General features: G+C 49.6%; 1 protein-coding gene and 1 non-coding gene across 2 annotated transcripts; both read right to left on the bottom strand.

Moving 5' to 3' along the window:
* Nucleotides 1-9,451: 9,451 nt before the first annotated feature.
* LOC138779383 (low-density lipoprotein receptor-related protein 8-like) lies at nt 9,452-48,250 on the bottom strand. The gene is made up of 7 exons (XM_069956593.1): nt 48,233-48,250; nt 46,711-46,839; nt 41,863-41,991; nt 16,898-17,266; nt 16,580-16,702; nt 10,794-10,922; nt 9,452-9,579 (listed from the first exon to the last, which is right to left on the bottom strand). Coding segments are annotated over exons 2-7 (879 nt in total). The 5' UTR covers nt 46,712-46,839; nt 48,233-48,250.
* On the bottom strand, nt 14,933-15,123 carry LOC138779384 (U2 spliceosomal RNA). The gene has a single exon (XR_011361102.1). It is a non-coding gene; the product is annotated as a U2 spliceosomal RNA (small nuclear RNA).
* Nucleotides 48,251-67,805: the final 19,555 nt, after the last annotated feature.

The following is a 67,805-nucleotide window of genomic DNA, read 5'->3' as shown; positions in this document are numbered from 1 at the left end:
GTAGTTTTCTTTTTTTGGAGGCTGAAAGATGAGTGTCCCTATACTGTGTGTGCACATGGTCTTATGGCAGATTCACTCACTGCAGAAATATTGCGGTAAATCCTGCACCTCTGAATTACACACAGTGGCGGTCAGTGCGCCCCGTCTCGTGGAATAGTAGTCCCGCTTTCCAGTTACTCAGATTTTTTTAGAAAGGTCTGGTGCGACTTTTCCAGGAAATCTGAGCACCTATAAAGCAGAGCTCGGTCTGACCTCATTTCTGATGACCTGAGTGGATGGGGGAAATCCACATGGGACGGATTTGTGCAGGTAATACCTACAGCAGATTGCGGTTGCAGGCAGGTAGAAGAGACTTCACAGGTCTGGACAATGTCCATAGAAATGTAGTGATGTAACTCGGCCCTTCTGGTGGTGACATCTTGTTTCTCACATTGGACGTGCATGAGGGTCACAAAAAAAGCAAGTAGAGTAGAGATCAGCAAATTTACAGTAATAACGAAGCAATGGTGGGCTGCAGTCATTAGCAGTGGGGCCACTCCATATGCAGCACACTCCTGCTGTATATGGAGGGGCTAAATGCCGCTGTCAGGTGTGACAGCGGCATGTACACTGTAAAATAGCCGGCACAAGCGGCCGCTAAGTGCCGGCTATTTGAATTTGGTGCCGCCAGGAGCTGACAGTGTGCGGGGTAAGAAGGTGACACCAGGGGGCGGCACAGAGAACATGGCTAGCCTCTGTGCTATACTTTGTTAAGCTGCACTATTATGCAGCTTAAAGGGAACCTGTCACCCGACATTGCGGTTCAGAGCCTGCCCGACCCCCTGGTGCAGCCCCGGATAATTACCCTTTCCTGCAAGTCCCCCTCCTGGAACCGGTCCCGGGACGGAAATATCGGCGCCCGAAGCTGAGCGCACGCTTTATTCTAATCAGCAGAGATGAGTCCGATGCCCATAGAAACTGAATGGAGCCGTCATTCTCTATGGGCATCAGACTCATCTCTGCAGCGCGCGCACCACTTCCGACAGGGATATCTTCGTCCTCTGACTGGTTCCAGGATTGGGACTTGGAGGAAAGGGTAAGTACCCGGGGCTGCATCGGGGGGTTGGGCGGGCTATGCGCCCACGTCCTGGGTGACAGGTTCCTTTTAACATAAAGTATCGAAAGCAAGGAAATCCCGGTACCGAACAGTTTTTTTTTTGCCCGAAATATCGATAGTAGCATTATTATTTCGGTGCATCACTAATGTTCACACATGCACATATTCTATAGACTGCTTTGTTGCAGATCTGTAGCTGAAAATCTGCATGTGTGAACATGCCGTGCATTCACACTGCCCGGATCTGCTGCAGATGTCGGTGTAGATGCCCTATTACCCAGAGATCATCTGCCATATGAGGCAGTTATCTCCCCGTGTAATAAAGGCAGCGATCAGCAGAAAAGCAAGCAAACGCACACTCATTAAAGGGAACCTGTCACCCCCCGTGCCGGGGTGAAGGCCGCCCGACCCCCAGCTAGAGACCCTTATACTTATCCCATCTCGCCAAATCCCACTCCTGGAGCCGGTCCATGGATTGAGATATCCTTGTCGGAAGCCTGGCACGCGCGCTGCAGAGATGAGTCCGATGCCCATAGAGAATGACGGCTCCATTCATTCTCTATGGGCGTCGGACTCATCTATGCAGCGTGCCGGGCTTCCGACAAGGATATCTCCATCCTGGGACCGGCTCCAGGAACGGGACTTGGCGAGAATGGGTAAGTATAAGGGTCTTTAACGGGGGGTCGGGCGGCCTTCACCCCAGGACGGGGGGGTGACACGTTCTCTTTAACTGATCATTTTCTTTCAGTAGGTTAAAAAATAACCTTCTGTCAGTCAAACATCTTTGAGTATTAGGAGACACGTGGCCGACGGCTTATTAAAGCAAAATTCTGTGCAGCCTTGGCTGTGCGCCTATCGAGCCAGCAGATCAGCGCAGATCAGTAGCAGATCAGCGCTGACTTACAGCCCAGGTGGGGCCGTGTAATGCGGCCGTTACCAATTAACTGAACACAGCATAAAATCTGCAGCTTCATATGCGACATCAAATCTGCTGCAGATCCTGTACATGTGAATGGACCCTAAAAGTATATACGTATATACAGGGCTCCAGACTAAAAAATTTACCTGGGAGCCATTGGCTCCTAACCTGAAAAATTTAGGCGCCAAATAGAATATTTGGTCGCCAACATTTTAAACCATGTAAAATTAATGTTATGTTAAATGGGACTTACTGTGTGCAGAGGCCACGGCAGCTTCCTCCTCCTCCTCCTTTAGATCCTTTCTTTTCTTAGTTTGAAAATGTTCAACATGGAAACTTGCAACTTGACAACCATATCCAGTCTGACTCAGTACTTCAGCTTCACTTGGCTAGCCTTTTAATGAGGCTTACTCTTCTGAACTTGAACTTAAAGGGAACCTGTCGACCCCGGTGACGGGGTGACAGGCTCCCAACCCCCCGTTAGAACCCCCTATACTCACCTCATCGCGCCGGGTCCCGCTTCTGGATCCGGTCGGGTCACGGAGATCTCAGCCGCTGCAGCCCGGCGTGCGCTGAGAGATGAGTCCAACGCTCATAGAGAATGACGGGAGAGTCTAGCGCTCCGTCATTCTCTATGAGCGTTGGACTCATCTCTCAGTGTGCGCGCCGGGCTGCAGCGGCTGAGATCTCCGTGACCCGACCGGATCCAGAAGCGGGACCCGGCGCGATGAGGTGAGTATAGGGGGTTCTAACGGGGGTTGGGAGCCTGTCACCCCGTCACCGGGGGTGACAGGTTCCCTTTAAAAGCTTGCAACAGTCTATACATACTGAGCTAGACTTATGACTGCAGCCATAGTGACCCCCCACAAGATGTGTATATAGATAGATATATCTCTCACCTAGTGACTAATGCAAGTGACCCCCTACAATACAGACACCTGATAATAATAATTGTGCATATATCTATCTCCCAGTGTCTGCAGCCAGTTTGCCCTACACTTATAGATGCCCCCCTCCCCTTATAGATGACCCCCTCTTATAGATGACCCCCTCTACCCCCATTATAGATGCCCCCTCCTCCCCCCCATTATAGATGCCCCCTCTCCCCCCCCCATTATAGATGCCCCCTCTCCCCCCCCATTATAGATGCCCCCTCTCCCCCCCATTATAGATGCCTCCTCCTCCCCCCCATTATAGACGCCCCCTCTCCCCCCCATTATAGATGCCCCCTCTTCTCCCCCCCTTATAGATACCCCCTCCCATTATAGATGCCCCCCTCCTCCCCCCCATTATAGATGCCCCCTCTCCCCCCCATTATAGATGCCCCCTCTTCTCCCCCCCTTATAGATACCCCCTCCCCTTATAGATGACCCCCTCTACCCCCATTATAGATGCCCCCTCCCTTCCCCCATTATAGATGCCCCCTCCTCCTCCCCATTATAGATGCCCCCTCCTCCTCCCCATTATAGATGCCCCCTCTTCTCCCCCCCTTATAGATACCCCCTCCCCTTATAGATGCCCCCCTCTCCCCCCCCTTGAAGATGGCCCCTCTTCTCCCCCCCTTATAGATGCCCCCCTCTCCCCCCATTATCGATGCCCCCTCTTCTCTTCCCCCCTTATAGATGCCCCCCTCTCCCCCCATTATAGATGCCCCCCTGTTCTCTTTCCCCCTTATAGATGCCCCCCTCTCCCCCCATTATAGATGCCCCCTGTTCTTTCCCCCCTTATAGATGCCCCCCCTTCTCTTTCCCCCCTTATAGATGCCCCCCTTTCCCCCCTTATAGATGCCCCCCTTTCCCCCCTTATAGATGCCCCCCTCTCCCCCCATTATAGATGCCCCCCTCTCCCCCCATTATAGATGCCCCCCTTCTCTTCCCCCATTATAGATGCCCCCCCCCCCCTTCCTCCTCTATGCTAAGCAGTATTTAAAAAAAACAACACACAAACTCACCTGACAACCCGCTCCCCCGGCGATCCTCTTCTTCTTCGGGCGCTGTCCCCGGCTGATGCGCGGCTGCCGGGGGTGTTCCCGTCCTATCCCCGGCAGCGAGGCGCATCAGTGAGCTCCCTGTACGCCGGGGCTGTGACTTCTGACACAGGAAGCGTCTCTGACGCGCGCTTCCTGTGCCGGAAGTCAGGGCCCCAGGCAGCTCACTGATGCGCCGCGCTGCCCGGGATAGGACGGGACACCCCCGGCAGCCGCGCATCAGCCGGGGACCCGGACTTAAAAGAGACAGCGCGCCGCCGCCTGGGCCAGTCGCAAATGGCGCCCAGATTAATAAATCTGGGCGCCATTTGCAAAATATCAGTCGCATTGGCGACCATTTTGGTCGCCATTTGGAACCCTGATATAGTTTTTATCATTTTTTTTTTTTATCATTATTTAAACCAGTGACTTAATTCAATTGACTTCCATTTAGCAAAAACGGATGATAAAAAAATAGCAAAAACTTCATGTGAACCCAACCTTTGAAGGAATGACCAGCAGTGTAAGCAAGCAGATCAATGCCCGCGTACAGGGACTATTAAAATGCCAGCAGAATTTAAGCCCCCATTGACTTCTATAGGATTCCTCTAGCAGAATCCGCCCAAAAGAATTGACATGTCAGTTCTTTGGCCCTGTTCACACTGAGCAAGAACGGCGGAATTCCGCGGCGGAGCTCTCCGACGCGGAATCCCACCATGCTCAGTGTCCTGCTTTGAGTGAATGAGAGGGCGCCTCCGCTGCTGCAGCTCTCTGTTCGAAGAAGTGACATGTTGTTTCTTTGAGCGGAGAGCGGAGGAAGCGGACGTGCCCTCTCATTCACTCAAAGCAGGACACTGAGCATGGCGGGATTCCGCGTCGGAGAGCTCTGCCCCGATCTGCAAATATTTGAACTTTGTTAGATGTCTTATGCACTTACTAAGCAACAATACAGACAACATTTGTGAATCCTGTATCTATCTATTTCGTTGAAAAATGGACTTTTATCTGGTGTTAGTCACAGGGGTGTGGCCTAGAGTCTGCAGCGCCTTAGACACATACCGGGTGGGGCCTGCTAAGAGCGTGTGCCCTAGTACTTTATGGCCATTACTGTCCGTGGTTATATACTGGGAAGCTTCTACCTGGCAGAGAGCGCATGGAGACAATCCAGATCAATCGCTAAATAAGATGACATTGTAGCGGACGGCCTCTCCACCATAATTCATGTTTCCTTGAAATTAGCTCATTGCCGGAAACTTCTGCTTGGAAGCGATGTGACGTCCTTACATAAGGAGATGTCTATATGATGTCTGATATCAAACCATAGTATCCCATATCCTCATCTCTTTACAGATCTCCAATAATACATCATGGTGTAAGTACCCAGCTCCGGAGCCCCCCCCCCCCCCCCCCGTGCCCCAGATTTCTCATTATCCGATAATTGGAGTCCCGGGCTCTCGGGGACCTCCCCGCTCAATCTTTGGCCTATATTCTCTGGCAGCGTCAAAACTAGAAAGACTGAAAATATTCCCAGCAGTTAGAACAGATGGCGCCTTCCAGGATGTTAAAGTGTAAATCTCATTTAAAATATTTTTGCAGAAATCAATAGTACAAGCGATTTTAAGAAACTATTAGGCAAAAAAAAGCCTCTTTCTGTGCTCAAAAAGTTGTTCCCCACACACACTATTTATCTGTTCATTATCAGGCAAAGCCGTCTACATTACAGAGGAGCAAAGTGAAGACGGGTTTGCTGAGTTCATTATAACCTATGGAGGTGGGAGGGGCCGAGGGGATGAGTGAGCAGGGAGAGCAGAGAAGCAGCTGTACAGTTGAGACTGTTTGGGCACATAAAACGCTGGATTCACAGGTCAGAATGGTCAGTGCTGGTCTGGGAACTTGGTGAGAGAAGATTGCAAGATGATGTGCTGTGCAGGGCTGCATTCTCTCCTCTCCGTGCTCACTCATCCCCCTCCCCTCTCCATAGACCATAATAGACACAGAAATCCTGCCTAACATGCTTAAACTTCTATGAAGGAGATGAAGAGGATGGTGATGGATATCGAGGTAAGTGCAGTGATCACCTCCATCACCCATGTGGTTCTTATACTATGGCAATGTCTGGAGATTTCAGTTCTGAAGTCAGGAAGAAGCCGTGATCGGGAGCCGGCCGGAGAGACCGCTGCAACCGTCTGTCAGCGTTTTTGCACGATATCGGTTCAATCTTCAAGTGACGTCACTTCCTTGTCTGTATGAGTGCTTGTGTGGAACACAATTCAATGCAATTCCTATCACCCTTGCCCACTTCCCTGATGAGGGTGATTGGAATTGGTGAAACGCACATTGAATTGGGTCCCGTACAGACAAGAAAGGGATGTTTGTTGAAGTTTGAACCGATATTGTGCAAGAACGCTGACAGCCGGTTGCAGTGTTGCCGCCGTCTGGGGACCGTCTTCCTGACTTCAGAACTAAAATCTTCAGACATTGCCACAGAATGGGAACTACATGGGAGGCGGAGGTGATCGCTGCATTTACCTCCGTATCAGTCACCATCCTCTTCATCTCCTTCATAGAAGTTTAAGCACGTTCGGCAGATTCCAGTTCCCGCCTCTCTGTAGCCGCCCACGATCACTAAGAGGATTTCTGCGCGATCTGCGGCCTTCTCCTTTCAGGAGAGTTTAACAATGCGCCAACAAACCACAATACTACCTTATTGAGTAACCACATAACGGCCGCACGATTTCTAACACTAGTTACGCAACGGCCACATTATTCTGTTCAGCAGCAACGTCCTCTAGTGACATTTACAGTGGCCGCATAGAGCTCAGTGTAACAGGAAGGGAGTCACCTAGTGGCCGCATGGAGCGCAGTGTGACAGGAAGGGAGACACCTAGTGGCCGCATGGAGCGCAGTGTGACAGGAAGGGAGACACCTAGTGGCCGGATGGAGCGCAGTGTGACAGGAAGGGAGACACCTAGTGGCCGCATGGAGCGCAGTGTGACAGGAAGGGCATCACCTAGTGGCCGCATGGAGCGCAGTGTGACAGGAAGGGAGACACCTAGTGGCCGCATGGAGCGCAGTGTGACAGGAAGGGAGACACCTAGTGGCCGCATGGAGCGCAGTGTGACAGAAAGGGAGACACCTAGTGGCCGCATGGAGCGCAGTGTGACAGGAAGGGAGACACCTAGTGGTCGCATGGAGCGCAGTGTGACAGAAAGGGAGACACCTAGTGGCCGCATGGAGCGCAGTGTGACAGGAAGGGAGACACCTAGTGGCCGCATGGAGCAGTGTGACAGGAAGGGAGACACCTAGTGGCCGCATGGAGCGCAGTGTGACAGAAAGGGAGACACCTAGTGGCCGCATGGAGCGCAGTGTGACAGGAAGGGAGACACCTAGTGGTCGCATGGAGCGCAGTGTGACAGAAAGGGAGACACCTAGTGGCCGCATGGAGCGCAGTGTGACAGGAAGGGAGACACCTAGTGGCCGCATGGAGCAGTGTGACAGGAAGGGAGACACCTAGTGGCCGCATGGAGCAGTGTGACAGGAAGGGAGACACCTAGTGGCCGCATGGAGCAGTGTGACAGGAAGGGAGACACCTAGTGGCCGCATGGAGCGCAGTGTGACAGGAAGGGAGACACCTAGTGGCCGCATGCAGCGCAGTGTGACAGGAAGGGAGACACCTAGTGGCCGCATGGAGCGCAGTGTGACATGAAGGGAGACACCTAGTGGCCGCATGGAGACCAGTGTAACAGGAAGGGAGACACCTAGTGGCCGCATGGAGCAGTGTGACAGGAAGGGAGACACCTAGTGGCCGCATGGAGCAGTGTGACAGGAAGGGAGACACCTAGTGGCCGCATGGAGCAGTGTGACAGGAAGGGAGACACCTAGTGGCCGCATGGAGCAGTGTGACAGGAAGGGAGACACCTAGTGGCCGCATGGAGCAGTGTGACGGGAAGGGAGACACCTAGTGGCTGCATGGAGCGAAGTGTGACAGGATGGGAGACACCTAATGGCCGCATGGAGCGCAGTGTGACAGGAAGGGAGACACCTAGTGGCTGCATGGAGCGAAGTGTGACAGGATGGGAGACACCTAATGGCCGCATGGAGCGCAGTGTGACAGGAAGGGAGACACCTAGTGGCCGCATGGAGCGCAGTGTGACAGGAAGGGAGACACCTAGTGGCCGCATGGAGCGCAGTGTGACAGGAAGGGAGACACCTAGTGGCCGCATGCAGCACAGTGTGACAGGAAGGGAGACACCTAGTGGCCGCATGGAGCAGTGTGACAGGAAGGGAGACACCTAGTGGCCGCATGGAGCAGTGTGACAGGAAGGGAGACACCTAGTGGCCGCATGGAGCGCAGTGTGACAGGAAGGGAGACACCTAGTGGCCGCATGGAGCGCAGTGTGACAGGAAGGGAGACACCTAGACTAGGTGTCTCCCTTCCTGTCACACTGCGCTCCATGCGGCCACTAGGTGACCTAGTGGCCGCATGGAGCGCAGTGTGACAGGAAGGGAGACACCTAGTGGCCGCATGGAGCGCAGTGTGACAGGAAGGGAGACACCTAGTGGCCGCATGGAGCGCAGTGTGACAGGAAGCGAGACACCTAGTGGCCGCATGGAGCAGTGTGACAGGAAGGGAGACACCTAGTGGCCGCATGGAGCAGTGTGACAGGAAGGAGACACCTAGTTGCCACATGGAGCGCAGTGTGACAGGAAGGGAGACACCTAGTGGCCGCATGGAGCGCAGTGTGACAGGAAGCGAGACACCTAGTGGCCGCATGGAGCAGTGTGACAGGAAGGGAGACACCTAGTGGCCGCATGGAGCAGTGTGACAGGAAGGGAGACACCTAGTGGCCGCATGGAGCAGTGTGACAGGAAGGGAGACACCTAGTGGCCGCATGGAGCAGTGTGACAGGAAGGGAGGACACCTAGTGCCGCATAGAGCAGTGTGACAGGAAGGGAGACACCTAGTGGCCGCTGGAGCGCAGTGTGACAGGAAGGGAGGACACCTAGTGGCCGCATGGAGCAGTGTGACAGGAAGGGAGACACCTAGTGGCCGCATGGAGCAGTGTGACAGGAAGGGAGACACCTAGTGGCCGCATGGAGCAGTGTGACAGGAAGGGAGACACCTAGTGGCCGCATGGAGCGCAGTGTGATGGGAAGGGAGACACCTAGTGGCCGCATGGAGCAGTGTGACAGGAAGGGAGACACCTAGTGGCCGCATGGAGCGCAGTATGACAGGAAGGGAGACACCTAGTGGCCGCATGGAGCCCAATGTGACAGGAAGGGAGACACCTAGTGGGGGACAGTGGAGCCAGCGGAGTAAGTGCATATTGTTATGTTTAGCCACCTCATTCCCAGCCACACCGGACTACCTCTTTTAATATTTTATCACTACAATTTTCCGCCATCCCTTACCAGGAGTGCTGACATAAGGAAAGAGAGAGAAAAACAACCTATGACACAATTTTGCCTCTTATTTACCTCCGCAGGTTTTTTTGTCTATTAACTTGTATCCTGTGGGGCAGTCACACTCATGTCCCACCTTCAGGTCCTTACAGATGTGGGAGCAGCCGCCATTGTTTATCAGACACTCGTTGACACCTAAGAAAAGAAATAAGAGACTGTGAAGAGCAGGACGGATGGCGCGCACAATGAGACTTTTTTTTCATTCTTAAAGCTGCCGTCCATGGTTATTATCATTGCACCAGGCGGATCTCCATGTGATGTAATAGTCCAGGTGATAAATCGCTACAATTGCTATGGTTTTTTTTTTAGCACAACCTATTTTTTCACAATTTAAATGTATGTTTTGAAGTGTGACGATCTCAGAGAAGCGAGGAGTCAGAACTAAGCACAACATAATTACACGACAGAACTTACGTTTATTTTTGGGGGGGGGATGCAACTCTGCCATTGTTCTGGTCAGTTCTCTGGTTACCATTAAAAGCTAGTTTCAAGCTCCTTAAATACCATCGATGTTATTGACTGTGGCATCTTAGGGGTTTAAATGGGAAAAATGTTTTTTTTTTATATGAACTGGTGTCAGAAAGTTATACAGATTTGTAAATTACCTGTATTTAAAAATCTCAAGTCTTCCAGTACTTATCAGGTGCTGTATGTCCTGCAGGAAGTGGTGTATTCTCTCCAGTGTGACACAGTGCTCTCTGCTGCCACCTCTGTCCATGTCAGGAACTGTCCAGAGCAGCAGCAAATTCCCATAGAAAACCTCTCCTGCTCTGGACAGTTCCTGACATGGACAGAGGTGGCAGCAGAGAGCACTGTGTCAGACTGGAGAGAATACAACACTTCCTACAGGATATACAGCAGCTGATAAGTACTGGAAGACTGGAGAATTTTTGAACAGAAGTAATTTACAAATCTATATAACTATATATCTATAAAAGAAAAATCACCGGAGTACCCCTTTAATAGTTTATTTGTAATAGAAGTAATTATTATAGCGGAGATGTCAGGGGAGGCGACTGATCCTCTTCAAACATAATTGTTAATGTATTCTCCTAGTTATTCCATGTAGGTCGCTGTTACACTTGGAGCTTAATGTAAGAGCGGAAATGGTGAAGTTTGTTTGTGTTATTAAAGCTTAATGAGAACGTGGATCCAAGTTTACAGAAAACCAACACATTACTATTACATGAGGTTTGCTCAGTCTGTAAGTGTTATCCGATGCCGCCTGTGGGCTCCCGAGTGCATAGAACGGCCGCAGGATCCAGCGTCTATTCTCTTCATCTGATCTACAATCCACACAGACAACTCTCGTCCTCACAAAATAATGGAACACGTGGGAGGACACTCACCGCACTCTTTCAGGGGCTCATCGGACCAGTCTCGGCAGTCCTGACGGGAGTCGCACACTTTCCGAACGTCAATACATTCTCCGCTTTTGCATTGAAAAGTTCCTTCTGCATCACACGGCGCTTCCACCGCTGCAAAGATAAAACCGGTGTTATACAGCAACACAGACACATCGACTGACTGACGGCCGTGGACGTTACAGAGGAAAAGTATACATGGAATATACATATGTCTTAAAGGGGTAGTTCATAATTTTTTTTTCGCAGGAAGTGCCAGAGATTTGTAACTTACTTCTATTTTCCAATTATCCATCGCGGGGAACATCATAAGGAACAACTACTTACCTCTCCCCTTGCCCGCGAATTGCCATGCCAGAAAGGCCAGGACCCCCACCGGAAGGCATTTTCCCCTGAGTTGTGGTGACGTCACAACTCTGGGGAAAATGTCCGACCCAACTGATGGACAGCCCGATCAGCCAATCTGTGACTGAGGTGGTGTCCTGCCGCAGTCACTGACTGGCTGAGCGGGAGAAGATGATGCCAAAGGATGGCAGGGGACCCGGAATGGCGATCCAGTTCTGGACATACTCAGTGACGGGCGAGTAGTGGTGGTTATTATGTTCGCCTCCTGCCTCTGCCTTTTCCAAAAATAATAGCAGCTCCGGACTTCTCCTTTAAAAAAAATCTCAAGTTTTTGAGTACTTATCAGCTGCTGTATGTCCTGCAGGGAGTGGTGTATTCTCTCCAGTCTGACACAGTGCTCTCTGCTGCCACCTCTGTCCATGTCAGGAACTGTCCAGAGCAGCAGAAAATCCCCATAGAAAACCTCTCCTGCTCTTCAGACTGGAAAGAATACACGACTTCCTGCAAGACACACAGCAGCTGATAAGTACTGGAAGACTGGAGATTTTATTATAGAAGTAATTTACAAATCTCTGACACTTTTTGGCAACAGTTGATTTAAAGATTTTTTTTTTTTTTTGGTTAACAATCCCTTTAATGGGAAGAACGTGGAATAGCACTCGGCTCTTTTCGGTAGCTCCATAGGAATGAATAGAGCCGCAGGTCACGTGCCGTGCTTGCGTCTCTATTCAAAACAAAGGAGCCACTGGCCAATAGAAAGGACCCCAGGGGGTACGGAGGTCGAACCCCCCAAGATCTCTTACTTTTATACGTTTATCCTGGGATACCCCTTTAAGGGGAGGTGGATGCAAGAGATAGATGTAGACAATGTGAACACTTATTATTCAGAGATATTTAAGTATGAACAGAATATGTCGGCAGTGACATCAAGAAAACAGGAATATCAATAAACGCTTCTACATAGTCCAATTCATCTTTCCCTCCCGACATCTGCTGTGTGTGTGTGTGTGTGTGTGTGTGTGTGTGTGTGTGTGTGTGTGTGTGTGTGTAGACCCCTAAAGTGCCGCTGACCCCAATCAGCATTTTTTTGGCAGACCTCTATCTTCGGTTACGTGTTATGTTGGAAAAACTTATTTAAAGGGGTAGTTCACCAAAACTTTTTTTTCTTTCAAATCAACTGGTGGCATAGATTTCTAATTTACTTCTATTAAAAAATCTCCAGTCTTGCAGTACTTATCAGCAACTGTATGTCCTGCAGGAAGTGGTGTATTCCCTCCAGTCTGACATAGTGCTCTCTGCTGCCACCTCTGTCCATGTCAGGAACTGTCCAGAGCAGCAGCAAATCCCCATAGAAAACCTCTCCTGCTCTGGACAGTTCCTGACATGGACAGAGGTGGCAGCAGAGAGCACTGTGTCAGACTGGAGAGAATACACCACTTCCTGCAGGACATACAGCAGCTGATAAGTACTGGAAGATTGGAGATTCACTTTCTAGTAGCAGTTGATTTGAAAGAAAAAATTGTATTAGTGAACTACCTCTTTAAAAAGGGAATACATAACACCAGACATGCCACCCCCCAAACCGCTGGTACTGTTCTGTTGTCTTGCTCAATCCATGTCTGTCTCCTGGAGCCAGTGTCAATGAGGCGGGGCGTGGAGCATCTGTGCCCTAGGCCTGCCGAAGATGAAGATCCAGCCCCTTGTTTGTCTATTGTATTTCTCTTACTAATATCAGCCCTAATAAGATTGTTGGCTAATGGTTTACCGCGTTTGTACACAAACCGCGGCACGAGTCAAAGATCCGTCTAATGTTTGCCAATCGTTCTCTGTATCAGCTGAGCATGGCTATCGTAAGTAGAGATGAACGTTGGACGCTCGTCTTTAGGTTTAGGTCTTGTCCCCATTACCTCCTATTTCTGCATGTTACCTACTTCTTCAGCTGTGTGTATATATATATATTTGGGGATACCGTTAAAGGTTTGGGGGGCATGACAATTACTATGTAATATGAAGCATAGTATTTTTGTCGCCCATCCATAGCATGCAGACGTCGTCGACGTAACGAAGCCAGATGATTTTAACAAACTGGCTCAAAGGATGTTTTTATGCAAACGTTTTCCCTCAAAATGAGACCTGAAGATCTTGGCTACACTTGGAGCCACAGGGGACCCCCTCAAAGTGACCGCAAGCAGCAGTCATCCCCAAAACGGAAATCATTTTCAGACAAAATCATGTCTAATAAAGACACGATAAAGCCGATCTTTTCACTGGTGGGACTTATGTCATGGACAGCAGCTCTCACAACCGCCATCACCTCGTTGCACTGCCCCCCCCCCACTGCCCCCCATCTTATTTGCAGTACTATTGAAGAATATAATAAAAAATAAAGACAAACTGATTTCATCATAGGGGATACAATAAAGAGGAATTAATACACACAGCGGAAGAAGTAGGTAACATGCAGAAAGAAGATGGGGACAAGAACGAAACTAAAGACGAGTGTCCAACGTTCATCTCTACTTACGATAGCCATGCTAAGCTGATACAGAGAACCATTAGCAAACAATGGCGGCAGCAGAGAGCAGAACCAAAGTTTGGCCGGTTTTTTGAAAGACCGCCGCTGTTTGTGTACAAACGTGGTAAAACATTAGCCAACCATCTTATTAGGGGTGATAACGGTAAGAAAAAAATCCAGTAGACAAACAAGGGGCATTTCCGTGCTATAAATGTCAACATTGCAATTCTATCATAAAAGGTAAAATTGTTCACCATCCAATGAAAGGCAATCCCATCGGCGTCAGAGGCGGGGTCACATGCAATGCCATCAGCATTAGAGGCGGGGTCACATGCAATGCCATCAGCATTAGAGGCGGGGTCACATGCAATCCAATCAGTGTTAGAGGCGGGGTCACACGCAATCCAATCAGCGTTAGAGGCGTGTTCACACGCAATCCCATCAGCGTTAGAGGCGGGGTCACACAGGTAATCCTAAACAAGTCATTTACTTGCTACAATGCCCTTGTGGTCTAGTATATGTGGGGCAGACACCTAGGCCAATTAAAGTCAGACTTGGTGAACATAAATCTTCTATCAGAAAAAGCCTCGTAAGCTGTGGTACACTAAAGGCCGTATTACACGGCCCGACTCTGAGGAGCAAACAAGCGTTGTCAGCGCTCATTGGCTCCTCTTTCCCTGCTCGCTGCCGCTGCTATTCCTCGCGGCTGTAGCAAGCGGGTGAGTCCGGGGAGGGCCGGGGGGAGCTGCCCGGGGGATCGCTGATCGTTCGGGCAGCCCATAGGATATAGTGGCGGTCTGCTGCCGCCGCTCGTATTCCACGGAGCAGCGGCAGCAGATCGCTGCTATATAAGTCGTTTGTCTTTCAACATGTTGAAAGACAAACGACTTTAACGATGTCGGCTGATCGTTGCCTCCTATTCCATGGGACGATTATTGGCAGAATACGGACGATAATCGTTCCATGGAATAAGGCCTTAACTTAATTTGATAAAATAGGCGTCACACGCCATTTGGCAGAATGTAGACCCAATGTCAGCGATCTTAACTGGATGATGATAGAAGAAATTAAAAGGAACGATGATGAGAAAATCCGGATCCGTCTATTGCAGAAGGAGGTCTTTTGGATCGAGTGGTTACGATCACTGAGCCCAAATGGCCTGAATGAGGCTTGTAATTTCAGAGTATTTTTATAGCTTCCTTATTGTAGTGTAAAACAGAGGTATTGGGAATATTTGGGTATACGATTTATATATATATTTTTTTTTTGGTGCACTGAACCTGGAGGCACTGCAATACCAGGTCAATGACTGGAGAGGACAGAGCAAGCTCTTTTTCCATCTCCCTGTTCTAAAAATCCATTTAATATATGGTCCCCAGATAGGGGACGTATCAGATATTAAACTGATAAGAACAGATACTACACTTGATCTTAGCCAAAAGGCCGAGAAGCGATACGATTTATATTTTATTACTAAGACTTTTTGTTAGTAACACAAATATACTGTCTATTGATATATCCCTGTATATCTTTTGGATTTTCTGCTTGTGAAGTCCTGCGATACTTGATAAGTTTTCTATACTGGCGGTGGGTCTGCACACGTGATGCTTCATCCTGTGGTGAGAATTTGGTCAGACAATATGCAGACGGCTCTAATCACTGATTCAATGTGGAAATTTGTTTATGTTTCATGCCGCTAAAAAACATGAAAAACGCGATTCAGACAATGTTTCTCCATGTAGAGAAATGCATGTGGCCGAAACCAGGCTCCCATCTCTTCCTAGTAGTCATGTGCGGTTACCGGGATTATCGGCCATACACCTTTTGGTTACCGCATGAGGGTCTGGCATCTGCTGCATGTGGTGACGTACAGTAAGTGTGGGAACGCGGCCTAAGACTGATCAGATATTAATACGACCGTCAGAAACTAGAAAATCATGATGCTAATTGGTGAGAGAAGATTAGTGTTAGGGTTAGTGCCGGGGCCACAGCAGCTGGAAATACGGCCCTGGGTACTGTATATGTGAGGGGTCTGCAGGTGTAGTGCTGGGGGCAGCAGCTGGTAATACGGCCCTGGGTACTGTATATATGTGAGGGGTCTGCAGGTGTAGTGTCGGGGCTGCAGCAGCTGGTAATACAGCCCTGGGTACTGTATATGTGAGGGGTCTGCAGGTGTAGTGTCGGGGCTGCAGCAGCTGGTAATACGGCCCTGGGTACTGTATATGTGAGGGGTCTGCAGGTGTAGTGCTGGGGGCAGCAGCTGGTAATACGGCCCTGGGTACTGTATATATGTGAGGGGTCTGCAGGTGTAGTGTCGGGGCTGCAGCAGCTGGTAATACAGCCCTGGGTACTGTATATGTGAGGGGTCTGCAGGTGTAGCGTTGGGGCCTCAGCAGCTGGTAATACGGCCCTGGGTACTGTATATGTGAGGGGTCTGCAGGTGTAGTGTCGGGGCCGCAGCAGCTGGTAATACGGCCCTGGGTACTGTATATATGGGGGGTCTGCAGTGTTCGTGCCGGTGGCAGCAGCAGCTGGTAATACGGCCCTGGGTACTGTATATGTGAGGGGTCTGCAGGTGTAGTGTCGGGGCCGCAGCAGCTGGTAATACGGCCCTGGGTACTGTATATGTGAGGGGTCTGCAGGTGTAGTGTTGGGGCCGCAGCAGCTGGTAATACGGCCCTGGGTACTGTATATATGAGGGGTCTGCAGGTGTAGTGTCGGGGCCGCTGCAGCTGGTAATACGGCCCTGGGTACTGTATATATGAGGGGTCTGCAGGGTTAGTGCCGGTGGCAGCAGCAGCTGGTAATACGGCCCTGGGTACTGTATATATGGGGGGTCTGCAGGGTTAGTGTCGGTGGCAGCAGCAGCTGGTAATACATCCCAGCATATACCTAAACAGACTGGACTCACCGGTGCGACATCCCGTCTCATCGCTGCCATCGAGGCAGTCTCTGACGCCATTACACTGATACATCCCATACACACAGGACCCATCTCCGCACTGAAACTCATCCGGGCGACAGGACACCATAGCTGTGAGAGAAAAAAAAGCTGCATTAGGCTGGGTTCGTTTTAAACCATTTTTGTGATTAAAGTTAATGGAAAAATGGATCAAAACGGATGCACTCAAAAACCTAAGTTTTTTCATTTGTTTTTTGCAAAAAATGCCTTAATCAGGTGATTCTCGCAGGTGGCTTACACACGTCACTATAAATCTAAAGTACTCACGGCAGTCCTTCTCATCGGAGTTGTCCTTACAGTCCTGGTCGCCGTCACACCTCCAGTTCAGGTGAATACATTTGCTGTTGCCGCATCTAAACTCTAGCGGCCCGCACTGCGTTACCGCCTGGGGCTGACTCTTCAGACCGCAGCGGTCCTCAGATTCGTCTGACTGGTCCGCACAATCAGCTTGTCCATCGCACAACCACTTCTCGGGGATACACACACCCTTTCCGCAGCGGAACTGGCCTGATTTACATGTGACCAACGTGCAGTCCTCCTCATCGCTCCCGTCCCCGCAGTTATCCGTGCCGTCACACACGAAGCTCGAAGAGACGCAGAACTTGTTTCGGCACTGGAACTCGCCTCGCGGGCAACCTGCACAGGAGACATGAAGGGAGATATCTCAATGTAAATCATATAACAGCAGAGCTACCCCATTCTTATGATCAGACCCCTAGGGATCAGATAGCTATCGCCTGCTTAGCAGATAGAATACTTTAAATCATTCTTTTAAAACAGGGAAGGGGAAACTTCTGCCCTCCGGCTGTTGGAAAACTACAATTCCCATCATGGCTGGACAGCTGAAGCTAAAGCTCTCCAGGCATGATCGGAGTTGTAGTTTTGCAAGAGCTGGAGGGCTGATGGTCACACATCCCTGTTTTAAAATGTATCTGTCATTTAGAAAAAACCTTTAACATGTCACAGGGATAAATTAAAAATCTTTGGTCGCGGGTCTCGCTGCTGGGGCCCCAATCGATTGGGAGCATGGGGACAAAATGGGCGATATTATGCTTCCCTTCCTTACTGTCAATCATCTCCATCCATGCACTCCTCCCGGCTCATTCTCCTAGGGGCGTTAGCAGTGAGACCCCAACAATTAAAGCCTTTGTCCCTGTGAGAGGCCACAGAGTCCATTTAAAGGGGTACTCCGGTGAATTGTGTTTTTTTTTTTTTCTTCAAATCAACTGGTGTCAGAAAGTTATATACAGTAGATTTGTAATTTACTTCTATGTAAAAATCTCCAGTCTTCTAGTACTTATCAGCTGCTGTTTGTCCTGCAGGAAGTGGGGTTTTCTTTCCAGTCTGACACAGTGCTCTCTGCTGCCACCTCTGTCCATGTCAGGAACTGTCCAGAGCAGCAGCAAATCCTCATAGAAAACCTCTCCTGCTCTGGACAGTTCCTGACATGGACAGAGATGGCAGCAGAAAGCACTGTGTCAGGCTGGAGTGAATACCCCACTTCCTGCAGGACATACAGCAGCTGATAAGTACTAGAATACTGGAGATTTTAAAATAGAAGTAAATTTGAAATCTACATAACTTTCTGACACCAGTGGATTTTAAGGGGGGGAAAAATAATCAGAGTATTGCTATAAGCTCTGCAGAGAATGTTCTGTAGCTACAACCACTATAAAGATGTTTTCGGATATGTATCAGCTGAGTATTATTCAGGGGAGGTTCACACAGGACACCCATTATTTCTCCTCCTCCTTAAATGTCTCTTTCTATAGGAGATAACACAGGACGGTCTGGGCCCGGGGAGAGGAACGTTCTCATTACACACAATGATTTATCAGCGTTCTGCGACCGTCAAGGTTACTGACCAGACCGGAGTAAATCACCCACAGAAAGACACAAGCTACAAGGAGACTTCAGAGACGATAAGAAAGTCTAAAGCCCTTTACTCCCAAAATCAGACTGGCAGGGAAGAAAGTGGGGACATCTTTGTACAGCACCGTGGAATATGGTGGTGTCATATAAATAATTAGTAATAGATAATAAATCTCATGATTTCTATTGGTGTGGCCGACCATGGTCTCCGCAGATGATGTCAGGGGAGAGAGGATCGCCATGATGAAGATGAGAATCCGGAGGACTCCAGCTCCTAACCCACCACTGGGCCAAAGGGGATCACTAGAGATAAACCTTAAAGGGGTATTCCGAGTCACACAGTATAGGGGATAAGTGTCGGATACAGCCCTCGGCTATCTTCGGCAGCTCCATGGACAGTGAGTAGAGGCAGCTAGCATACCCCTTTTAATGTTGGGCATACACATTACGCAGAAGCCAGGGTAATGGCTGAACAATAGTATGAGGGGTCCCCATGCATAAGATGGCCAAACCTGCCAAATTCAGTGGTACTGTCTGATTGTCTAATGCAGGGTCGGGAACCTACGGACCTCCAGCTGTTGCAAAACTACAATGCCCATCATGCTTGGTGAACCAAAGCTAAAGCCAAACCGCCGAAGGTTTCCGATCCCTGGTCTAATGTGTATGGGGGTCTCCCGACTCTTCCCTGATAATGTCGTGGAAGAGATGGATTGAGCATCTGGACTTTTCATCTTCAGACATGGCCTTACACATATTAAAGGGGTTCTCCAGAGTTAGAAAAACATGTCCGCTTTCTTCCAGAGACAGCAACGCTCTTGTCTCCAGTTTGGGTGCAGGTTTTGTAACTCAGTTCCATTTAAATAAATGGAGCTTAATTGCAAACCGCACCTGACCTGGAGACAAGAGGGGTGCTGTCTCTGGAAGAAAGAGGCCATGTTTTTCTAACTCTGGAGAACCCCTTTAATTCACGCTGACTGTACAGGGTCCATGGCAGCGATCTTTCTGAGGAAAATGCTTCCTGAAAAATCCTTCATTAAAGAGAATCCTTTTCTATATGAACGACTTTTCCTCCAACTATTGGTCAAAAATTTTACACACGGACGATTTCTTCTCAACACTGTTATCCAGGGATGGAGAACCTTCAACTACAACTCCCATCAGGCCTGGGCAGCCAAAGCTAAAGCTATCCAGGCATGATGGGAATTGTAGCTGGAGGGCCCCATCTCTGGCGTCATTGACTAAAACGATCAATACTCTTTCAGTTTCATTCAGCGATGGATGATTTTTGGTTGAAATCTTCTGTTTTGATTGTTTGTGTGTGTCTGTCTGTGTGTCTGTGTGTGTGTGTGTCTGTGTGTCTGTGTGTGTGTGTGTGTGTGTGTGTGTGTGTGTGTCTGTGGTGTGTGTGTGTGTCTGTGTCGTGTCTGTGGTGTGTATCTGTCTGTGTGTGTGTGTCTGTCTGTGTGTGTCTGTGTGTGTGTCTGTCTGTGTGTGTGTCTGTCTGTGTGTGTGTCTGTCTGTGTGTGTCTGTCTGTGTGTGTGTGTCTGTCTGTCTGTGTGTCTGTCTGTGTGTGTGTGTCTGTCTGTGTGTGTGTGTCTGTCTGTGTGTGTGTGTCTGTCTGTCTGTGTGTGTCTGTCTGTGTGTGTGTGTGTGTCTGTGTGTGAGTGACACTCCACCAGACCCCAGGAATTTATATGACCCCATAGGATTGTGCTGTGAAATAACACAGAGACCCTGACCGGCGTCCCACCTCAGACCACCTGCTGGACAAGGCGGAGAAAACAAACAAGAACCATGAAGACGGCTCAGCCTGTAATATCTCTGACCTGCTTTATTTAGGTCGTCGCTCAGGGTTTATATGTAGGTTTATCTTTGCTTAAAGGGATTGTGTTATTAGTAATACTAGGGAGTAGTGGCAGTCGGTCTCCACATGGCAGGAAACAGGATTCTTTCTTTAAAGGGAACCATTCCTTTTGATGTAACCCTTCCAGCCGATCACAGAGGTCCTGTCCACCTCACACCTCACACTTCCCCTCACGCTCCTGGACACTGAGATTTATCAAACATTGTACAAAAAAGACCGTGAAGATGTTGCCCATAGCAACCAATCACTTCTTTCTTTTTTAAAAAGGCCTCTGTAAAGTGAAAGCTGAAATCTGATTGGTTGCTATGGGCAACTGCTCCACTGTTCCGCTGCACAATGTTTGATCAATCTCCCCAGTGTGTCCATAGGGGCCTCTGTCCTATACAAGAACGTCCAATCTATTGTGCACCTCAGGATATATACGCTCTAGGCTATTCCGTACCTCGGGATGTATACACCTAGGCTATTCTGTACCTCGGGATGTATACCCCTAGGCTATTCCGTACCTCGGGATGTATACCCCTAGGCTATTCCGTACCTCGGGATGTATACCCCTAGGCTATTCCGTACCTCGGGATGTATACACCTAGGCTATTCCGGACCTCGGGATGTATACACCTAGGCTATTCCGTACCTCGGGATGTATACCCCTAGGCTATTCCGTACCTCGGGATGTATACACCTAGGCTATTCCGTACCTCGGGATGTATACACCTAGGCTATTCCGTACCTCGGGATGTATACACCTAGGCTATTCCGTACCTCGGGATGTATACCCCTAGGCTATTCCGTACCTCGGGATGTATACACCTAGGCTATTCCGTACCTCGGGATGTATACACCTAGGCTATTCTGTACCTCGGGATGTATGCGCCTAGCCTATTCCGTACTTCGGGATGTATACACCTAGGCTATTCTGTACCTTGGGATGTATGCGCCTAGCCTATTCCGTACTTCGGGATGTATACACCTAGGCTATTCTGTACCTCGGGATGCATACCCCTAGGGTATTCTGTACCTTGGGATGTATACCCCTAGGGTATTCTGTACCTCGGGATGTATACCCCTAGCCTATTCCGTACCTCGGGATGTATACACCTAGGCTATTCCGTACCTCGGGATGTATACCCCTAGGGTATTCTGTACCTCGGGATGTATACCCCTAGGGTATTTTGGTACCTCGGGATGTATACCCCTAGGGTATTCTGTACCTTGGGATGTATGCGCCTAGCCTATTCCGTACTTCGGGATGTATACACCTAGGCTATTCTGTACCTCGGGATGTATACACCTAGGGTATTCTGTACCTCGGGATGTATGCGCCTAGCCTATTCCGTACTTCGGGATGTATGCCCTCTAGGCTATTCCGTACCTTGAGATGTAAGCGCCTAAGCTAGGTCCTCCAGAGTAAAGCCCCCATTAAATTGCATCCAATAATAACCTCCAAAAAAACGGCAAACTCAGTGACTATACCCCCTTGTATTTGGGCACCAACACTACATCCTAAGCAAGTTATATCCCATGACCGTGACTTTGGCCACCACTCACAGTCCTCGCACACGGCCACAGATCATTATAAATTCGCTCTCTTGCTGCATCAGATTATTGATTCTCTGCAAACCTTATAACGGCCACAACAATAGAAACACATTAGTGGGAGATGGCGACACATTGTGACCCTTATTACCCAGATAACGCTGTGCGGTATTATTCTCTGCTCTCATATCCCTGCGTCTACTCCCAAACAATCTGCAGAGCACGACGCAGCCGAACCGGTTACCAACAGGTGCGGCAACACCGGAACGTTACCTGGATGCCTAGGACAACCACACACACCAACGTTGTATGCCCTGCAATCCTACACCTTCATACAACGGCCAGACAGAGGTCTGCTTGGCCCGCACTGGCCTCATGTAACCTTATGGACACATTTATGTTACCAGTTTTCCCGACATATAAAATAAATGTGCATCATGTGAACACGGCCTTACAACACTGTGCGCAAATACCCGTATATCCAATCCTTTGCTGCATATAGTGGTCTCCAGCTGGTAACTCTGAGGCTCCTTTCACACAAGCATATTATGGATTTGAATTTTTTTTTTAATTGAAGCAAATTACAAATCTATATAACTTTATAACATCTGTTGACTTGGTAGAACCCTGACACCCCAGTCCTATGTCAACAACATAAAATGGAGAAAATCTTGATCGGGACCTGTGACACTAGTATCAGAATTCCCTCATATTACAGTATCAGTGTATGTAGGATCCCCTGTGTATGACCCCACAGGCCCTGGTTATTAAGCTCCAGCCATGACCGTTCACTTTTTACTGTCCTCCTCTTATCTCTGCTGTATACACAGCCATCCCCGGAGTGGGTGGTAAGATATGGGGGTGTGGTGGGGGATTTCCTCTCCCTGTCTCATGAGCGGTCCTCCTCCTCTTCTCTGTCCTGTTCTCTTGTTTTTAGTAGAGAATACAGCCGTATGGGACACTATCTGCAGGAGGAACGCCGGACGTTGTAGAGCAATCTGCAGGAGGAGCGCCGGACGTTGTAGAGCAATATTCCTAGAAGTGAAAACGTAAAAAAGCAGTAAAGTAGTAAATGAGTCTGAACTGAGAGATACGGAACCAGAACATCAAAGTAAGTGGTGCTGCGGCTGATACGTAACGTACGATGGAGCTGCATTTGATGTGTAACGTACAGGGGAGCTGCCATTGATACGTAACGTATGGTGGTGCTGCGGCTGATACGTAACGTAGGGTGGAGCTGCCGGTGATATGTAACGTACGGTGGAGCTGCAGGCGATATGTAACGTACGGTGGAGCTGCCGGTGATACGTAACGTACGGTGGAGCTGCCGGTGATACGTAACGTACAGGGGAGCTGCCGGTGATACGTAACGTATGGTGGTGCTGCGGCTGATACGTAACATACAGGGGAGCTGCCGGTGATACGTAATGTACGGGGGAGCTGCCGGTGATATGTAACGTATGGTGGAGCTGCAGGCGATATGTAACGTACGGTGGAGCTGCCGGTGATACGTAACGTACGGTGGAGCTGCCGGTGATACGTAACGTACAGGGGAGCTGCCGGTGATACGTAACGTATGGTGGTGCTGCGGCTGATACGTAACATACAGGGGAGCTGCCGGTGATACGTAACGTACGGGGGAGCTGCCGGTGATATGTAACGTACGGTGGAGCTGCAGGCAATATGTAACGTACGGTGGAGCTGCCGGTGATACGTAACGTACGGTGGAGCTGCCGGTGATATGTAGCGTATGGTGGTGCTGCGGCTGATACGTAACATACAGGGGAGCTGCCGGTGATATGTAACGTATGGTGGAGCTGCCGGAGATATGTAACATATGGTGGAGCTGCCGGTGATATGTAACGTATGGTGGAGCTGCCGGAGATATGTAACGTACGGTGGAGCTGCCGGAGATATGTAACATATGGTGGAGCTGCCGGTGATATGTAACGTACGGTGGAGCTGCCGGTGATACGTAACGTACGGTGGAGCTGCAGGTGATATGTAGCGTACGGTGGAGCTGCCGGTGATATGTAACGTACGGTGGAGCTGCCGGTGATATGTAACGCACGGTGGAGCTGCCGGTGATATGTAACGTACGGTGGAGCTGCCGGAGATATGTAACATATGGTGGAGCTGCCGGTGAGATGTAACGTACGGTGGAGCTGCCGGTGATACGTAACGTACGGTGGAGCTGCCGGTGATATGTAACGTACGGTGGAGCTGCCGGTGATACGTAACGTACGGTGGAGCTGCAGGAGATATGTAATGTACGCGGGAGCTGCCGGTGATACGTAACGTACGGTGGAGCTGCCGGTGATACGTAACGTACGGTGGAGCTGCAGGCGATATGTAACGTACGCGGGAGCTGCCGGTGATACGTAATGTACGGTGGAGCTGCAGGCGATATGTAACGTACGGTGGAGCTGCAGGCGATATGTAACGTACGGTGGAGCTGCAGGCGATATGTAACGTACGGTGGAGCTGCCGGTGATATGTAACGTACGGTGGAGCTGCAGGCGATATGTAATGTACGGTGGAGCTGCAGGCGATATGTAACGTACGGTGGAGCTGCCGGTGATATGTAACGTACGGTGGAGCTGCAGGCGATATGTAACGTACGGTGGAGCTGCAGGCGATATGTAACGTACGGTGGAGCTGCAGGTGATATGTAACGTACGGTGGAGCTGCCGGTGATATGTAACGTACGGTGGAGCTGCAGGCGATATGTAACGTACAGTGGAGCTGCAGGCGATATGTAACGTACGGTGGAGCTGCAGGCGATATGTAACGTATGGTGGAGCTGCAGGCGATACGTAACGTACGGTGGAGCTGCAGCCGATATGTAACGTACGGTGGAGCTGCAGGCGATATGTAACGTACGGTCGTGTTTTGATGGCGCACTTTTCCAACCAAAAATACTGCGGTTAAATGTAACCTGAATGTCTATAGTACAAACTAGTTCTCTTCTGCCGTTTGCAGGTGGCATCTTTTGACTGTTGACTTATGTCTTTTTTTTTCTTTCTGAACTTTGTAATTTTTATACTTCAAATCGAAGCGAGAAATAAACTCGGGGGAATTAATGATACAAAATAAATAAGATGTAGATTTTAGATTTGCCAGCACTGATGGGCGGGGGGGTGGATCTTCTCAGACTGCGATCAGACACATTGCATACAGCCGGGGAGGGGAAACCGCGCAGATTGTTCCGCACCGCGGGTGTTGGCGGTTTATATTTCCATTGTACTGTATTATTATGCAGATTTTAGGTTTCGTTTATGTGAATTAATAAATTCATTATTATGGAGAAACTGATAATTTAGAGTGATTGGAAATGACGAATGTGAGAATACGGCACCAGATGGTTAATACTAAAGATGGGGGGGGGGGGGGTGAAGGGTCTCTGGCTGCTGCAAGACTACAACTCCCAGCATGTTCCTACAGAACCTCACTGTGTGCACTGGGTGTGGAGTGTAAGCCCTAGCATGCATATGCAATGATGATGTTGTGAGTGTTGGCTGTAATGTAAACTACCAGAAGGCCCCACAAATTCACTGGAGTGTGTTCTGTGCCTGGCCCTGCATGTGTAACAGTGCATGCACAGGAGCAGGGACAGTCAGTGGGGTTATACTGTCTCCCACACACTGTACTAAACTGTGAGGCAACAGTGACACCCGCAGGCTTCAGAGGGAACTGCTTTGGTTAGTGACAGAACTTTTCCAGCACTTTCTAGAACCTACCAGAAGGTGGGTGGAGTATGGCAATAGGCTCCACATACAAGTCCAGCTATTACAGGGCCTTGCTGAGAGAAGTTGTGTAGCTGCAGAGGAGAATACTACATGAGTGACTGCTGAAGAGGGGACAGCTGGAGGTAAGACTGAGAGACCCCCAGAGTGAGTACATCAGGTGCACTTCCCACACCTAGAAAAGGGTCAACATTTCTACTGTTGGTAGGAAACCTCCTGAGTTTGAGGGGTAGGTTGTACAAAGACCCCTGGACACTCTTAGGAACCCTGCGTAGTGGCTTTCGGCCTGGCCTAGATACCTTATGAGAAAGCCCCCTAGTTAAAAAGGAGAAAAGACTAGAGCTCCAAATAGGCAAAGAAATGGTATTACAGGATTGTAGCCCCCCAACACCCATCCCAAACACAGCCATCCCAAGCCATCAGCATTAAGAGCTGCACATAACAGGACTATACAAGTGCCTATAGGTGTCAGCAAGGCGTTATTATTGTACCACCTCCCCCCTCGTTGTACTCCGCAATCATCAAGGGCGTCTTACTAGACAGCTGTATCATTGGTTGTCATGTCAGTGAGTGAGACTGTGGCGCACCACAAGGCCCAGCCATCCCGCAGATAACAGCACCGCTCTTACTCTGCAGCTCATTACCATCCCAGAGCTTAGTGCTGTATATACAGGAGCAAGAGAGGCCTGGCCGCCTACAGCCTTCTCTGCTGCTGCTGCTACTACTACTAAAACAGCGCAGAGGATGAAGGTACGAAACTTGCAGTCATCCCATAGGCACATGTGAAGTAGACAGATGCTTCTAACATGCTGGTAGTTTCACTTCAATAGTCAGATGGCAGTGAACTTAAAGGGGAAGTCCCACGAAAAGGAAAAAAATACAGACATGCATGGGTGGGGGGAGTAATGAACAAACAATGTTAAAGGGGTAGTTCAGCAAAAAAAATTATTTCAAATAAACTAATGTCAGAAAGTGCCAGAGATTTGTAATTTATTTCTGTTTAAATATCCCCAGTCTTCCAGTACTTATCAGCTGCTGTATGGCCTGCAGGAAGTGGTGTATTCTCTCCAGTGTGACACAGTGCTCTCTGCTGCCACCTCTGTCCATGTCAGGAACTGTCCAGAGCAGGAGAGGTTTTCTATGGGGATTTGCTGCTGCTCTGGACAGTTCCTGACATGGACAGAGGTGGCAGCAGAAAGCACTGTGTCAGACTGGAGAGAATACACCACTTCCTGCAGGACATACAGCAGCTGATAAGTACTGGAAGACTGGGGATTTTAAAATATAAGTAACTTTCTGAAACCAGCTGATTTAATAGAAAAATAATCAGCGTGGAATTTCTAGGGGCGTTCCCTCGTTGATATTCCGTGCTGAATCTGTAGTGTGAACATACCCTTATAGTGCAGAATATCAGTGACTCTCCAGTAATGGGTGGGATTACACAATCATGAGGGTGTGAAGCTTTACTCTTGTTACATACAGAGACAAACGTGAGGGGAGGAAATCTCGTCAAAAAGAACGAGGAAGCGGAGGCGTCAATCAGTGTATAATCCTGGACATGACGGGTATCTAGGTGAGAGGTGGATTCCGTCCGTTACTACGGAAATAAGTTCGTCATTCACTACAATGCCGACAGATTTCCTTCTGATGCTCGAAATCCTGAGAACACAGATATAAGATGGTGGCGTCCTTGACGCTTCCGCATTCCTCATGGTGACTCCCACTATCCTGTCTGTGTCCAGGTCCGGTTGAGAACAGACAATAACTACAACCTTTTTTTCCCAGCAGCTAACTGGTGCCATAGATTTGTAATTTTTACATCTATTAAAAAATCTCCAGTCTTCCAGTACTTATCAAGTGCTGTATGTCCTGCAGGAAGTGGTGTATTCTCTCCAGTCTGACACAGCGCTCTCTGCTGCCACCTCTGTCCATGTCAGGAACTGTCCAGAGCAGCAGCAAATCCCCATAGAAAACCTCTCCTGCTCTGGACAGTTCCTGACATGGACAGAGGTGGCAGCAGAGAGCACAGTGTCAGACTGGAGAAAATACACCACTTCCTGCAGGACATACAGCAGCTGATAAGTACTGGAAGACTGGAGATTTTTTAATAGAAATAAATTACAAATCTAAATAGCATTGTCACCAGTTGATTTGAAAGAAATATTTTATTTTCTGCTGGAGTACCCCTTTAATGTCTAAAATGTTGGGTCTATACTGAATAACAATTACTATGAGCCTGAACCAGTCTTTCTATTTTTTTCCAGACCATGATTCGAACCATAAACCTGAATGGAGCTGAAATCTCAGCAATAACGGATCCCCATTCCTTCTACACCATCCTGACTAACCGTCCAGGAGAAGACGTCCTGGGAGAGGACATAGAAATCGCTTGGAAAGGTGGCAAGAAGAAGGCCGCAGGAAGAATCGTCAGAGGAACCATTAACATCAATGGCCAGGAAACCTCTGGGCAGATCGTGTATGTCGGCTCCTTCCAGAAAACCGTAATTGGGTGGAAGCAGCTCTGCGATCTGGGTTGGATGCAGGAATACGCACATAGAGGTTTCATGACTGACGTCCCCCCTGTGGTAATAAAGGGGGACACCGATCCTGCTTATTCTCCTCCACGTAAATTAAGGCCGTATCTCATAGACCATGCGGAAAGAATCATCGCTAGTTGGGTGCGAAAGGGTTTAGTCCAGCGCTGCAGTAGCGTCTGCAATGCCGAGATTTCACTCATCACCAACCTAACGGACGCGTCTGGATCAACTTTCATTTTGGCGAGCTAAATAAAGGTTCGGGGAAAGAGCAGCCGCACCCCAAGCTGCACAGGTCAAAGGCCATTGAAGCCATCACCCTGGGCAAGTATTATTCGGTTGTCAGACTTTACTATGCGGAATGGCAAATCCCTCTAGACACGTACACCAAGTACAAAACCGCCTTCACCCTCTTGGGCGAGCAATATGTCTGGAACCGGCTGCCCGCAGGGTATCCGTGTAGGTGGAATAAAGTAATTGACGCCCTGGAGAAAGTGTTTGATCAGCTGCCTCAGAACATGCGGAAACGCCTGACCTTCTTCACCGACACCATGTTAATATCCGCAGAAACCAAGGCGGAGTGCGACAACTTCACGGATACGCTGTGGCGCCATCTGGAGGACAACGGCTTTGAAAAACGCCAGATGCAAAAGTCCAGGCCCCAAGTGCACTTTTTAGGCAGAGAAATAAGTGAGAATGGAGTAAGACTGGGCAAGAATACTATACAGAAGGCGAAGAATATGAGGTCGCCTCCAGATGCCGAAGAGTTGACAAAATTCCTCAACCATTTAAAGGACGCGGCCCAATACGTTCCAGGGTTCGGCATATTCTGCAAAATATTAAGCAGCAAAATAGAGAACTGCCATTGGGATGAGGGAGCCGAAGCCGCCATGGATCTTCTGAAGGCTCAAGTCCTGCTCAACCGATGTGTGGTCCCCGGATTAGGGGAGGAAGAGCCGTGCACCGTCCAGGTATACGTCAAAGACGGAGCATGGATGGTACAGATACTCAACAGCGAGGAGAAGCCCTACCGCTACGGAAGCGGAGTACTCGAACCTCTTAAGAAGAAGGAAGACGTCGCCAGTCAAGAGCTCAAAGTCATGAAAGAGGTTTGGGATAGACACAAGCGCGTCCTGGAGAACAGAGAGGTGGAATGGCAGGTGGAGTCTCCAGAAATCGCACGCTACAAGGACAACCCCGACAGCGTCCCGAAAAGACAGGCGCGCAAGCTGGACGTCCTACAGTCACAGGGATGCAAGGTTAAAGTTGTCCATCCTAGCGATCGCCAACCACCGATTCCGTGGCCTCAGGATCTGTGAACGTTCTATCACAGGATAAATCCGCCAACCAGAGGAACCAAGTTCCAGATTCCTCGAAAAAATTCCTTTAAAGGGAAATGGATCAGCGGATGAGAAGACTAACCTGCTGTTAGGGCCGGGGGCACTAAGAAGGAGGGGTATTTCGTTACCTTTATCCTCAGCGCCCTTTTAGTAAACCGTCACTTTAATTAATATGCAAATTAGGCAGTTTGGTGCACTGGGGGCGGGACTACGGCACTGAGTGCACCAATCAACACCCGGCCGGCCCGACTCTAATAATGAGTATTTATCCAGTGCCCTCCAGTGATGAGTGACACTGCCTTAAAGGGGTTTTCCACCCTAAACTAACGTGTCCCCTACAAATATATTATAAATATTAAATATACATGAGGTGCGGACAGGTGAGGTGGTAGTCCCACCCCCAGGGCACCAAACCACCTAATTTACATATTGATTAAAGTGAAGATTCAGTGAAAATGAGGCTGTCTGTGATGGTAAAAAAATGATCTTCACATGCGAACATAAGCGCAGGGTACTGTCTCCTCCCCTGCAGATAGTTCCCCAATAAGATAGAGCCTTCCTGTGTAGCAATTCTGCTGCTAAATCCTTTTGGGATTACAAAAACAGCGCCACCATAGTCTATGGGCTGTTTACAGTACTGCAGCTCAGCCGCTTTCTATTTAAAGGGGAGGAGCTGCAATACTACCTGTGGCCATGGGGCAGTGGTGGTGCTGTTTCTGGACTGTAAACAGTCATTGTTATGCCCCTATGTGGGCATTGTTTAATAGAGAACACGAAAAACTTTCCACCACATTCTTTCACTTCCAAGTTGACATGGTCTCTGACATAAGCCGGTGTGTAGATCAGGGATGGGGAACCTGCCGCCCTCCAGCAACTCCCATCATGCCTGGGGAGCTTTAGCTTTGGCTGTCCATACATGATGGGAGTTGTAGTTTTGCGGCAGGTTCCCCATCCCTGGTGAAGACCCAGGCCTGTCGGCCTATTATTGTAACTTTCCTACTGCAGGGTTTTTGTCTTTTTTTTTTTGTCTACATTGTTTTTATGTTTATCGTTGAGGCTTTTGTCCCTTTACAGGGAACGTAAGACATTTTTTGTTCTAGGTCATTAAAGTTTTATAGTGAAACCTTCCCTATCTAACCATTTATTTTCTGGTTGTATATTTATTTTATCATGTGTTCTGTGCATATAGGGAGCATTCATCCTGCCCGTGCATATAGGGAGCATTCATCCTGCCCGTGCATATAGGGCGCCAATCATCCTGCCCGTGCATATAGGGAGCATTCATCCTGCCTGTGCATATAGGGGCGCAATCATCCTGCCCGTGCATATAGGGCGCCAGTCATCCTGCCCGTGCATATAGGGCGCCAGTCATCCTGCCCGTGCATATAGGGGAGCAGTCATCCTGCCCGTGCACATAGGGCGCAGTCATCCTGCCCGTGCATATAGGGGAGCAGTCATCCTGCCCGTGCACATAGGACGCAGTCATCCTGCCCGTGCATATAGGGGCGCAGTCATCCTGCCTGTGCATATAGGGGCGCAGTCATCCTGCCCGTGCATATAGGGGCGCAGTCATCCTGCCTGTGCATATAGGGGCGCAGTCATCCTGCCTGTGCATATAGGGGACCATCTATGGAACCATTCAACGGAAAACTCATTGATTTCTATAGAAGAATGTTGTGGGCGTGCTCAGTGACCTGTGCAGAGGTGATGCTGTAGGTAGGGGAGGCTATTATTATTGGGGTGATTCGGTGTACCCCCAGCTTTATATTACAGTTATTAGCTTTCATAGTCGGACGATCAGATGTCAGCAAGCTGTGAAGTGATTTCTGCTAAGCAGAATGGGTGAAGAGTAACGCTCCTTTCATAGCGACATGTTGGGAAGAAGGTCATGTGGACAGGTGTGAACAGGACAGGTGTGAACCAAGCCCTAACAGGGGTAGTTCACCAAAACATTTTTTTTTCTTTCAAATCAACTGCTGCTAGAAAGCGCCAGAGATTTTTTTCTGTTAAAACAATCTGCCGTCTTCAAATACTTATCAGCTGCTGTATGTCCTGCAGGAAGGGGTGTATTCTCTCCAGTCTGACACAGTGCTCTCTGCTGCCACCTCTGTCCATGTCAGGAACTGTCCAGAGCAGCAGCAAATCCCTATAGAAAACCTCTCTTGCCTCATACTTTTCTTTGCAAAAATTTATTGACAAAAAAAATATATTGAAACAGAAAACCTCTCCTGCTCTGGACAGTTCTATTGGTCCTATACACTGAGTTAGGAGCTCTGTTACAGATTGGGAGACGGGTGTGCGTTGCTGGGGGGGGTCATGATGAGCCCTGTATGATTTCCTTTATGTAACTGCAACAGATCATTTCCACTTTTTATAGACTTTCCCCTCCCATTTATTAAGCCTGCATGCAGTTCCATAAAATGACCACTGGGTGGAGCAGCAACACACAAGTCCCATCAGGCCGCAGTGACCACACTATGGAATGTATGATAAAACTGACTGTACTGCGCCAGGATGGAAGGTGCACAATCATACACGACCAGTGTGACTACCACAGTCTACTACCATACCATCCATTATAAGGCAGTGGGATCTAGCAGGAAAACGGATGTGTTATAGCTCAGTTTAGGCTAAAGCCACAATGGTCGTGTGAACAGGGTCTAAGATAAAACTACTTATGGGATAATAAAACACAGCATGACTCTGGGGTCATTTTAACCATTAACAATTCTGTCAGCACAAAGAACTGTAGCATGGATTTTTGTACTTCATGCACTAGATTGTGGAGCATGACCACTAAACTCTAAAATATGGCACACTTCCTGACAAATAGAAATTTTCACAACAAGACCTAAGGCTATGTTCACACTACGTAAGAGACCGGCCGGATGATCCTTTTGGCCACAGAGCTCTGATGCGGGCGCATCAGAGCTTCCCATAGCGCACAATGAAGCAAGTGTCGGAGCCGCTCGCTTCACTGTGTGAACTGACAGGTCTTTCTGCGCCTGGAAGTCACTGAATTTTGGCCGCAGAAAACTGACATGTCAGTTGTTTGCGGCGGTGTATGGGATCCCGGCCGAAGCGCACACGATGTGTGTACGCTCCGGCCGGGATCCCATAGAACAACAGGCATTGTTCCACCGCGGTAAAAGCACGGCCGTTGTTGCCATCGGCAACAAAGGCCGTACTTTTACGTAGTGTGAACATAGCCTAACAGATAATAAGGCCTCATGCAGGAAATACTGATCAGGAAGTCTTTAGGCTTCAGGAAACCATCAGTAAATAAGACCTTCTCACCTGCAGCGCTCGTCTCCAGCTTCTCTTCTCAGCTCGTGTGCCATAGCGCTGAGGAAAGAGCGGCCTCTTGTGGCAGGAGGTGTAATGCTGCCTCTGGCCAGAAGAGCGATTGACAGGGCCGGGAGCCAATGTCTTCTTGCCCTATCAAACACAGTGCGGGATTTAACTGTATGCGCTCCTGATTAGGAGTTAAACAGCCAGACGGAGCAGCCAGGGGTATATGCCTGGGCGCTGATGCCATCCTGGGCTGGCTGGCAGCACATCTGGAATTCCGGACAGCTACATACAGGGACGGACAGTCTCGCTGCTATGGAGCCATGTAAGATGTCTTTTCTTAAAGACAATGCATCACTTGTTATCTAATATACTTCTATTTTCTGATAGTAATGTCAATAAATAATACAATGACTGACAGGAAATGACTATGGACAGCGCAGGGGGCGGAGCTTCAGCACCTTCATATAAACCCTGAATTATAGAATAAATCATAGTAACCCTCCATTAATCTTGTCCGGTTACATTTGGCGCAATGTCCCTCAGCATGTTACATGCATCAGCGCCTGTACGCAATTTTGTTAAATTGTAAAAACTGCATAAAAATTCACTTTTGTGACTAAAAGTCGGATCCAAGCAGAAAATATCTAAAAATAAAACAATGTGCTGTGTCCATACTGGCCACTTGTGTCTACATTGCCACATCTTCATAAAATCCCTAGAGAGCAGCGTGTCAGACTGGAGAGAATACACTACTTCCTGCAGGACATACAGCAGCTGATAAGTACTGGAAAACTGGAAAGAATACACCACTTCCTGCAGGACATACAGCAGCTGATAAGTACTGGAAGATTGGGAATTTTTAAATAGAATTAATTAACAAATCTGTATAGTTTTCTGAAACTAGCTGACCTGAAAGAAAACCATTTTCGCAGGAGTACCCCTTTAAGGACTAGAGATTTTTTTTGTGGCACCAGCCGGACGCCATCAGCTTTGCCGACAGTCAGCGGGTGATAATGTCATTAGTGACAGAAATCTCTTCCACCTGACTGACCTCACTGTCTATACCGATTATCTTCACTGACTGCAGAGTGTGATGGGAATCGCTGGAGGGGCGGGTGTTACGCTATAAGTACTGTGTGACGTCTGTGTGTTAGTGGTCACACGTCTCTTGTAGGAGCCAACCCCCCCCCCCAGCTCCCAGGGAGGGGGGGGGGGGGAGGGTCATAGGGTAGTGATCTCATGTACAGTGTAGTGATCCCCTGGTGCAGTGTAGTGATCTTATGTACAGTGCAGTGATCCCGCGCACAGTGTAGTGATCTCATGTACAGTGTAGTAATCTCCTGGCGCAGTGTAGTGATCTCATGTACAGTGTAGTGATCCCGCGCACAGTGTAGTGATCTCATGTACAGTGTAGTGATCTCATGTACAGTGTAGTGATCCCGCGCACAGTGTAGTGATCTCATGTACAGTGTAGTGATCCCGCGCACAGTGTAGTGATCTCATGTACAGTGTAGTGATCTCATGTACAGTGTAGTGATCCCGCGCACAGTGTAGTGATCTCATGTACAGTGTAGTGATCCCGCGCACAGTGTAGTGATCCCGCGCACAGTGTAGTGATCCCGCGCACAGTGTAGTGATCCCGCGCACAGTGTAGTGATCCCGCGCACACTGTTGTGATCCCGCGCACAGTGTTGTGATCCCGCGCACAGTGTAGTGATCTCATGTAAAGTGTAGTGATCCCGCGCACAGTGTAGTGATCTCATGTACAGTGTAGTGATCTCATGTACAGTGTAGTGATCCCCTGGTGCAGTGTAGTGATCTTATGTACAGTGCAGTGATCCCGCGCACAGTGTAGTGATCTCATGCACAGTGTAGTGATCTCATGCACAGTGTAGTGATCTCATGCACAGTGTAGTGATCTCATGCACAGTGTAGTGATCTCATGTAAAGTGTAGTAATCTCCTGGCGCAGTGTAGTGATCTCATGTACAGTGTAGTGATCCCACGCACAGTGTAGTAATCTCCTGGCGCAGTGTAGTGATCTCATGCACAGTGTAGTGATCTCATGCACAGTGTCGTGATCTCATGTAAAGTGTAGTAATCTCCTGGCGCAGTGTAGTGATCTCATGTACAGTGTAGTGATCCCGCGCACAATGTAGTGATCTCATGTACAGTGTAGTGATCCCGCGCACAGTGTAGTGATCTCATGCACAGTGTAGTGACCTCATGTACAGTGTAGTGATCTCATGTACAGTGTAGTAATCTCCTGGCGCAGTGTAGTGATCTCATGTACAGTGTAGTGATCCCGCGCACAGTGTAGTGATCTCATGTACAGTGTAGTGATCTCATGTACAGTGTAGTGATCCCGCGCACAGTGTAGTGATCTCATGTACAGTGTAGTGATCCCGCGCACAGTGTAGTGATCCCGCGCACAGTGTAGTGATCTCATGTACAGTGTAGTGATCCCGCGCACACTGTTGTGATCCCGCGCACAGTGTTGTGATCCCGCGCACAGTGTAGTGATCTCATGTATAGTGTAGTGATCCCATGTACAGTGTAGTGATCCCGCGCACAGTGTAGTGATCTCATGCACAGTGTAGTGACCTCATGTACAGTGTAGTGATCTCATGTACAGTGTAGTAATCTCCTGGCGCAGTGTAGTGATCTCATGTACAGTGTAGTGATCCCGCGCACAGTGTAGTGATCTCATGTACAGTGTAGTGATCTCATGTACAGTGTAGTGATCCCGCGCACAGTGTAGTGATCTCATGTACAGTGTAGTGATCCCGCGCACAGTGTAGTGATCTCATGTACAGTGTAGTGATCCCATGTACAGTGTAGTGATCCCGCGCACAGTGTAGTGATCTCATGTACAGTGTAGTGATCCCGCGCACAGTGTAGTGATCCCATATACAACGGTGCAGATTTTAGCCCATAACCTGTGAGTTATCCCACAGACGCTGCAGATTTATCACTGTATTTCCGCATGGACATCGCAGGGAGGTCCCATCCACCATCATCTGCAGTTACTGGTAATATCAGATACATCGGGTGAAACATTCCCATAATCCGCACTGAAATCTACTCCATCTGCTGCACATTTGTCTCTGTACATCGTGTTACCGCTGCGGGCATCATGTCTGTCCGGTGGGAACACGTCCATTATATGTTATATTAGGGCAGAGATCTGACAATGGCTGCAGCGCCCCGACGCATGGGATGGTAAGAGTTAAAGATGGAGGGAGTATCTGCAGACCGGAGGACAAACCCCATGACCTCCCATCACGTCACATGACTCCCCGGCCAGTCACTCATTTAATCTTTCTAGGAAGACAAAGAGACACGTGCGCGGGGGTCCTCCCCGTATCAGAGGCGGTAACTACGGCAACCATCACGAACAAGCCAGCGAGATACAGAGAAAATCCTAAATCAAACACTATCCAGGCATCCTACACAAACAGGGTGATACCAGGAGCGCGGCCGGTCAGTCCCTACAGTAAGAACAGGAGGAACACTGACAAGAGGGAAAATAAGGGTTAAACATGTGGCCTAAGCTGGGACCCCCATCAAACCAGCGGCTATGGTCAGGTGGTCTGCTACAATGAGCTCCCGTACTGACAAATGGCGGCAAAAGCCGATCCCTGGTGGCGTCGGTGATATCAGTGTGTACAAGGCGATAGTGAGAGCAACCTACAGTCAATGGCGACCTAATATAAAACACCTCAAGATGACTAAACATGGCGGCAAGTGGTAATAATGTTTCCCCAGACCACCGTCAGCATCTAATAGATGACAATCATGACTATCTACCTGCATGTTGGGTAGGAACTGGTTGACTATGGCCGACATGGACGACTTCAGTAGCTGGTAGGTTATAGATGGAATGGACGGCTGCAGAGGTTGGTAGACTATGACGAGCACTGACCACTTCAGGGGCTGGTAGACTATGACGAGCACTGACCACTTCAGGGGCTGGTAGACTACGGCCGGCACTGACCACTTCAGGGGCTGGTAGACTATGGCGAGCACTGACCACTTCAGGGGCTGGTAGACTATGACGAGCACTGACCACTTCAGGGGCTGGTAGACTACGGCCGGCACTGACCACTTGAGGGGCTGGTAGACTATGGCGGGTACAGACCACTTCAGGGGTTGGTAGACTATGGCGGGTACTGACCACTTCAGGGGCTGGTAGACTATGGCGGGTACAGACCACTTCAGGGGCTGGTAGACTATCGCGGGTACAGACCACTTCAGGGGTTGGTAGACTATGGCGGGTACTGACCACTTCAGGGGTTGGTAGACTATGGCGGGTACTGACCACTTCAGGGGCTGGTAGACTATGGCGGGTACTGACCACTTCAGGGGCTGGTAGACTACGGCCGGCACTGACCACTTGAGGGGCTGGTAGACTATGGCGTGTACAGACCACTTCAGGGGTTGGTAGACTATGGCGGGTACTGACCACTTCAGGGGCTGGTAGACTATGGCGGGTACTGACCACTTCAGGGGTTGGTAGACTATGGCCGGCACTGACCATTTCAGGGGTTGGTAGACTATGGCGGGTACAGACCACTTGAGGGGCTGGTAGACTATGGCGGGTACTGACCACTTCAGGGGCTGGTAGACTATGGCCGGCACTGACCACTTCAGGGGTTGGTAGACTATGACGGGCACTGACCACTTCAGGGGCTGGTAGACTATGGCCGGCACTGACCACTTCAGGGGCTGGTAGACTATGGCCGGCACTGACCACTTCAGGGGCTGGTAGACTATGGCGGGTACTGACCACTTCAGGGGCTGGTAGACTATGGCCGGCACTGACCACTTCAGGGGTTGGTAGACTATGACGGGCACTGACCACTTCAGGGGCTGGTAGACTATGGCCGGCACTGACCACTTCAGGGGCTGGTAGACTATGGCCGGCACTGACCACTTCAGGGGTTGGTAGACTATGACGGGTACAGACCACTTCAGGGGCTGGTAGACTATGGCGGGTACTGACCACTTCAGGGGTTGGTAGACTATGACGGGCACTGACCACTTCAGGGGCTGGTAGACTATGGCCGGCACTGACCACTTCAGGGGCTGGTAGACTATGGCCGGCACTGACCACTTCAGGGGTTGGTAGACTATGACGGGTACAGACCACTTCAGGGGCTGGTAGACTATGGCTGCCATGAACTTATTCCAGCCACCTTTAGATTATAGCTAGTATAGACCCAGCTGGTAGACTATGGCAGGCATGGACCCACTCTGGAAGCTGGTGAACTATGGATTGCAATATCCATTTCAGTGTCTAGTAGACTATGATTGATAGTACACTGACTGATGTTGACCATTTTAGTAGCTGGTAGACTATAGATGGCACAGACTGCTTAAGTAGTTGGTAGGCTATGGTCGGCATATACCACTTTAGCAGCTACTAGAAATGAACGAACCTTGAGCATGCCTGTGTTCATCTGAACCGGAGCGTGCAGCAGTTGAATAATGGTGGCTGGAGAAATTGGATGCCGTCCTAGGGAGTCCAGGAAAACATGGATATGGACTTTATGAACCCAAGCATGGACAAGGTTCTTAGTAGCTAGTGGACTATGGCTTTCATTGACCACTTCAGTATCTGTTAGACCAGTGGTCCCAAACCAGGGCACTTGGCATTCCGGTGGGCATGACAGCACCAGGACACACGCTTGGATGCCTGTGGTTTGGCGTTGCTGCACGAACCTTGGCTGTGATCTCTTCTAGCAGGCTGGAGTCTCTTCTAGTATGTGCAAATAAGCGACGTCACAGAGGTAGAGACGCTCGCGGCCTCTAGTGGCTGCAGGAAGAAGCTTAAAATGTGGGAGCCGAACATGGCGGTGACTGCGCAGAGCTGAGAGGAGGTATTTTTTACTTGGTTATAAAGTCTTGGGGGGGCAGTACCTTCATAGGGGAAAACTGTCTTTAGAGGGGTCCTAACTACATGGGGCAGGCTACCTTCAGGGGACTCTGCCTACACAGGAGGCAAAATAAGTACAGGGGAGTCCTACCTGCAGAGGGAGACTACCTTTGGAGGGGGGAGTGTCTTATCTACAAGGTCAACAGAGTCCTACCTACAGCGGGACGACTGCCTCCAAAGGGGCCTACCTACAGGGGGCAAACTACCTACATGGGGCCACTATCTCTAAGGGGGGCCTACCTACAGGAGGCAAGCTACCTACAGGGGGCAAACTACCTACAGGGGGCCACTATCTCTAAGGGGATCCTACCTACAGGAGGCAAACTACCTACAATGGGCCACTATCTCCAAGGGGGTCCTATCTACAGGAGGCAAACTACTTACAGAAAGCAAACTGCCTACAGAAAACAAACTACCTACAGGAGGCAAGCTACCTACAGGGGACCACTATCTTCAAGGGGATCCTACCTACAGGGGGCCACTATCTCCAAGGGGGTCCTACCTACAGGAGGCAAACTACCTACAAGGGGCAAACTACCTACAGGGGGCAAACTACCTACAGGGGGGCCACTACCTCCAATGGGGTCCTACCTACAGGAGGCAAACTACCTACAGGAAACAAACTACCTACAAGAGGGCCACTACCTTCAAAGGGGTCCTATATACAGGGGGCAAACAGGCTTGTGGTATTTACCGTAACTCAGCTAATGGAAACTAATTATAAAATAAGAGTCTTATTTCCTGTAGCTGAAGGCTCTGCGGCTTCTCTCCTGGTATCTCAGCTACTGGTGATGGGCGCAGTGTGGATAAATAACGGCTATGCCTGCAGCCGCCATGTCGTCTGTGTCTATAGAATCGCGTCCCCGGAAGGCGCTGTTTACTTTCGGTTAAATGTGTATTTCTCTCTCCTGACGTCCTTATCTGCATATTCCTATTTATTTAGCTTCCCTATTAGTGATCTGGGGTCCCCGGGGACCCCCTCTCTTAGGTACACCGTCAGCGCGCCCTGATCTGCATTCACCGAATATAGAGAAAACTTTGTGCCGAGTTATTTCTCCATGAAACATATATGAGGGGAGCGTGTGATGTTTTATACAAAGCCGGCTGCACCCGGCCTGATCTTACAGAAGGAAAGTGTTTGGGACAAGTCGACAGCTCCCACAGTCCGCTCCGTGTTTGATGTCTGCCAGGCGGGTATTGCAATCCCCAGCGCGGCCAACAAGGAGGATGGACGACGCTTTCTGATTTCACGGTTTCGGCTCATCTGCCTCAGTGTTGTGTTTTTTCTGCAAAACTTTTTCTTTTTTAAAGTTTTTAAAGTTGTGAAATGATAAATTTGGATAAACTGGAAAAGTAGCTGGAAAAATGGCGCTGATCACTGCGGCGCTGTAGGTCCGGGATACGGCAGCCTGTACACCGCTCACGGAATACAACTGCAATATGTTATTATAGGATTTACCATAATGCATTTCCCACAGAAAGGGTTAAAGCCCTAATAAGAATGCTAGTATTTAGACAAAAACATATCTCAGCCCCCAATCACTTCAATGGCACCAAACTACTAACAAGGCACAACCTATGGACAGGTGCAGCACTGTTTCTGGAAGAAAGCAGACAGCTTATCCAACCCTGCACAAATGACGCAGCAAACATGGCTGCTTTCTTCCAGAAGCAGCGCAAATGGAGTGGAATTGTAATACCACACATGACCTGAGGACAGGGGTGGTGCTGTTTTTGCAAGAAAGTTGCCGTTCTATTTGTAATCTTGGAGAACCTTGTTTATAGGCGTTATCCCAAGATTAAAAGTTGCTGCCTAGTCACAGGATAGGGTACAACTAGCTGACTGGTGAGGGTCCGTGCACTGGGACCCCAACCATTTTAAGAATGGGAGTCAAATAAACATCTGACTGTTCCCTTAAGGATTTGGCGCAGCACTTTAGAATCTCCTAATCTTCCACTAGGCCACCAGGGGAGTTTTATCATCTATATGCTCAGTGTCTTCTATGTGTTTGTTTTGTCCCTTTAACCTTACACTATATGGCAAAACTGATGGCCACCAGAACAGCCGCCCTGGCTCACCCCCCCCCCCTCCTTCTCCTCCTTTGGGGTCTTTCTGCTTTTCTTTTCTGTGATGGTCGCATACCGTATCCATCAGCCTACACGTCCTCGCTCAAGAAAGAGAAGTGGAGACAGGGCGATTATCACGGTAGATTACCAGATTACCATAGTCATTCATGGAGATCTGGTAAGTACCCAGAATGCCTCAATGCCAGACCTGCCGATTGTTAGAACATAAGGGCCCCGATCTGCGTAATCCGTGTAGAACCATATCATTCCTGTGTGTCTGGCCAATTCCAGTGGTCTGTTTGTTGTAGGGACGGATGCCAACACTAAAGGGGTTACCGGCCCACCAGGGCTTCCCACTGTACCGATGGATTCTGATAACATGAAAGACAATGATGTGGAGGGCTCTGGGGTGGGGGTAACCAATGGCGCCGAGCCCCCCGGGTATACAGAGCACGGCGGAGAGAGGAGCAAGGAGGAAAGCTGGGTAAAGCCTGCACGTCTGTATGTAAAGCCCCTCTTATTACTGGCTGAATAATATCTAACATGGTGGTAGAGGAAGGCAGGATCACACATAGCTACAGATGTGCAAGGCAGCAGCTTATCTCCCCCAAGAACTAACGGATCAGACAAATGAAATCCAACTGCTAACGTTATTAAAGGGGAACTATGAGTGTGGTAGACCAATCTAACCTGCTGCTATGTCCCTACTACACACGGGGTGCTGAGGATGAAGATCTCCCTCCTCGGCACCGTTCCCATACTGTAGTGCTCTGTACGGTACGGCTGTTAGGAGCACTGACCCTCCCCCAGATTGCCAATGTGTGTGTGTGGGTGGGGGGATTGACGCTCTGGGGGAGGGGCAGCGCTCCTAACGACCTTACCGTACAGAGCAATACAATAAAACTGCACAGGAACAGCGCCAAGGATGAAGGTAAGACCCAGATCTTCCTCCTCTGCTCCCTATAGGGACATAGCAGCAGGGCAGATTCGTTCTCCTTTAAGTTTTATCAGAAATAAGTTGTCCTGTTGGCAATAACTCACCGGTCGGACAGTCCTTCTCATCCAGGCCGTTCTCACAGTCCCGCTCTCCATCGCACCTCCAGGTGGCCGGGATACATTTATTGCTGGATTCTCCACAGCTAAACTTCTCCGCAGCACAAACCTGCTTCACTGCAAGAGAAATTAGGGAAAAGCATAAAAGTCAACAGCGAAGCATAAAAACTACACAAGACCCTATATACAATAATAATCCTATTAGCTATACGCCTATCAGAGGGTCCATGGACCCCTCCGGAGTACCCCTTTAAGGCATACAAGGTTTATAGAGTAGAGGGGTAACAAGGAAACGGCCAAACATCACGCCAAATCAAGATGACAAGAACAAAGAATGTAACTTGTCAGACAAGACACTTAAAGGGCTACTCCAGAGGATTTTTTTTTCTTTTAAATTAACTAGCTTCAAAAAGTTACACTGATTTGTAAATGACTTCTATTTAAAAATCTCCAGTATTCCAGTACTTATCAGCTGCTGTATGTCCTGCAGGAAGTGGTGTATTCTCTCCAATCTAACACAGTGCTCTCTGCTGCCACCTCTGTCCATGTCAGGAACTGTCCAAATCCCCATAGAAAACCTCTCCTGCTCTGGACAGTTCCTGACGAGGACAGAAGTGGCAACAGTGAGCACTGTATCAGACTGGAGAGAATACACCACACCTGCAGGACATACAGAAGCTGATAAGTACTGGAAGATTTTTAAATAGAAGTAAATTACAAATATATATAACTTTCAGAAACCAGTTTATTTGAAATAAAAATATTTTTGCTGGCGTTCCCCTTTAAGTTACACATAACCTCTATGTCTTATTATAAGTATTTACTTGGGAACGTAAAGCAGTCAGCCATGGCAGATTTTACTGTTGGCTGCATCCGAGCCGCTCAGCGTCAGGTTACCCCAAGGATATGGGTTGTCAGAGACGTGTACAGATCTGCTCTTAGTGGGCAAAACCTCCAGAGATGGATTTAGGATTTGCTGGTGAAACAGAACAGCGGAGGCGACATCGGGGATGATTCCGGGGTCACACGGAGAACGTTATGTTACTTAGTGTTTCATCAAAAGCCAGAAGTAAAACTGCAATGGAAAGATTTGCAGCGTGCGGAGCTCCAATGCAGCTGCTGTAAAACTACAACTCCCATCATGCATGGAGAGCTAAAGCTTTGGCTGTCCAGGCATGATAGGAGTTGTAGTTTTGCAACAGCTGGAGAGCCAAGGTCCCCTTACTCCATGATTGGAGGTTAGGTGGTATATACCGACATAGTCTTTGTGTTACATTGCCCATCGCCTGCCCCTCCATCCACTGATCGCACATTGTTCTTCCCCACTCCGGGATCGCCACTGTGTATATATATATATACGCTGTAATACTCTAACAAAGACCCAGCAGGTCAGGGAGAAAAGAAAAGGCCGGAGAATGTTAAAGCTGCGGCTCCTGCCAAGGCCTCCGGATCAGCGGATCAAACCTTATTACTGATCCCCAGAAAGAAAGGTCGTTAAATGACGGCGTTCAGTAATGAGAGATTATTATATATGGGGGGGGGATAGCGGAGAGTGGAAGATCAGCGGCTATGAAAGGATGAGGGTCGGTGGGATTGGCCCGATGCCAGTAACCCCCCTCCCCCCTCATGAATATACAGCTGCTAATCACATGGCCGCCTATCAGGGTCCGGCACTGAGGGGGTCCTCCTCTTCCTCTTTGCCGGTAATTAGTTCTATATTAGTCGGAGTCCTTCTATATAAAAGCCCGGATTACTTCCCCGCACTCCTGTGCTGCAGTTTCCTTCTTTACAACAACATTACATTCATTGTCTCCACGTTCCGGCTCCGCTGGGCACCGCGTTACTTACATCTCAGCGCAGAATCAAGACAGACTGATTTATTAGAGAGCGGAGCGTTCATTCCTGAAGGGCTCGTAACACTGATGAGGACCATGAGACGTAGAGGACAATACATACAGGACCGCCAGACAGTATACACACAACAGGACCGCCAGACAGTATACACACAACAGGACCGCCAGACAGTATACACACTACAGGACCGCCAGACAGTATACACACTACAGGACCGCCAGACGGTATACACACTACAGGACCGCCAGACGGTATACACACTACAGGACCGCCAGACAGTATACACACTACAGGACCGCCAGACAGTATACACACTACAGGACCGCCAGACAGTATACACACTACAGGACCGCCAGACAGTATACACACTACAGGACCGCCAGACAGTATACACACTACAGGACCGCCAGACAGTGCACACTACAGGACCGCCAGACAGTGCACACTACAGGACCGCCAGACAGTGCACACTACAGGACCCCCATCATATACTGTTAGGGTGGCAGGATGACGCCGGTGTCCGTGATGCCGGCAGGTTACCGGGCGGCCATTCATCTGTCTTCTGTTCCTTGTGACACCGCAGTGAATGACAGAGCGGCATTCTCGGCAGCGGGTAGAGCCCATCCATATTCATCACCACCACCGCCACAGAGACACCAAGTGCGGAGCGCTCCCGGGGAGCCTCACACCTGGACTCCTCATTTATGCTAATGGGGAGAGCCCTTCACACCGCGACATTTACAAGACAAACATCTCCCTGAGAAGTCTGCCCTCATAAAGAGAACCTTCAAATGTTCCGTCTGCCGCACACCGCATATAGCGCCCACGGCTGTGCCTGAAGGCCGGGGAAGAAAAGGCCGATTCCCATAGGGACCAAAGGAACCTAAGATTAGACTCCAGACACCAGACTGGTCCAAAGAGCTTACACTTCACTGGAGTCACCAGCTGTATGTCCTGCAGGAAGTGATGCATTCTCTCCAGTCTGACACAGTGCTCTCTGCTGCCACCTCTGTCCATGTCAGGAACTGTCCAGAGCAGCAGAGGTTTTCTATGGGGATTTGCTGCTGTTCTGGACAGTTCCTGACATGGACAGAGGTGGCAGCAGAGAGCACTGTGTCAGACTGGAGAGAATACACCACTTGCTGCAGGACATACAGCAGCTGATAAGTACTGGAAGACTGGATATTTTTAAATAGAAGTAAATTACAAATCTATATAACTAGATTTGACTATTTTTTTCTTTGCTGGAGTACCCCTTTAAAACAAACCTGGGTCACCCTGAAATAACGCAGTCAGTAAAGATCACCGTCTCGTCTCATCTGCTGTCACAGTCTCTATCATCGCACCGCCTGACTCTCCGCAGAAGAGGAGAAGTGTTATTACAGACGTTCCCTCCGATCTCGGGGGACGCTGACATTTTAGCATCATCACACAATAATGTTCTCAGGGAAAAATAAAAATTGCTTTTCCTCTATACCGTCCCCCCCCCTCCCCTCCCCCTCCGGAGATCTGCACGATGGCTCTGTGATCAGATCTAGGCCTCCCTGAGACAGATGTCAGATAAATTACAGTCTCAGAACACCCGGCCGTCGCTGCCACCGTTCTCACGGATGATGGGAATCTCCCTCATCGTTATTAGTGGGAAATAGAAGCATTAGAGCCGATCCGCGCGGATCCCGGGATTGTGTGATGGACGGAGCGCAGAGAGAACGGCCGAGGCGTGAAACAGTGCTGGAATTATCCGCTCTGAAGCTGCTGCCGTGACCTGCGGCTCCGGAACAGCGGAGTCATACGTTATATCACACACCGCCGGCCAGGCCGCAACGCTCGCCCTTTACACACTGATCAGAAGACGACGAAGGGAAGAAAACAAAAGGGGAACCATACGGGGTTAATTATAAGGGTGGGGGGGGGTAGTATAATAGAGGTGCACGATGCAACCGCTGCTGGGGTCTTATAGCGCTCACCGACTCCTCCTAAGGGCTTGTGCACATGGAGCAGTCTGTGCTGAGGCTTCTGCTCATTCCTAAGGGAGATGAATGGAAAGCAGGGCTTTTTTTTTTTTTTTTTTTTATTAAACCATCAAGATCACATAGCTAAAGGGGTACTCTAGCAATTTTTTTTTTTATTAGCTGGTGTCAGAAAGTTGCAATTTACTTCTATTTAAAAATCTCCAGTCTTCCAGTACTTATCAGCTGCTGTATGTCCTGCAGCAAGTGGTGTAGTCTCTCCAGTCTGACACAGTGCTCTCTGCTGCCACCTCTGTCCATGTCAGGAACTGTCCAGAGCAGCAGCAAATCCCCACAGAAAACCTCTACTGCTCTGGACAATTCCTGACATGGACAGAGGCGGCAGCAGAGAGCACTGTGTCAGACTGGAGAGAATACACTACTTCCTGCAGGACATACAGCTGCTGATAAGTACTGGAAGACTGGAGAGAATATACCACTTCCTGCAGGTGTTTAGCCAAACATCGACCCCTGTAAACTACAATGAAAGTAACAGGCCGATGTGTGGACATTAGTAGGGACAGGCCGATGTGTGGACATTAGTAGGGACAGGCCGATGTGTGGACATTAGTAGGGACAGGCGGATGTGTGGACATTAGTAGGGACAGGCCGATGTGTGGACATTAGTAGGGACAGGCCGATGTGTGGACATTAGTAGGGACAGGCCGATGTGTGGACATTAGTAGGGACAGGCCGATGTGTGGACAATAGTAGGGACAGGCCGATGTGTGGACATTAGTAGGGACAGGCCGATGTGTGGACATTAGTAGGGACAGGCCGATGTGTGGACATTAGTAGGGACAGGCCGATGTGTGGACATTAGTAGGGACAGGCCGATGTGTGGACATTAGTAGGGACAGGCCGATGTGTGGACATTAGTAGGGACAGGCCGATGTGTGGACATTAGTAGGGACAGGGTGATATGAGGACATAAGTAGGGACAGGCTCCCACCTCAGCCCTGTTCACACTTACTGTAACTGCAGGTGGCTTCAGACTCGTCGCTTCCATCTGGACATTCCTCCTCACCGTCGCACTTCCATCGGGCTAACACACAATGGCCATTGTCACAGGTGAAGTCGCTCTCGGCGCAGGTTGCTTTAGCTGCAAGAGGAATTAGGATATTATTATTATCTATTTATAAAGCGTCCTTAATTCCAGAGCACTAATATATAAAGTCACTTTATAAAACTTTACTGAATGATAATAACAGGGGAACTCCGGCCAAAATCTTTTTCCTCCAAATGAAATGGTGTCAGGAAGTTATACAGATTTGTAATTTACTTCTATTAAAAATCTCCAGTCATCCAGTACTTATCAGCTTCTGCATGTCCTGCAGGAAGTGGTGTATTCTCTCCAATCTGACACAGTGCTCTCTGCTGCCACCTCTGTCCATGTCAGGAACTGTCCAGAACAGCAGCAAATCCCCATAGAAAACCTCTCCTGCTCTGGACAGTTCCTGTCATGGACAGAGGTGGCAGCAGAAAGCACTGTGTCAGACTGAAGAGAATACACCACTTCCTGCAGGATATACAGCAGCTGATAAGTACTGAATGACTGGAGATTTTTAAATTAAAGTAAATTACAAATCTATATAACTTTCTGACACCAGTAGATTTAAAAGAAAAAGATTTCTGACAGAGTACCCCTTTAATACATTTTCAGAGGTTGGGGTCTGGGTGCCGAGATCCCCTGATCCCTAGATATAGCCGGGAGAAGGCTCAGTGCAATCTTGGCCTCTCTCCATGAGATAAGCTCCATTATAAGTCTATAATGAGCCAGGGAGAGAAGTGCTCAGCCGTGCACTTCTCCCAACCTTATCCAGCGATCAGTGGGGTCCGAACACTCAGAATCAGATAATGAGAGATCATTGACATTATAGAGATGAGAGAGAGAGAGAGAGAGAGAGAGATTCAAACACAACATAAAACAGACCAATTACTAGTAAATCAGGGGAGTGAAGCACTCAGCTGTGCGCTTCTCTCAGCTCTATCTAGCCATTGGTCAGGATCTGAACACCCGCACCCTGATGGATGTGACATATCATTTCCTCCATCACACTTACAGCATAGTCTGTGGACATTGCCTCAATACATTTCTATACTACTCCAATACAAGCTTTATAATCAGTTATAACGCTTCAGACACAGGATAAGCGGCTATTATAGTGACTCTGTCCACCGTCCCTCCCAGATCAGAGATCTCACCCCCCGACGGGTTTCCTGTAACCTCCGGAGCATCATCCAACTACCATGACAACACTTATTACTGGCATCAAGCGGGAGGCAGAATTATCTGCTCGGATCGCTCCTAAGAGGACACGGGGGACCTCTCGGAGCTGTGAGAAGGGAAGACGAGTTAGATTACACCTCTCTACCCACGTCGGATGAAGATTCAAATATAAAACATAGAGATGTAGCAGAGCAGAGTTTGTCTAGTGTTGCAGAGTTATACTTGTCCTGAACCATTTTAAAGGGGATTGTCGAGTCTAGAGAACCTTGTAGTGCATCTGTTTATTAATATGTATTTGTTATATTGTGTATGATAGAGATGGTGTGAGGTACAGAGGGGTCACAATTTACACACACACCACATTGAGGGAGTTATACAACAGCACCGCCAACTGCCTCCTGGGAGAAGTGCAGCCCTTAGCAGAGAAACATCCAGAAAAGAGGTGGGGCTATGTAAATGAGCTCCACATAAAAGCCCAGGAGTGACAGGAATCCCCTGAGTAGGAGGTTATGTGTGGTAGAGTCATCATCAGGGGAGACCGCACGCTGTGAGGAGATCACTAGGAGCCACCTCACCAAGGACTGGGCTGGTGTGACAGAGGTTAGTAAGCCATGAAGATTATTTATGTCAGGAGAGGAAGCTTGGTCACCTTTTATCGCATCCTCTAAACTGAGGGGCAAATCGTAGACATACCCTCAGTACTTTTAGGGATCCGCAACATTGCGGCTTATGGTCCAGATAACTAAAAAGACTCCTGGGTTTGTCGTTCACTGGCAAAAGGACAACTGCTTATTACCACAAATCTCCATACCAACGCAGCTGACCCGCTCTGGCTGACGGCCATCTTGGAAGCTACTGTGCGGATATGGACTGTAATGTTATTTACCTCAAGTTCAGGTAAGGTCCCCATGGCACCTCAAAGCTTTGACTCCCTGTTGTCTGCTTTACTTTGCGCCTCATCAACACCAAAGACGTCTCAACCATCACCTCAGGCAGCAGTAACAGAGAAGGCCCAGAGGAACTACAAGGTCCACCATCACCATTAACACTTAGGTGCAGCCCCCCTCTATAACCTCTGTGGCAGATTTACCTCAGGAGAGGGAAAGAGTCGCTGGACTCGGCCTGTGACAGGATTTATGTATTCAGCTATTCCTCTCACTCCAGTCTGCTACATAGTCATTGTGTAATACTCAGTTTCCCCTGTGGTGGCGCTCACAGGAAACTAAACACTTACTGCCATTAAAAAAAAGATCACTGGGGCTGCAGCAGGGAGAACCTATGTAATCAGCTAGTGCTCAGGAAACCTGTCACAACTCTTGATCTGTTTTAGTAAATCCTTCTATTGCCCCTGAAATAACAATTCTAGATCACCTATTCTTATATCTTATAGCTGCGTGATGTGCTGATCCTCTATTATTCTTTCTAGCAATTAAGGACTCAATAGCCAACTGGGTGTTACCAATGGTGGGCATGTCCCTGCACTGTGTGACACTATCCAATCAGAGCTGACAGTATCAGACAGTGCAAGGACACGCCCACCATTGGTAACACCCAGTTGGCTATTGAGTACTTAATTCCTAGTAAGAATAACAGAGGATTGGCACATCACACGGCTATACGAATATTTGATCCAGAATTGTTATTTCATGGGGAATACAAGGATTTACCAACACAGACAGGTCAGGAGAGGTGGCAGGATCCCTTTAAGGTGACAGCACAACATGTTTTATGCTATAGTTTTATATATATAAGTATAATCATCCTTAAAGGGATTTTCTGTGATAGAATATTGAAGGATTAGTGTGTGAGACCCCCATAATAGTCGGTAAGTAGGGAGGAGTTTGCCTATTCACTGCATTGTCCTTGTCCGTGCGCAATGACCAGCAAATATATATATATATATATATGCAAATCGGTGATAAAGTGATTTGTCCAAGGTCGTAAGGAGCAGAGGTGTCCAGGAATCGCGCTGCGGTCATTGCTATTCAGGAGGCGCATTTAATCACTGAGCGGCTCCAGGAGCAGGTAAGATGTATGAATATAAATCCTTTCTGTAATATCCTCGCGAAGCCATGTACCGCAGCGCGCAGCATCCCGGACAAGCGTACATTAATATCATGGCCGCCTGACATACTTTCTATAAATATAGCCGCTTTACTACGTGAAGATACCGTGCGAAGTGTAACAGCACGTGTGCATCGCTTACATAATGGCCTGAGGTAAAACTCGTGGCCCAGAAAAACCATCAGGAAAACAGATGTGTCATTAAAGAAAAACTCCAAATGTCTGATTGAAGAAGAACTCTGATTTAGACAAATCTATTATATTAGAAGCGTCACTGATCACAGGGTCCCTCACTGATTACCTGTAATATAGGGGTGACAGCCTTCAGAGAGTGGCCGTATCCCCAACAATGATACATGATGAGCGGCCAATTATACGATGGAGGAGGTGACCTATCAATTGGAATCAACAAGCTCCGATCCCGACTTTTATCCACACCCACAGAATAACCATGAAGCCATTATCTGTATGCTCCATCACTTACTTACCAGTACAGGGCTAAAGCCTATGGGGGGGAGGGGGCACTATGGAGGTGAATAGGGAGTTTGTGTTTACAAGGTGAAGAGGGTGCAGAAAACTTGAGGAATCTAAGGGTGGTATTACACGGGCCGATGGGGGCCCGATAATACCTGTAAACGAGCAGCGATCTGCTAGATCGTCGCTCGTTTACTGGACCTATTACACGGCCCGATAATCGTTAAACAAGGGCTGCAGGGACTTTGATAACGATGTCCTTGCAGCCCTTGTTTAAACTACATACATTACCTACCCACGTTCCAGGGCTGCTGCTGCGGTCTTCTTCTCCACGGGTCCCGCGCACTCTAGCTTCAGAGTGGCCTGTCAGCTGACAGGCCGCTCAGGCAATCACAGGGAGGGACCGCTGCAGCCTGTGATTGGCCGGGCGGCCTGTCGGCTGACAGGCCACTCTGCAGCTAGAGCGCGCGGGACCCGTGGAGAAGAAGACCGCAGCAGCAGCCCTGGAACGTGGATAGGTAAAGTATATCGTCAGTCGCCGGCCGCGCACCGCTATTACACGTAGCGGTGCGCGGTCAGCGCCCGACGAAAATAGGTCCAAACCTATATCAACGATCAGCCGATGATCGTTGTCATCGGCTGATCGTTGTATTTATTACATGGATCGATAATCGGCCGAATCGGGCCGATTATAGTTCTGTGTAATAGTACCCCAAGTCTGAACAGCAACCTCTGCAGAGCCAAATGATGTCTACAAAAAGCTTTCCTTGCGGTCTGGGAACATGATGGAAGTAGAAAAAAAAGTCTCCTGTATGATAATGTTAAATTTAGATGTTGACCCGTTTCTATGGAGAAAAGTCAACTACCCAGGTATAGGATGGTTTCAGATTTAGAGATAGCAGCTGCAGTTCTGCTTACATGTTAAAATCACGGACACAGACATGTGATGTACGTATCAGTAATGTAAGTTTGGGAAGCGCCCCCTTTATTAATTTGTGTTAACTTTTATAGAAAGAATATGGGGGGTACTACTCATGCGTAGTGTATTCATATGAAATATGTAAACATTCAATACAGGCAGGGTTCTAAGTCACAAGACACATACATGTCACACTCTGGTAGGTCAGTCCATAAATGGTCAGCTGCTTCCTGTACTGCGCAGTCAGGCTGGCACAATGTATTGTTTACCATAAGTTGTTTATAGATAAGTGTTTCTTCCTAGCTTTGTATTATTTATGACTAAGATGATAAGGTTTCAAGGAGCTGTGCTCATTGACGTGCTGCCAGCATTCCTTTCCTTCTTCCAAACCATCTCTCTGTAACCCTCTGATCACGCTCTGATCATCTCCTAATTCAGAGGGCAGTATATATATATATATATATATATATATATATATATATAGGTGTAGTCATATAGGTACAGTGCAAGTAGGTAAATCACATCACCTAGTTTTATCATGTAGTGATATCCAACCTGTATCTGATCAGTGCTACAGGACATACAGGAGGATACAGCACCAATCAGATACAGGAGGATACGGCACTGATCAGATACAGGAGGATATGGCACTGATCAGGTACAGGAGGATACGGCACAGATCACATACAGGACGACAGGGAACTGATTCTCCTGTAGTTCTATCAATCCTTTATCTGATCAGTGCTAAAGGACATAGGAGGAGGATAGGGCACTGTTCACATACAAGAGAATGCAGTACTGATCATATACAGAATGATATGGCACTGATCAGATACAGGAGTATATGCAACTGATCAGATACAGGAGGATATGGCACCGATCAGATACAGAATGATATGGCACTGATCAGATGCAGAAGGATACAGCACTGATCAGATACAGAAGGATACGGCACAGACTACAGGACATACAGGAGGATACAGCACCGATCAGATACAGGAGTATATGCAACTGATCAGATACAGGAGGATATAGCACCGATCAGATACAGAATGATATGGCACTGATCAGATGCAGAAGGATACAGCACTGATCAGATACAGAAGGATACGGCACAGACTACAGGACATACAGGAGGATACAGCACCGATCAGATACAGGAGGATACGGCAAGACTACAGAACATACAGGAAGATACAGCACTGGTCCCATTGTATTTCTTGTAGTTCTATCCATCCTGTATCTGATCAGTGCCATATCCTCCTGTGTCTCCCCTTCTTGGTCGCCTTTGGATAGCCAGATCACTTGGTGGCAATATTACCATTGAAATCAATGAGACTACAATGAAGTTCTAATTTTCAGGAGATATAGAAATGCTAAATGTGAACACAGCTGTGAATACTTCATATTGGTGGATCCATACATCAAATAAAACTCCTCCCGGTAGCACCGATGACCTTAAGAGTGTGGGAATAAAGAGCGATCGGAGACTGAGGTGTCTTTATGAGGATGGAAATCAATGACTCGCCATAAGGCAGACGTCTCCGCTGTTATTCTAAGGGAAGCCATTATCGATACAATTACAGTAAAATCTATAACTTTGAAGCTGTAAAATGTTCATAAATCAGGAAACTCCACCTTGATCTTTTCAGAATTGCAAAGTCCATGTAGGCCAGGGATGGGGGAACCTTCCGCTCTCCAGCTGTAGCAAAACTACAACTCCCATCGTGCCTGGACAGGCGAAGGCTGCAGCTTCTTATCTACTAGTTGTATAGGAGCCCATCATTGGGGGTTGGATCTCCAGCTATTACAGTAGCTGAATAGATGGCGTGCACACAATACTCATCACATACAGGAGGAATGCGGCATCAATCAGATACAGGAGGATACAGTGCCATTTAGGTACAGGAATATACAGGATCAGGTACGGGAGGATCCGGCACCGATCAGGTACGGGAGGATCCGGCACCAATCAGGTACGGGAGGATCCGGCACCAATCAGGTACGGGAGGATCCGGCACCAATCAGGTACGGGAGGATCCGGCACCAATCAGGTACGGGAGGATCCGGCACCAATCAGGTACGGGAGGATCCGGCACCAATCAGGTACGGGAGGATCGGCACCAATCAGGTACGGGAGGTCCGGCCACCAATCAGGTACGGGAGGATCGGCACCAATCAGGTACTGGAGAGGATCGGCACCAATCAGGTACGGGAGGATCCGGCACCAATCAGGTACGGGAGGATCCCTGCACCAATCATGGTACGGGAGGATCCGGCACCAATCAGGTACGGGAGGATCCGGCACCAATCAGGTACGGGAGGATCCGGCACCAATCAGGTACGGGAGGATCCGGCACCAATCAGGTACGGGAGGATCCGGCACCAATCAGGTACGGGAGGATCCGGCACCAATCAGGTACGGGAGGATCCGGCACCAATCAGGTACGGGAGGATCCGGCACCAATCAGGTACGGGAGGATCGGCACCAATCAGGTACGGGAGGATCCGGCACCAATCAGGTACGGGAGGATCCGGCACCAATCAGGTACGGAGGATCCGGCACCAATCAGGTACGGGAGGATCCGCACCAATCAGGTACGGGAGGATCCGGCACCAATCAGGTACGGAGGATCCGGCACCAATCAGGTACGGGAGGATCCGGCACCAATCAGGTACGGGAGGATCCGGCACCAATCAGGTACGGGAGGATCCGGCACCAATCAGGTACGGGAGGATCCGGCACCAATCAGGTACGGGAGGATCCGGCACCAATCAGGTACGGGAGGATCCGGCACCAATCAGGTACGGGAGGATCCGGCACCAATCAGGTACGGGAGGATCCGGCACCATCAGGTACGGGAGGATCCGGCACCAATCAGGTACGGGAGGATCCGGCACCAATCAGGTACGGGAGGATCCGGCACCAATCAGGTACGGGAGGATCCGGCACCAATCAGGTACGGAGGATCCGGCACCAATCAGGTACGGGAGGATCCGGCACCAATCAGGTACGGGAGGATCCGGCACCAATCAGGTACGGGAGGATCCGGCACCAATCAGGTACGGGAGGATCCGGCACCAATCAGGTACGGAGGATCCGGCACCAATCAGGTACGGGAGGATCCGGCACCAATCAGGTACGGGAGGATCGCCGGCACCAATCAGGTTACGGGAGGATCCGGCTCACCAATCAGGTACGGGAGGATCCGGCACTAATCACGGTACGGGAGGAGGATCCGGGCGGCCCAATCAGGTACGGGAGGATCCGGCACCAATACAGGTCGGAGGTGAGGATACCCCCCGGCACCAATCAGGTAACGGGAGGATCGGCACCAATCAAGGTAACTGGAGGATCCGGCACCAAATCAGGGTACGGGAGGATCCGGCACCAATCAGGTACCGGGTAGGATCCGGCACAATCAGGTACGGGAGGATCCGGCACCAATTCAGGTACGGGAGGAATTCCGGCACCAATCAGTGTACGGGAGGATCCGGCACCAATCAGGTACGGGAGGATCCTGGCACCAATCAGGTTCACGGGAGGATCCGTTTGCACCAATCAGGTTACGGGAGGATCCGGCACCAATCAGGTACGGGAGGATCCGGCACCAATCAGGTACGGGAGGATCCGGCACCAATCAGGTACGGGAGGATCCGGCACCAATCAGGTACGGGAGGGATCCTGCACCAATCAGGTACGGGAGGATCCGGCACCAATCAGGTACGGGAGGATCCGGCACCAATCAGGTACGGAGTATCCGGCACCAATCAGGTACGGAGGTATCCGGCACCAATCAGGTACGGGAGGATCCGGCACCATCAGGTACGGGAGGATCCGGCACCAATCAGGTACGGGAGGATCCGGCACCAATCAGGTACGGGAGGATCCGGCACCAATCAGGTACGGGAGGATCCGCACCAATCAGGTACGGGAGGATCCGGCACCAATCAGGTACGGGAGGATCCGGCACCAATCAGGTACGGGAGGATCCGGCACCAATCAGGTACGGGAGGATCCGGCACCAATCAGGTACGGGAGGATCCGGCACCAATCAGGTACGGGAGGATCCGGCACCAATCAGGTACGGGATGGATCCGGCACCAATCAGGTACGGGAGGATCCGGCACCAATCAGGTACGGGGAGGATCCGGCACCAATCAGGTACGGGAGGATCCGGCACCATCAGGTACGGGAGGATCCGGCACCAATCAGGTACGGGAGGATCCGGCACCAATCAGGTACGGGAGGGATCCGGCACCAATCGGTACGGGAGATCCGGCACCAATCAGGTACGGGAGGATCCGGCACCAATCAGGTACGGGAGGATCCGGCACCAATCAGGTAACGGGAGGATCCGGCACCAATCAGGTACGGGAGGATCCGGCACCAATCAGGTACGGGAGGATCCGGCACCAATCAGGTACGGGAGGATCCGGCACCAATCAGGTACGGGAGGATCCGGCACCAATCAGGTACGGGAGGATCCGGCACCAATCAGGTACGGGAGGATCCGGCACCAATCAGGTACGGGGAGGATTCCGGCACCAATCAGGTACGGGAGGATCCGGCACCAATCAGGTACGGGAGGATCCGGCACCAATCAGGTACGGGAGGGATCCGGCACCAATCAGGTACGGGAGGATCCGGCACCAATCAGGTACGGGAGGATCCGGCACCAATCAGGTACGGGAGGATCCGGCACCAATCAGGTACGGGAGGATCCGGCACCAATCAGGTACGGGAGGATCCGGCACCAATCAGGTACGGGAGGATCCGGCACCAATCAGGTACGGGAGGATCCGGCACCAATCAGGTACGGGAGGATCCGGCACCAATCAGGTACGGGGAGGATCCGGCACCAATCAGGTACGGGAGGATCCGGCACCAATCAGGTACGGGAGGATCCGGCACCAATCAGGTACGGGAGGATCCGGCACCAATCAGGTACGGGAGGATCCGGCACCAATCAGGTACGGGAGGATCCGGCACCAATCAGGTACGGGAGGATCCGGCACCAATCAGGTACGGGAGGATCCGGCACCAATCAGGTACGGGAGGATCCGGCACCAATCAGGTACGGGAGGATCCGGCACCAATCAGGTACGGGAGGATCCGGCACCAATCAGGTACGGGAGGATCCGGCACCAAATCAGGTACGGGAGGATCCGGCACCAATCAGGTACGGGAGGATCCGGCACCAATCAGGTACGGGAGGATCCGGCACCAATCAGGTACGGGAGGATCCGCACCAATCAGGTACGGGAGGATCCGGCACCAATCAGGTACGGGAGGATCCGGCACCAATCAGGTACGGGAGGATCCGGCACCAATCAGGTACGGGAGGATCCGGCACCAATCAGGTACGGGAGGATCCGGCACCAATCAGGTACGGGAGGATCCGGCAACCAATCAGGTACGGGAGGATCCGGCACCAATCAGGTACGGGAGGATCCGGCACCAATCAGGTACGGGAGGATCCGGCACCAATCAGGTACGGGAGGATCCGGCACCAATCAGGTACGGGAGGATCCGGCACCAATCAGGTACGGGAGGATCCGGCACCAATCAGGTACGGGAGGATCGGCACCAATCAGGTACGGGAGGATCCGGCACCAATCAGGTACGGGAGGATCCGGCAACCAATCAGGTACGTGAGGATCCGGCACCAATCAGGTACGGGAGGATCCGGCACCAATCAGGTACGGGAGGATCCGGCACCAATCAGGTACGGGAGGATCCGGCACCAATCAGGTACGGGAGGATCCGGCACCAATCAGGTACGGGAGGATCCGGCACCAATCAGGTACGGGAGGATCCGGCACCAATCAGGTACGGGAGGATCCGGCACCAATCAGTACGGGAGGATCCGGTCACCAATCAGGTACGGGAGGATCCGGCACCAATCAGGTACGGGAGGATCCGGCACCAATCAGGGTACGGAGGATCCGGCACCAATCAGGTACGGGAGGATCCGGCACCAATCAGGTACGGGCAGGATCCGGCACCAATCAGGTACGGGAGGATCCGGCACCAATCAGGTACGGGAGGATCCGCGACCAATCAGGTACGGAGGGATCCCGGCACCAATCAGGTACGGGAGGATCCGGCACCAATCAGGTACGGGAGGATCCGGCACCAATCAGGTACGGGAGGATCCGGCACCAATCAGGTACGGGAGGATCCGGCACCAATCAGGTACGGGATGATCCGGCACCAATCAGGTACGGGAGGATCCGGCACCAATCAGGTACGGGAGGATCCGGCACCAATCAGGTACGGGAGGATCCTGCACCAATCAGGTACGGGAGGATCCGGCACCAATCAGGTACGGGAGGATCCGGCACCAATCAGGTACGGGAGGATCCGGCACCAATCAGGTACGGGAGGATCCGGCACCAATCAGTACGGGAGGATCCGGCACCAATCAGGTACGGGAGGATCCGGCACCAATCAGGTACGGGAGGATCCGGCACCAATCAGGTACGGGAGGATCCGGCACCAATCAGGTACGGGAGGATCCGGCACCAATCAGGTACGGGAGGATCCGGCACCAATCAGGTACGGGAGGATCCGGCACCAATCAGGTACGGGAGGATCCGGCACCAATCAGGTACGGGAGGATCCGGCACCAATCAGGTACGGGAGGATCCGGCACCAATCAGGTACGGGAGGATCCGGCACCAATCAGGTACGGGAGGATCCGGCACCAATCAGGTAAGGGAGGATCCGGCACCAATCAGGTACGGGAGGATCCGGCACCAATCAGGTACGGGAGGATCCGGCACCAATCAGGTACGGGAGGATACGGGAGGATCCGCACAATCAGGTACGGGAGGATCGGCACCAATCAGGTACGGGAGGATCCGGCACCAATCAGGTACGGGAGGATCCGGCACCAATCAGGTACGGGAGGATCCGGCACCAATCAGGTACGGGAGGATCCGGCACCAATCAGGTACGGGAGGATCCGGCACCAATCAGGTACGGGAGGATCCGGCACCAATCAGGTACGGGAGGATCCGGCACCAATCAGGTACGGGAGGATCCGGCACCAATCAGGTACGGGAGGATCCGGCACCAATCAGGTACGGGAGGATCCGGCACCAATCAGGTACGGGAGGATCCGGCACCAATCAGGTACGGGAGGATCCGGCACCAATCAGGTACGGGAGGATCCGGCACCAATCAGGTACGGGAGGATCCGGCACCAATCAGGTACGGGAGGATCCGGCACCAATCAGGTACGGGAGGATCCGGCACCAATCAGGTACGGGAGGATCCGGCACCAATCAGGTACGGGAGGATCCGGCACCAGTCAGGTACGGGAGGATCCGGCACCAGTCAGGTACGGGAGGATCCGGCACCAGTCAGGTACGGGAGGATCCGGCACCAGTCAGGTACGGGAGGATACGGCACCAGTCAGATACGGGATGAATATAACTACAGGACATACAGGAGGACATGGCACTGTAGTTCTATCCTGCTGTATCTGATCAGTGCTGTATCCTGGATCTGATCATTGCTACAGGACCTACAGGGGTATACAGCACCGATCAGGTACAGGAGGATAGATCCATGTAGACCAGATATGGGGAACCTTCCGGGCTCCAGCTGTTGCAAAACTACAATTCCCATCATGCCTAGAGAGCCAAAGGCCGCAGCTTTTCAACCACTAGATGTATAGGAGCCCATCACTGGGGGGTGGATCTGTAGCTTTTATAGTAGCTGAATAGACGGAGCGCACACAATACTCTCCAGTTTCCTGAACCGGCATGTGCACAACAGAGGGATTAAATTTTAATAATGTGTAAAAGCCTTGAGTGTAGCGGGGGATTAGAGGATGATGTGCGCACATAAAGGGACGAAAGGACAGGACGATAACCTGCGCCGGCCCCCAGCTCCTCCAGGACCCTGACACCGACCATGCTTTCTTGCTCAACTTAAAGGGTCGGCAAGCGATGCCTGCAGAAAACTTCCTCTTTACGCGAGTTTCCAGGTCTCCACCACGTTGCCAAGACGACGGCCGCCATTAGAATACAAATCACCTCTGCTGCAGCAAGCACCAAAGCTGCATGCAAATGTGAGGGGCGACTGAGTAAACAGGGAGTCACTGGGGTCACCATAGACAAATAAAGTACAAAGCGGTAGGTTATTAATGTCCTGCACTGTCCACTGCTCCATGGGAACCACAATCGCTCCAGTGTTATGTAGGGGGCCGCGCATATCATCATGTGTGAGCCTGAACTGGTTACTTTGTCATGAATTACGCCCCAATGCCGGGGGTCACATAGTAACCCCTACAACTGGTCATTTACCCCGGCGAGTTAGCAAAAACAAAACACGAAGATACGGCACCGATCATATACAGGAGGATACGGCACCGATCAGATACAGGAGGATACGGCACCGATCAGATCAGTGCCGTTTCCTCCTGTATCTGATCTGTGCCGTATCCTCCTGTATACGATCAGTATCTTATCCTCCTGTATATGATCAGTGCCGTATCCTCCTGTATATGATCAGTGCTGTATTCAGGATGGATACGGACGTAGGGGGTTGCGTATATCGTGATGTGTGAGCCTGAGCTGGTTACTTTGTCATGAATTACACCACAATGCCGGGGGGCACATAGTAACCCCTACCTCTAGTCAATTACAAAAAAAAAACTACGAAAAAACAACTCTTCATGGCAGAAGGATTAGAGAGAAGGACGGAAACATAAGTAGCTCATAATTCATAACTGCTCGGAGCCATTATTATGCGACCCGCTAAGTCTCTATAGAGCCGGAGACAATATCTCAGCGCATAGGTCTCGGCTATACAATACGAGGCAAGTGCAGTAATTGTGCTCTCTAGCTGCATGGGGCCTCGCTGCGTAGGTGTGTAACAAAGTGAACAAATTATGCTCCGGCTCCTTTCCCACTCCAGGTTTAAAGTGCCATACGCCAGATGCCTAATGCATCATAAGATGGCGGGCCGGCGATACACTCTCAGATGGATGTGAATGCCCCTATGTCTATGGCTGGCCCCGCGGAGCTGAACGGGAGAGGCTTGTTTTTCTCGGCTGGGAGAATCAGGCCCCTTAATCCTCTGACCTAGACTGTACACACAAACACGTACTCGGTGGGGATACAGCCCCCATGGTTTGTTGCCGCAGGAAGGGTATCCTCCCCCCATCCAGGGAATGACATACAATGTACGGCACACCCAGATTCTTACCCGACACATGGGATAGCTGAGACAACCAGGGGTATTCTTTAGGTTTAAGACAAAAGGAACAAGAATGTAAAAAGGGGAAAAGGGAAATGTAGATAGGAAAATGGCCGCACAATAGAGCGTCCATGGAAATTGCTCAGTGTAGGGAACAATATTGTGTTTTAAAGCAAGGGTAGGGAACCTCGGCTTTCCAGCTGGTGCAAAACTACAACTCCCATCATGCCTGGACAGCCAAAGTTTAGCTGGAGAGCCAAGATTCCGTCCTTTTCCTGAAGGATCTGCAAAATGTCCGAACATTACGGAAAGAGAAAGGCACCGGATCACTGAAATACGGAAGAGCTACTTTAAAAGCCCCAAGTAAAAGCTATCCCTTATCCACAAGACAGGTGGGACGCCCAGCGCTTACGAGAATGATGGTCAATTGCCCTCCTCATTCACCGTTCTATTCTACGCCCCCCTTGTTCCAAAGCTCATCTCTGACCCATCATTGCCTGAAATCCACAAGATCTCTGATGGCACCATGACATTATCAAGAGATCCTTTAAAGGAGAAGTCCAGTGAAAACTTTTATTAAAGTATTGTGTTGCCCGCCATAAGTTATACAAATGACCAATATACACTTATTACGGGAAATGCACATGAAGTGCTTTTTTTCTCTGCACTTACTGCTGCATCAAGGCTTCCCTTCCTGGACAACATGGTGATGTCACTTCCTAGATAACATGGTGATGTCACGGCCCGACTCCCAGAGCTGTGCGGGCGGTGGCTGCTGGAGAGGATGATGGCAGGGGGATGCTCAGTGTCCCTCCAATGCCCTGTGTCCCTCAGTGTCTCTCTGCCATCATCCTCTCCAGCAGCCACAGCCTGCACAGCTCTGGGAGTTGGGTTGTGACATCACAATTTTATGCAGGAAGTGACATCACCATGTTATTCAGGAAGTGAAGCCTTGATGCAGTAGTAAGTGCAGGAAAAAAGCACTTTATAAGCATTTCCCATAATTAAGTGTATATTGGTGATTTGAATAACTTTTGGGGGGCAATACTATACTTTAATAACAATTTTTTCCAGACTTCTCCTTTAAGTCGTGTCACTGGATCGGACTACTTTATCCAGCACACAGGCGCCTCCAGCTGTTGCAAAACTACAATCCCCATCATGCCGGGACAGCTGAAGCTTTAGGCATGATGGTAATTGTAGTTTTCCAACTGCTGTAGGGCTGAGAGTTTGATCCCTCTGCTCCAGCCCATCCCAAAGACGATGGATAGGACTGGGACTGAGCACTTTGAAGGCCGAGTCACCGTGTTCATTATTAGGGGATCCCGCAGCCATGATAGGAGCGGTGGACTTGGTGTGGACAAGGTTTAGAATTTAATGGGTAACCCAAAGAGCAGAGAAGGTCCTACCTCTTTTGTTCCCCGGCGCTCCCCTTCCTGGTCAACAGTCTCTACTAATAACTTCTGCAGAGGAGAGGGTGGCGGGAGCATGTTGTGCTGGTACTGCGTGCATGAGACCAACCCCACACGCAAAGTCTTATAGCTTTCTGATGTCACTGCGGCATCAGTAATATGGGGCAGCTATTGATCGTTGCCGGTGACATGCTTCCTCCCCCCCTCTCATCTGCAGACGTTATCAGCAAAGACAGAGGTACGACCTGCTCCCTGGATAACCCCGCCAACGCCAAAGAGAAGCATACGTCTTCTGTAACCGGCAACCACTCCAAATCTTACAAACTTTATAAGTAGTTTTGTAAAATGCAAATACAAGAAGTCCTGAATATAACATCTAAAAGCAACTCCACGGGGGCTAAACTGGTGCGATGAGCTCACGGACGGCGATACGGGAAGGTCTCCTTCAAAATATAAAAAGAACAGTAAAAAATTCCCCGCAGCCCTGCAGATACAGACAGACGTCACCTTAACTCCATTTATAAAAGCTATAACGTTTACCAATGACATCAGACGCTTTACTATCAGAGGGTAGATACTCAGTCCAGGATGTGCAGGTCAGGAGAGAAAACACCTTAAAGGGGAACTCCAGCAAAAATATTTTTCTTTCAGATCAGCTGATGTCAGAAAGTTATACAGATTTGTAATTTACTTCAATTAAATCTCCATTCTTTCAGTACTTATCACCTGCTGAATGTCCTGCAGGAAGTGGTGTATTCTCTCCAGTCTGACATATTACAAGCGTATGTACATAGACACAGTAAAGGGAGGCACTGGGGGTATGCTTCCCTAGACGCTGACCATTGGGGGTTGTTTAAAGGTTTTTGAGCTGTTTATTTGCTTACATGTTTTGCTTAATGTGAGGCTCTCCAGGCCGCACACCGTGACACCGCGAGGAGACAATCCGCAACGTAACAAACCTCAGCAGTGTTATAGAGAACAGTAAGGCCCCATTCACACGTCCGTGTCAGTTTTTACTGTCAGGAAATCCTGATCAGGAGACCTCAAATGTCATCAGGATAGTATCAGGATTTCCTGACAGTAATCCGTTTTTACCATCAGGAAACCATCAGGAAAAACCTTCAGGATTTCCTGATGAGATGGTCTAGTATGCCAACATAAATCACAGGTACCCGTGTACCTGGATGGCCACAGGCTGCAGAACTACAACTCCCATCATGGCCTGTCAGCAAGGCATGATGGGAGTTGTACGTCTGCAACCTGGATGGCCACAGACTGCAGAACTACAATTCCCATCATGGCCTGTCAGCAAGGCATGATGGGAGTTGTAGTTCTGCAGTCTGTGGCCATCCAGGTTGCAGAACTACAATTCCCATCATGGCCTGTCAGCAAGGCATGATGGGAGTTGTAGTTCTGCAGTCTATGGCCATCCAGGTTGCAGAACTACAATTCCCATCATGGCCTGTCAGCAAGGCATGATGGGAGTTGTACGTCTCCAACCTGGATGGCCACAGACTGCAGAACTACAACTCCCATCATGGCCTGCCAGCAGAGCCATGATGGGAGTTGTACTTCTGCAACCTGGATGGCCACAGGCTGCAGAACTACAACTCCCATCATGGCCTGCCAGCAGAGCCATGATGGGAGTTGTACTTCTGCAACCTGGATGGCCACAGGCTGCAGAACTACAACTCCCATCATGGCCTGCCAGCAGAGCATGGTGGGAGTAGTGGTCCTAAGGGGTAATCTCACCTGTCCCGGATCCTGCTCTGTCGGGGCCGCGAGGTTGGCGTCCGGGTCCGGGTGCAGTGCTGAGGTCCGGGCAGCGGCGGCGGTCGGAGGTGTGGAGCATCCGGCGGGCGGCCCGGTGGTGAGTTCTGGGGGGGGGCGGTGTTCCGGTGGTGAGCGGCGGCGGCGGCGGGTATGGGGGCGCGGGGTGGTTGTCGGGGGCTAGCGGGTACTGGGGGTTAGGCGGCGGGGGGCGGGGGGGGATCTGCACCGCACTCTGGCCGGCCAGCCCTGTAGTGCCGGGCAGAGTGTGCGGTGCGGTGCGGGGGGGGGTGGGGGTGTGCGGGTGATCGGACGGCGGCCGGGGCTGGCTCTCTACCAGTCCGGAATCGCGGGCACTTTCCTGATATACATCAGGAAAATGCCCGTGATTCCGGCGCTCCCATAGACTTCTATGGGGGCGTCCGTGCCGGATTTCCGGACGAAAATAGGACAGGATCTAAAAAATCCGGTCCTATTTTCCGGAACGGACACCCTTCCGGAAAAATCCGGAAGGGTGTCCGTGTCTAATGTTAGTCTATGAGTCCGGAAATCCGTCCGGATTTCCTGATAGGAAATCCGGACAGATTTTCCGGACGTGTGAAGGGGGCCTTACAGAAAGGTTCAAGTAAGTGGAGTGACAGCGCGCTGTAATAACTCGGCTTCCCAATAATTACTGCACAGCATGGCGAGCGGGAAGAAGCTTAGCCTCAGGAGCCTCCAGCTTTAATTACGCTTCCATTGGCCACACTTCAAACTGTTTGAAGTGCTGTTCAATCCACGGCAGACTTAAAGGGAAGAACTGTTTTTAAAGTAACTGGTGTCAAAAAGTTATACAGATTTGTAACTTACTTCTGTTTAAAAAACCTCCAGTCTTCCAGTACTTATCAGCTGCTGTATGTCCTGCAGCAAGTGGTGTATTCTCTCCAGTCTGACACAGTGCTCTCTGCTGCCACCTCTGTCCATGTCAGGAACTGTCCAGAGCAGGAGAGGTTTTCTATGGGGATTTGCTGCTGCTCTGAACAGTTCCTGACATGGACAGAGGTGGCAGCAGAGAGCACTGTGTCAGACTGGAGAGAATACACCACTTCCTGCAGGACATACAGCAGCTGATAAGTACTGGAAGACTGAAGATTTTTAAATAGAAGGAAATTATAGATCTATATAACTTTCTGACACCAGTTGATTTAGAAACATTTTTCCCGGAGTAAAAAGGGGTTTCTAGGGGTCAAAAGTGGATGCTGTTCTTTGAGGTTTTTAAAGGAGTTATCCAGGAAAAAACATACTTGGCCTCTCCCAGAAACAGCACCTCTCATGTCCTCAGTTTGTGTGCGGTATTGCAGCTCAGTTCAACTGAAATAAAAATACAGCCCCATTGTAATACCACACACAACCTGAGGACACTGGTGGCGCTGTTTTTGGAAGAAACCAAATAGATTTTTCTAATCCTGGAGAACCCCTTTAAGAAAGTTTCCCAAGCCCTCTCATAGCCCGTACTGTGTTTTACATTTATCTGAAGCACCAGGCACATGGGAGCATTTCTTCGTTCTACTGACTATCGAAGGACTGATCAAACATTGATGACTTATTCAAAGAAAAGACCATCAGTGTTTGGCCCTTGGAAAATCCCTTTAAGCAGCATGGGAATCTTTGATTAAGTTGCTAAGGGTCTTACAGTAATGGTCTTTTCTTTGAGTAAGTCATCAATGTTTGATCAGTCCTTTGACAGTAAGCAGAAGAAGAAACGCTCCCATGTGTCTGGTGCTACAGCCAAGTCTAAATCATTAATGGGCTATAAGATGAGCTGCAGTACCGCTACAGACCAGAGGGGCGCTGGGGATTTTTCAGTCTTAACACCGGAAAAAAAAAAATGTTTTTGAATCAACTGGTGTCAGAAAGTTATACAGGTCCCACCGCAGAGAAAACCGCTGCTCCAGTGATTTCCTATGGACATCGGACTCATCTCTTCTCATTTGCATATTGGTCGCACAGACGAGCAAGCAACGATTTCTATGCGGTGGGAATGGCAGAAAGGGGTAAGTATTGGGGGCAGTATTGGGGGCTTTATTGGGGGATCGGGGGGGTTCTGCCCTGGGTGAGGTCGTGACAGATTCCCATTATGAAAAATAGTCTTTTGAGAAAAGTTATACAAATCTATCGGGCTACTAACATTCTGAGAGTAAAAAGAAACCCCACATGGTTATTCGGTCTACGACATCTACATTATCTACGATAAAGCGGCTTTGTATCTATCCCAGTCCTATTAATAACATTGGCATGGTCCCAGCTTCACCAGTCACTCCAGTAACACGCTTGTCAGATGGCACCAGGAGTGGTTTGGCAGAGAAGTCGCCTTTCTCCATCCCAGCTGGGTCCCACCGCCTGGTGGAGGGAACTCGTAGGAAAAGAAGACGTGAATGTACTATCAGGCTGGGACCTTGTGAGACTCTATATTATACATGTAGACCAGTATGGGACCACCCATCTTAGGCCTCATGGACACATTTGTATTACAACACTCATTAGGTAGCTGCAATAGGGCGTCTATAAAGGCGTCTTCTGTAGGAGTTACAACCATTTTCCATCAGATGCCGCCTGTTGGTCAATGCAACATGTTATAGGAAAAAAGATCAAAGATTGGTCAAAGCAATGTTAACGTTTGGCGCCTGCACGACACTGGAAACTGGGCTGGAAGCAGTTGTCTCTCTTTACTGTATAAAAGTCGAAGCCTGAAAACGCAACTCCATTCCCGATCAGCTGATTAACTGAGGTGCAGAGTGTCAGCAGCACCCCACCGATCAGTGACTGATCAGCAATCCTGGGGATACCTCAGTCTATTTTGCCTGGATCCCAATGGGCATCACATAAGTCGTTCCAGGCTATAGCTTGGTAACGGGTACTGTATACTCAGGAAATATGGATATCAGATGCGTTCACGACAATTTAGTGGAAACATTGCACTAAACAATAAAATCTGGTAGCAAAATTTCTCCCGTTGAAGTCAATGGGGGGGGGGGGGGATTTAATGAAGATTTTCTGTGTATACAACGTTTTCTACGATCCCATCTACTTTGTGGCTTCTGTAAACATGGCAGATGTTCTGCTTGGGAAACCCCTTAAGTTTCCCCTTAAGATACCGAGGGGTGAGGAACGCAACAAGATCAATTCTCTACAAACATGAACGCCGTCAGAGAGAAAAACATAAAATGATCAACCACTGATCAGTCATCCGCTCTGTAAGCGCTGTCAGCTGTTACTGGGCTGTCACTTCTACCTGTCTGAAAATTTTTAACTCCACTGATACGGTTTGGGGAAAACATACAGGAGAACGGATTCTTTCTAGACATGGCCGCTATACGCTGGGACATCAGCAAAAAGGTACTGTGCCGCAACCGGAACGTAAAAACATAGAAAATAGAAACATATTTTAGTATCTGTCAGTAACTGGTAAAAAAAAAATCTAGCTGACACAAGTTCAACTCCCCCCAGACTAAAATGAGGGGACGAAAGCCATACAGAGAAGCAGAAGTCTTATCACGTTATTAAGTCTCTGCGCTCACCAGGATCACGTTAAATTTAGTCTCTGCGTCTATCACGAAGTTTCACGGCTTCAGGACTTGGACAAACTAGATTTCTCAACCAATTAACATGCGGCCCCCGCAGAACGCCAGTGACACCATCGCCAGGAAACGGACAGCTCCTGATTAAACACCTTCCGACGAGAAATCCCCCGGCTCTAACTTGCCAGCGAGCGCGGTGACACCAGGCCGCCATGAACCCAGACGCAATCTGTGCTGATGAAATTAACCGTGAGGTTAATAACAGAGTCGGCAAATCCTAATCCACAGAGAAAGGTCTTAAAAAAAAATATATATATATATATTATAATAATAATAATAATGATCCCCATGTCCCCTTCCCTAATAAATCTTGACGTACATTACCACTTATAGGTCATGTTCACACATTGAGGCTATCACTATTTTGC

This window comes from Dendropsophus ebraccatus, unplaced genomic scaffold (genome assembly GCF_027789765.1).
Source record: "Dendropsophus ebraccatus isolate aDenEbr1 unplaced genomic scaffold, aDenEbr1.pat pat_scaffold_737_ctg1, whole genome shotgun sequence".
Lineage (NCBI taxonomy): Eukaryota > Metazoa > Chordata > Amphibia > Anura > Hylidae > Dendropsophus > Dendropsophus ebraccatus.
This window is presented reverse-complemented; position numbering and strand designations above follow the sequence as displayed.

Bases quoted from the DNA above. Each gene is read 5' to 3' on its own strand.
- LOC138779383 (XM_069956593.1), bottom strand. The intron at 17,267-41,862 runs GTGAGTTATTGC...TCTCCTGTGCAG, and splicing joins TGAGAAGGACTGTCCGACCG to GTTGCCCGCGAGGCGAGTTC. The intron at 10,923-16,579 runs GTGAGTCCAGTC...TTATCTTTGCAG, and splicing joins TGAGACGGGATGTCGCACCG to CGGTGGAAGCGCCGTGTGAT.